The 60,948-nt window shown below is 44.0% G+C and overlaps 3 protein-coding genes across 3 annotated transcripts; 1 reads left to right on the top strand and 2 right to left on the bottom strand.

Annotated features, from left to right (window-relative positions):
• Positions 1–3,598: 3,598 nt before the first annotated feature.
• LOC133124398 (fibronectin type-III domain-containing protein 3A-like) lies at positions 3,599–32,577 on the bottom strand. The gene is made up of 26 exons (XM_061235569.1): positions 32,385–32,577; positions 23,833–23,962; positions 17,768–17,843; positions 16,421–16,497; positions 15,646–15,850; positions 14,808–15,068; positions 14,638–14,696; positions 14,001–14,146; positions 13,333–13,392; positions 12,507–12,645; positions 11,845–11,898; positions 11,309–11,430; positions 10,458–10,632; positions 9,694–9,780; positions 9,351–9,489; positions 9,077–9,145; positions 8,876–8,994; positions 8,609–8,714; positions 7,984–8,159; positions 7,515–7,628; positions 6,651–6,800; positions 6,028–6,302; positions 5,265–5,477; positions 4,564–4,730; positions 4,361–4,482; positions 3,599–4,246 (listed from the first exon to the last, which is right to left on the bottom strand). Exons 2-26 carry the CDS (start codon positions 23,929–23,931, stop codon positions 3,929–3,931), a joined length of 3,528 nt encoding a protein of 1,175 aa, XP_061091553.1. The 5' UTR covers positions 23,932–23,962; positions 32,385–32,577; the 3' UTR covers positions 3,599–3,928.
• Positions 32,578–35,217: 2,640 nt separating this feature from the next.
• Positions 35,218–40,161, bottom strand: cysltr1 (cysteinyl leukotriene receptor 1). The gene is made up of 2 exons (XM_061235981.1): positions 40,019–40,161; positions 35,218–37,549 (listed from the first exon to the last, which is right to left on the bottom strand). The coding sequence occupies exon 2, from the start codon at positions 37,534–37,536 to the stop codon at positions 36,469–36,471; it is 1,068 nt and encodes a 355-aa protein (XP_061091965.1). The 5' UTR covers positions 37,537–37,549; positions 40,019–40,161; the 3' UTR covers positions 35,218–36,468.
• Positions 40,162–53,205: 13,044 nt separating this feature from the next.
• Positions 53,206–54,862, top strand: LOC133125251 (uncharacterized). Its single transcript, XM_061237021.1, has 2 exons — positions 53,206–53,405; positions 53,862–54,862. The coding sequence occupies exons 1-2, from the start codon at positions 53,356–53,358 to the stop codon at positions 54,532–54,534; spliced, it is 723 nt and encodes a 240-aa protein (XP_061093005.1). The 5' UTR covers positions 53,206–53,355; the 3' UTR covers positions 54,535–54,862.
• Positions 54,863–60,948: the final 6,086 nt, after the last annotated feature.

The following is a 60,948-nucleotide window of genomic DNA, read 5'->3' as shown; positions in this document are numbered from 1 at the left end:
GGGGGGGAAACGCATTGATTGGTCCTTTTGGGGGTCGGTGGTTGTTGCATCCTTGCATTTTAATTCCACAGGGAACACAGAAAAAAAAAAAGATTCTTCTAGAAATGTTTGGAAAATATTAAGCAGCAGCAGCTCTGGTTCCCTGTGTTTAGAACATACTGACAGATGCAATATGTGAAGGCAGCTTCCATATTAAACTAGCTCAGGCAGCACAGAGCCAAGTGCGGACAGTTCATATTAGAGATAGGGAACTCAATCCTCATATCATGATGAATGTCCAATACTCCTGATATAACACGGCTTCGAGTTCCCTATAAATCTTTATGAACCAGATGCGCAGATATCCTTAGACACAGAAAAGTACGATAAAAGTATGATTAATATTTTCAATATTAAAGAAAACTTTAATAGACTATGTGTCCTTCCTCAAGCTAAGGTTATTTGGTCACTAAGCCATGAGTTCAATTTCTGAACCTTATTTCACCCGTCACCATTTTGTAGTTAATACCTACTTAACTCACAGCGCACCTGTAAATACCATTAACATCCTGACATGGACCGTAGAAGGCTTGCGGAGATGTCAAAATGTTTGCTTTTTACTACAGCGGACTGCATACAATGTCGAGATGCTAGTTTTACATTAGTGGAAGGGGCAAAGACTTTACATAACATTACGTATGAAGATTCTATTCCGCTGAGCTATTTAATGAATATCAGCATGCCTGGATGACCACTCCAGCACTATTTCTATCAGGTTTATAAGAATGTGCACAGTACAGTGTCAGTATAACACCTCTCAGCTACACAATCCTCATTACTGGATCAAAATGGATGCCAGGCTCTACCGCGCTGATCACATGATCAGTTCCACAAACATGTTACGTGGCAACGGAGTCCGAAGCAGCCATAGGGCCAAAGTGTCAGGAGCAGTAGAGCCGTCTGACAGGAGGCGAATAGCGTTCCTGGGATTTCAACATTGCCCTTCTAATAGAAGAGGCTGTCTTTAAAGTGGTTGGACACAGACTTGAAGCCCATGTGAATGCGCAGCCAAGGAGCAGGCCACTGTTAAAGCTGCAATGTTATGGTTTTATTTTCTATAAAATATATGTTTTGCTCAACATTTGTAATTTGATATAAAAAAACTAGCAACAGAAAAACATCTTTGGAATGTGTCCTTTTTCCACATGTGCTCAGATCGTCGACTATGGGTTAATCTCCGAAGTTCTATGCAACAAAAATGGATGCAGGCACAAATCAGGTCCAAGCAGTGTGCTATACAGTACTGTGCTCAGAGGGGGAAAGTCCAGGGGTCTGAAAGCAAAAGTCATGCCCTCTTTACTCCTCCACCCATGAACTCTGATTTCACAAATTAGTCCTACCTCCTGGCAGACAAATTATGCTAATTAGCAAATCCAGGTGACTGGAACAAAGACTTTTCCTTTCTGAACTTGTAACTGCTCGGTCCAGCACACTGGAAAAAGTGAATATAAACACAACCCTGAACCTGAGTGGAATAATGGGTGCTGGGGGGGGGTCAACAAAACTATAAGGAAATGTTCCTCCCGTTTCATCAAGGTTATCAGACTTTGACAACAGTCAAGCTCCCGTAGAAAGCAAATTCAACAGGGGTATGCAGAAGACACTGAGCATGGTACAAAAATATGTTTCAAAAAGGGGAGAGGTGGGGGGAAATAGCTCAATTACAGTACCCCACTATGTCTAGTCAGCAGTGTAGAGTGCTGCACCGAGCAGGAGATCAGGGATGACTAATGGAAGACTGATAAAAATGAATGAAAAGTAACACAAAATCCATCAGGACAAATTAGTAACAGTCTCGCTCTCTCTTTTTGGCAATGCTCCAAGTACTGAACAGAATTCTCTGGAAAACAGTATTTCAATAAGCTTGGCCCGTCAGGGTAATGTACAAGGGGCTTACTCGATACTTGGCACGTGGCAGAGAAACTGTTTATTCCCGGATTAATGGAGCAGTTGCCGTTACAAAGAGGGAATTACCTGTTTGCGCATATTAAATTCATGGTACTTTTTTACTTTTCTGAAATGCCAGACACAGAATGGGTCAAGCTGTTTAAAAATCCAACTTAAAGCATAAAAAGTCAACGAAAGCAATGACTGACACTCGTCTCAGAAATGATCGGGTACAGGCAGACTTTGCTACTCTCTCTTCTGCTTCTATAGGCTGAACATCTGAGGCTGTCCTTTTAGAAATGTCAGTATAATCAACTCTTAGGTACAAAGCAGCTTCAGAACAGTATTCTCCACAGATATGGACAGCTAGTTTACACTAGGAAATGAAACTTCTTTCATCCTGGTTTTCCTGCTTGCTAGCACACTTACTCACAGCCCCCCAAACATCACACACAGATATCTCACAGTGATGTGCCAAAACAGGCCTGTAGGTTCTCGCAGCCCTATGGAGTGTATGGCAGTTCCCACTGCCATGCGCTCATTACCATAGAGTCGAGGAACACGTACTGTCCCCCCCTTTCAGTCTGTTCCTTCGAAGAAGGGATATTGTAGAAGGGTTTTTGCATTTCTGTTTAACACAAAGAAGTCCCAATAAACTGTCAGCTTACTGCAAACTGAGCCAACCAATCTTAAAGGTCACCACTGCATGAAGCCGAAAGTGATTTAGCTACACAACGACGGAGGAACACGGCACTACTACAGTACAGGTCATGTGTTGGACAGCAGCTTGGGCCGATAAACATGACACACTGCACCTCAGGGCACACAACCTCTGAAGAACGCTTCTAGTCTGTCTGCCTGGATGTACAAAATGGTACAATTCCTTTATCATGACTTCAAACAAATGCAGAAAAGGATTAAAGTGCTCAGTTTGAGCCAAATAGAGAGACATTTATAACAAATGCATATTTCATATTTTTTTAAAGTAGTGTCTATCTATATATACATAAACGTAGTATGTATGTATATATACATATACTGGCAATAGCAGAGCAAAGAATCTCCAAACTTCTGTAAGATAAAAGTGAGATTCACTGCGTCTCTTAGAAGGCTTACTAATGATGTTAACGGGTGTTTAAAAACTAATTGAAATGCTTAAAAAAAAAAACAAAAAAAAAAATAATTACGACACCCAACCCCAACCCCTCTTGGAGGAGTATTCTTTCTTTCTTCAAGAGCATGTAAATCCGCTTCATAAAAAAACTTTGGCACCTTCTCCCTTTTAAATGTTCTAGTTATAACCATTAGGCAAAACATTATTATTTTAAACAGATGAGAAACCGTCTGAAAATATTCAGATACAAGGCTCTCAATGGGATACCACCTCCCTGTTCTACACGTCCATGTGGGCAGGGGTTTCCATGGAGACTGATGACTGACAGTAGGCAAAGGTGCCGTTTCACTGGATGTAAAGAGCTGAGAGGTCTCCCAGGAGAATCCCTTAATTCCAAAACCCTCAGTCACCATGGCGATACCAATGAATTTCCATATTATGCCCAGTTCCCACCTTTCCCTGGTAGTGTACTATTACATCTGCAGTAAAGGAGAGTGGCCCGTCTCTCTGTTCCCTCCCTCCCTCCCACCCCACCAACCTCCCAGGACACTACCCAGCATGTCAAATCTCCCCATACTTCCAAACCCACGCTCAACCCCTATAGTCACAGTTTTCACAGTCATAATTGGTCATGGAAGAGAGGAAAATTAGAAAATAAGGAAAAGTACCTTTTGCTATAACAAATATAACAATTCCCCTCTGAAGCTAATAATAATAATAATAATAATAATAATAATAATAATAGTAATATTCCAGAAAATAAGAAACTGAAAGCATTTTCACTGGGATATAGCAGGCCCTTGAGTGTGAACAGGTGGGGTCATGTGCTTCGGGGGAGCTGCTTTAATGTCCCGCCCTACGTGCCCCTCCCATAGGCGGGGCTAGGACCTACTTGATGACAAAGTACTGGATAAGCACAGCAAAGAGGATGGCCACTGTGGCGAAGCCCAGGAGCAGCAGCAGGGCGAACTGTTCGTCAGTCAGGGCCCCGCCCTTCCTGGGGTGGGCTCCGTGCCCGGCCGTGGCCCCGGGCTCCCCCCGCGTGTCCTCTGGGGGGGCCGGGGCGGGGAGGGTGGCGCTGGGGCTGTGCTGCCCCCACAGCTCGCCCCCGTCCTGGCACTGCCTCCCGGCGGACACCCGCACACGCCAGTCGCTGCCCTGCGCCACGGACTGCCACACGTAGGAAGCGCTGGAGCCCTTATACAGCTGAGACAGAGAAAGACAGGATGTTAGACTATGAATTGGCAACAAAGAACTACATTACCCACATATCCAGTGCCCTGATTCCACTTTGAACACACGGCAACTTTGAACACGCACCTGCTCCACCTCCCGCCCCCGCAACAGCTGCAAGCTGTACATGATGGGGTCTCCTCTCATTGGTTGCAAGGCCTCCCATGTGACCTCGTAGCGGTTCCAGTCCAGGAGCTCGACCCGTGGGGCTGTGGAGAGAGGGCACAGGTGAGCGCGATGACTGTGTGGAGGGCTGGCACTCAGAGCCTCGGTCAGGGGAGGACGCTCACCTCTGAGCTGGGGCGGGGGGGAGCGCGTAGTGCTGAAGCTGTAGACGGGAGACAGGGGCCCCACGCCCGACTCGTTGTGGGCCTGGATGCTGAAGTGGTACAGCGTGGCCTCGCTCAGACGCTGCACCTTGAAGGTGTGGCAGGGGCCGCTGTAGATGCACACCAACCTGGGAGAAGCGCAGAAACGCAGAACAAAACAAATAAAGACAAACCCAAACACAGCAGCACAGACGTACACGAAAACACACAAATGCAAACAAACACACCAAAACAAACCCGAGGTCAAACGTTCAACTCAGACACCAATCTGGTTAAAGGCTGCTTTAAATGGCTAACCTGAGCTTGACCCAGAGAAGTAGGAGGAGAAGACAAAACTGTAACAGTCATAAACCGCTCCCCAGCCTGATTCTAAGCTACAACCACATATGAGGAGGAAAACGGAGAGCTTTGGAATTACTTTAGGATTACCGCTGTTCCAGGTTTCAGAGTTCCAGAGTTTTCTATCTTAAATAACTGACTGGATAAGACAACACTAATGTACAGTAATACTCTTTATATCTTTATTTAATATTTGATCTTTGATTATCTGACTAATTATGTAATTATTTCTGATCTGATATATTAGCCATACTCGGAACAAACCTATATGTTGCAAACAAAATCACACTGCCCACAGTACCATACGTACGGCCCCCCCTTACCGTTCTGCACTGGCCTGCATGTGGAGACAGTACTGTGTGGCCCCGCTTAGCTGGGGCCGGCTGGGGCCCTCCCCCCACTTCAGCTTCAGGCTCTGGGGCCCCGGGACCACACACTCCAGCGCCGGGGGGTCGGGGGGCAGAGGCCGGGTTCTGGCCCTCAGGGCCGTGCTGAAGGGCCCCGCTCCGACGCTGTTGACTGCCTGTACCCGAACCCTGCGTGAGAGGGATGACAGGCAGGTCAACCAATCAGAGCCAAGGCCAAAGTAAATACGATTCCACTCAAACTGGGTATTACAATACATTATACTTAGAAACTTGATATATATGCAAAATGCAAAACAAATGTTTAAGTCTGCAAAAGAATAACCAGTGCAAACAGTCAGAGATAACCAGATATCGACACTAAACATGAGCAGGTATTCCTCAATATAATGACATACCTCTCACTGCAACTGACATGCAATGAAAGCCCAGTCAATTTCCATCACTGTGCCTGTCCTTTGTGGAATAATCAATGCTCTTCTTCAGCATGTATAATCAGCCTACAGTACATTGCGCCAGGGGGATTGGCCCCTGCTTAGTGTAATCAATGTCTAATCAAAGTTGCTTTGCTTAAAGTGTCCGCTAAATAACTGAGATGATGATGTAGTAAAGCTCATACTGGTCCTTCCTGATATCTGACTGTGAGACCAGAGGTAGTAATGTCTAAGTTTCTCCTATGAAGCAGTCTTGCCATGCGCTTGGCATCTTGCATTTCTGATACCTGTATGTGGTGTCTGGCTGCAGGTTCTCCAGGACAAAATAGTTGATCCTCCCCACAGATAGGGGGGGCTGCTCCCCAAAGTCTATATTGTAGCCACTGATTTCTGCGCCATGGCAGCAGGGCTCCTCCCACCGCAATGCCAGACATGAGGACATAGGGCCGGGCAGGGTGTCCTCCGCGACCTCCTCCACCAATCGCACTGCAGCAGGCACTGAGGGTGAGGTCGTCACCATGGCGATGTCCCCAAACGGCCCCGCCCCGGCGACATTCACTGCCTGTGTGCAAAAACAAGAGGTTTGTAAGCGCATTATAACTACTTAAATACCAATATAAACCTTTTTTGAGCTACGGAAACATTTACAAATGTCATGCTAAATGAATAAATAAAAATACCCTATAACATAACCCAGAGGTTAGCTGGAGCAACAGTGAAGTAACAACATTTAGGAATGGGGCTTATAACAGGTTAAGGATTCAATATCATTCCATCCATAAGAAAGACACTCAAGCTGAATTGCTTCAGCAAATCATTCCGGGAACAGAAAAATGTATAGTTTAAAATTTTGGAAAATGTTTGAATGTTAATGTGTGTATCTCAAAGGAGTGAAGTCTGCTTACGCTACCTGAACCCTGCAGTAGTAGGTTGTGGCTGGTACCAACCCCCGCACTTCATGACTAAGGGAGGGGCCGCAGTGTGTCAGCGTCATGGAGCCTTCTGCAGCTCCCCACTCCAGTCTGAACTCACTCACTTCTGCCCCGTTGCATGCTGGGACCTGAGAAAACAACAGTGTGGTGAGTTTAAGACAGGGGAGTGCCACCCACAAAATAGCCTTCAGCCTTCAGGGTTAAGAACCAGATATAATTTAGGCCAGTGATGAAAGTAATCTTACGTTATGTTTTCTCTCAACAGATAAAGGACAACAAAAGAGAAAGGTATTCAGGAAAATAAATGTAAAAAGTGAAAGATTAATCTCTCACTTCAAGGTTGTTGACTTAATTTATGAGCATTTAAAGAACTACTTCAAAATATAATACAATATGTGAAGACTGGGCTTAATGGACCAGTAAGGGTGTAATGGTAGCCTACCGTTACCTACCTCTATTTTCACTTCACGATTAATTACATTTTTGGTGCGGCAGAAAAAATGTGAAATATAAAACTGCTTTTCATTTATTATGAAAATATAAACAGCAGCTAACTGGCCATAGCTTCTTGCTGAAGTCATCAGGGTGAACTTGGGACTTTTTAATTTAATTTCCTTGCTGAATTTGAATATAACCACTTAGGCATTAAAGACTAACAGAAATGAAAGTTTGACATACAACAACTGTTGTTCAAGTTGTTCAAAATATCTCAAACATTGATAAAAGTACACAGGCACATCACAGGCAAAGACAAACTTTGCCATAGACACTGGCTTCCCCTTTCCATATAGGGCTTCTGGAACTCTCCACCAGGGGGCAGCACAATTCCAAACACCACTCACCTCCCAGCTGGCCAGCACAGAGTTGGCTGTCTTCACCACAAGCTCAGGGGGCCCACACTGCTCCGGTGGACCAGGCGCTGTGGGGGTTTCACACACCTCTGACAAGGGTCCCCACTGTAACACACAGCAAGCACATTTAGCTTGCAGACTCCCATATATTTATCAACACTGTCCTACTTAATGAGCGGCCTATGGCTCAGTACAGAGCAGGGTTGCATAGAGGCGTAGAGGAGTTTTAATGGGTTTTAACTGAGTTTCAGTTCTCATTTTCCCAATGACCATTTCCGAGTACCTACAAGTTACAGAATTAATAGTAGGTGCATACAGCGGTTTAGAACGACGGCTGAAAGAAACGCACAGCGCAGTCCCTCCAGGATCCAGCTGTGGCCCACTGACTGACACACAGCCCTGTACAAAGCTGCCCAATAAGAGCCTAGCGCTGCTGTGTAGGGAGGGGCCGCCCACTCACCCCCGCCTGATTGGCCGCCTTCACCCAGAAGCAGTACGTGTGCCCCGGCAGCAGGCTGCTGGCGGTGCAGTGTGTGTCTGCGCCCTGGTACAGCGGGCAGTGAGGGCCCTCTGCCGACTCTCCCATCTCCACCGAGTACTGCGAGACGGGGGCACCGCCATCTTGAGCTGGGGGCTCTGTGGGGAGAGGGGGCAAGTCGTACCATTATTAACACTTAACAGAACAGATCGGCTGCCAATCAGACCTGGGTCAAATACATATTTGGTTACAATTTAAATACTTTTCTGTGCTTTACTGAGCTTGTCTGGTGTATGGGGACCTATTAAGTACTCTCAAAGTGCAAACCTTGCCTTCTGGCACTCCTGGCAGGCTCAGTTGAATAGATGAGCCTGCCGTCAAGATGAATAGAGCATAGAAAAGTATTTGAATCCAAAACATGACTGTACGTGCATAGATAAGAGTGTGCGCAGATAAATTTGCACATGCTTGTCAATAAGTGTGTGTGTTTGTGTGTATAAATGCGTGTCTGTGCGCACACATGGGTCTGTGTGTGTGTGTCCACATGTATAAGTGTGTGTATGTGCGCGCATGCATGTCTAAGTGCATGTGTGTCAGTGCGTCTCACCCCACGTGAGTGGTATCTCCCAGGGCTTGGCTCTCCCCGCCGGTCGCAGCCCTTGGCACGGTCCGGGCGGGACAGGAGCCGTCTGTGCAGACAGGCAGTCCGAGACCTGCGGAGGAAACAGACACAGACATTCTCCCTCAGCCTCTCACTCACGGCGGATATGCACATTGAAACCATGTGGGGGAGATACAGGTCTGTGCTCTCCAGAGTAGTGTGCATAGACATGCCAGGGATAGATCCTGCAGACGGTGGGTTTAGTTTAAGTACCTGACTCTGCCCTCCCACACTGTGGCAGTAGACCCTCAGCTTGTACCATCTCCCCGGGCTCAAACGGTCACACACGTGTTCCCTCTGCAGTCCACTGTATACCGTCTCCCATTGGCTCCCTTCAGACACAAACACAGATTTACATGCAGACAGTGCATACAGACAGGGGAGTTTAGGCCTGGCTGTGTGTGAGTTTCTCACCGCTCTGACTCTGGCACATCTCCAACACATACTGCGTGATCTCAGATCCCCCGTCGTCCTTTGGTGCATCTGCAAACAAGGCCACAAAAGAGGGAGTGAGGGAGAGGGAGAAGAGAGAGATAGAGAGAGAGACAGAGGGAGAGAGAATGAGGGCGAGGGTGCACTGGGAAGTCTTCACACATGGTATGTGTGTGTGTGTGTGTGAGAGTGTGTGTGTGTGTGTGTGTGTGTGTGTGTGTGTGCGAGTATGTATTTCTGTTGTAGAGGTCTGTACCCCAGGACACATGCAGGCTGTTTGGCAGGACTCTGCCCTTCACTGCCGGTAGCCCGGGGCTGCTGGGTTTGTCAGGACAGGTGCTGAACTCCACTGCTGCGCTGGGCTGACTGCGCCCCTCTGCGTTTGCTGCCAACAACTGCAAGGGACGCACACTGCATCACGCACTAGAGACACACACTTTATCACACACCCTATCACACACTAGAGACGCACACCATCACACACTGCATCACACGCCATATCACAGTCGCGTTGGTGCTCATGGTGACGGTTATCAATGTAGCCCATGAGTGGCACCGCTCTTGTCCATACCCACTCACACGTGCACACACACACTCACCCGAAACCTGTAGGTGGTGCTCCTGCGGAGGTTCTTAACGGTGTTGGACAGCTCCTCCCCGTTGTGTTTGGCTTTGAAGCCATAGCCCTGAAGAGAAAGGGGAGCCAGGTGAGGCACACAGGGAAGGAGCCCAACTCACATTTCATCATGAGGCACACCAATGTTTTTCACACAACATACTCACCTGAAATACAGGTGTACTAATCAGTTCAGATATGTCTATACTGACTCACAAAACCAAAATGTACTCATACTATTCGGAGTGTCTACAATCAGTGGGGAACAGTTGGATTGATGTGGCACACATTAACTTAATAACTAACCTAAAAATGCAAAACACACAGCATAGGGCAAGTCCAGACATCCACAGCTACAGTACTAATAAAAAAGCAGCACACACGGTGGCCCAACCGGAGTGGAATTAGACAGCCCTGACATAGCCCAAAAATAAAACTTTAATCTCTGAATGAATGATGATGATATGCAAGCAGATAAACAAAGCCGTACATTAACTTCTCAGTAGTATTTTAATTTATTTAACCTTTACTTATCCAGGAAGTCCCTTGAGATATAAAATGTCGTTTTCAAGGCTGACCTGGCTAGTTCGCTAACATTAGCCAATTCATGTAACCTTATTGTAAAGTGTTACCTAAATAAGACAGGTTTTAGCTATGAAACCATGTGCTAATATGCAAATAAAACTGGTGGGGCTCAGAGGGTAATGAAGCTGACAGAGGAACAGGGCACAGATGAGCTGTACTCACCGATCCCTCCTCCTCCATCTCCAGAGTGTAGGTGCACGTGCTGTCTGCAGACAGCCCACAGGGGGCGCTCCACTCCAGGGCCAGCCAGGACACGCCCGCAGCGGCCAGGCGGGGGGGCGCGGGGGGAGGGGGGGCGCAGCCGGCCGTGCTGCAGGACAGCGGCTCGCTGAACGCACTGAGGAAACGGACAGCAGACACGGGCGTGAACGAACGCGTGTGCACACGCTCAGTTAAACGTGCATCAAACCCGTCAGTCCCTAGACCAATATGAAGGGGCTCCACCAAAATCCCAAGTGATTGACAAATTAGTTGAGTTGACTAACAAGTTGAGAAATTAGTTGGCTTTTAATAGGGGCTCAAAACAATAGTATAGCAGTAATTTTCAGTGGCTGAAAAGGTGTAAGGTGCATATGGCACTGTGGGAATATTGGGGTAGTTATGCTTGAGTGCCATATGGCAATACAGGACATGCCAACTAAAGCAGGTCATTCATAGTAACCAAGACCTGATTTGTGTATTAAGCACAGTTCAGACCAAAGATTTGTGACGCAACAAGTTGCAACTGGCAATGGAGATGGGTAGTTCAGACAGCTACAACATTCTAAAAGGGTTTTGTTGAATCGTGAATCTTTAGTCTGAACAGGTCTTTAGTAGCAGTGCACTGCTGGCTGTGAGCACTTGCATTTGCAGTGACCGCCCTAAAAGAGCAAAAGAAAGACCGCAGGTAAAAGAGTCATCCCCAGTTCAGCCAAGAAAAGGCACCAATGCTATAGCACTAATCACAATCACCCAGGGCTCCCACTACACAGGCGCAAGCACACCACCAGGGGGCAGCGTGCGCAGACACCCACCTCGTTCCTACGCTGTTTTTAGCAGCTACCCTGAAGGCATACTTCGTTGAAGGGGTGAGACGGATGACTTTGTACTGCTTGGCGTGTCCGCAATAAATCTCCTTAAAGACGCTCTGCTTTCCCTGGAGGGCAGAAACGCAAGCAAACTCACATCAGAGCCTAATCAGAGGGGGGCCTCGGGGCAGATATGGCTGTGGTTAGGAGGGCAAACATGATCAGGAACAGGATGCAAGATGGAACTACATCCGTTCTGTTCAGGTTTTAACCCATTATGGACTAAGGCTCCCTATAGAATACCCATAGAAAGGCGGAGAAATCACAATACATTTCTTAAAAAACGGTCATATGATAAAATCCAACACCGTCTGTTAAGGGAGATGTAACGTGCTGGTCGCATCCGCCCATAAGGAGTTAATGAAAGGTGCTATACAAATAAAGTTTATTTTATTATTTTTATTAATGCAACAGCAGAGATACTATGAGTGATGCAGATCCTATGACAGGTCTATATGGTGGGAGGTGTTGGGGGCACGTACCTCATCGTACTCCAGGAGATATGCCGTGATTTTGGAACCGTTGTCACAGGGTGCCTGCAGAGGGGAAAGGGATCATCTTTTTAGAGTGATCATTTGGCCACTGGGTGAATGCGTGGTGCTGAGAGAAAATGTGTCTGAATGCAGTATGTAGAGGTGTGTTAGGAAGAGTGTGGACAGGATGTGTGTGTGTGTGTGTGTGTGTGTGATTGCAGTGTGTACATGAGTGTTTGGAAAATGGTAAACAAGAGGTTAGCGTGTCTGACTGCAGTGTGTAGAGGGGTGTTTAGGAGTGGGGGGACTGGGGGGACTGGGGGTTAGTGTGTGTGTCTAGTCTGGAGAGGGAGGACTGGGGTTTTGTGAGTATGTGTGAGAGAGGGGGGAGTGGAGGGTTAGTTTGTGAGTGAGTGAGTGAGTGAGTGTGTGTGTGTGTGTGTCTGTGTGGGTGTGTGTCTGTGCGTCTGTGTGTGTGTGGGGGTGTGTCTGTGTGTGTGTGTGTGTGTGTGTGTGTGTGTGCGTGTGTGTGGGTGTGTGTCTGTGTGTCTGTGTGTCTGTGTGGGCGTGTGTCTGTGTGTCGGTGTGTCTGTGCGGCTGCAGTCTGAGGTGGTGTGTGTGTTGGATAAAGAAAGACACACACCCACAGCCCAGCCTGGGGCAGTCAGTACCTTCCACTGCAGGGACAGGGAGTTCTTGGTGCGGAGGATCAGCCAGGGGGGGCCGGGGGTGTCAGGGGCCGCACGCTCCGTGGTGAAGCCCGTGGCTTCTGATGGAGATCCCCGCACAGAGTGGCAGGATGCGCACACCCTGCCACAATCACGCACAGGCACAGAAAAAATGAGCCTGACAGCTAAAAAGGTGCAGTGCAGAATGCAAACGTATGTAAACCAAAGCAAAGTAGCGACCCATGACTGACGCAGAAATTCACACTGACAACATGGTGTGCTGGGAGCCCGACGAGCACACACTCACTGTACAAACACACACTGCGCACACACACACACACACACACACACACACACACTGCACACTGTACACACACACACTGCACACACACACACACACACACACACACACACACTGTACACACACACACACACACACACACACTCACACACACTGTACACACACACACACACACACACACACTGTACGCACACACACACACACACTTTACACACACACACTGTACACACACACACACACACACACACTGTACACACACACACACACACACACACACACTGTACACACACACACACACTGTACACACACAGTACACACACACACACACACACACACACACACACACACACACACACACACACTGTACACACACACACACACTGTACACACACAGTACACACACACACACACACACACTGTACACACACTGTACACACACAGGTCTCACCTCACATGGTACGCTGGGAGCATGACCAGCACACACTCACTGTACAAACGCACGCACACACACGCACACACAGGTCTCACCTCACATGGTAGTCCGAGGCCGGCCGTAGGTCCTGCACTGTGCAGCTGGCGTCCTTTCCCCTGCAGAGAACAGGTCCAATCACACACAACTCACTCTCTGGCTTCGGACACTGAGTTGTTTGCTCAGAATAAGCAATGATACTATTCACGCAAATCTGGTATCTAGTGTGATTTTATTGAGTACATATTAGAGTATGGAACTGAAATGAGGGCCCGTCCGGGACTTCCCCAAGCCGGAATCATAAAACTAGACAAACGGCCATTAGCTGTGGATATCAGCTGTATTGCCTCATTGCATATAGGGACAATAACAGTGGAAATATCCATTATGCAGTGCTGTGCACTGCAAGTATTACATAGATGCATGCATATACAGTACTGTGCAAATTGTCTTTTTTAATATAAATTTGAACTTGATTCTTATAAAACTGCGGGACATGGTACCTAAGGGAATTGACACAGTTTAAAGGAAGTGTGGTCAGAACAAATATTGATTCGATTTCGTTTTTCCCCTTTTTACTGCTCTGTATAGCTTTTTTTTGGTTTCATTATTTTTAAAAGCATGTTCAGTTTACTTGTGCCCAGACTGTACAAGCAGAGGCACAAACATGCACAGACACGTCAGCATTATCAGGGTGGCTGACACTGGTGTGACGTGGGGCGCTCACAGGTAGACGGGCGTGAAGTTGCCCTCGCTGCCGCTGTGCGACAAGGCCAGCTCATAGCTGAGAGGCAGGGGGGCGTCTCCGTTCTTCTGGGGCAGGCGGGGCTGCTGCCAGGACAGGACAGCCGAGCGAGACGTAAGACCGGACACCTGAGAGGGGGGGGAGAGAGAGGGAGAGAGACAGAGAGAGAGAGAGAGAGAGAGAGAGAGAGAGAGAGAGAGAGAGGAGGGAGGGAGGGAGGGAGGGAGAGAGAGAGAGAGAGAGAGAGAGAGAGAGAGAGAGAGAGGAGGGAGAGAGGGAGGGAGGGAGAGAGAGGGAGAAAGGGAGGGAGAGAGAGAGAGAGAAAGAGGGAGTGGGGGAGGGAAGGAGAGACAGTGCGAAAGAGGGAGTGGGGGAGGGAAGGAGAGACAGTGCGGAAGAGCAATAGATGAGTGAAAAACAGTAGCATGTGAACTGACTCTACACTTATCAAAGAAAAAGCTTAGGTCACCATACCAGACACCACTCCCTCCCCACTGCAGCCCTGAGAGTGATGCTCCCATTCTACGGACAGTGAGTTACACAGAGGTGCATTGCGAGACAAAGTGAGAGATGGTGACAGAGAGACAGATGGACACACAGTGGAGACAGACGGACTCACTGTGGGCTTGTGCACACTGGACAGCAGCTCCGACATCTTCCTGGTGTCTGCCTCGGCGTCTGAGTGATGGGGACAACACACAAAGCTCACAGCCGGAGGAACGGGTCGAGCGTGACACACACAGAAGCCAGCAGAGGGCGCTGGCGTTCTGACGGAGCCGGGGCTCTCACCGGGGCTGTCGGAGCCCGAGGGGGGCGAGGCTCGGGTCCTGCCGGGGGGTCTGGGCCGGCCGGGCCCCGGGGAGGCCGCGGGGGCCTTGCTGTGGCCGTTGTGGAGGGCGGCGGGCGGCGGGGGGCTGTGGGTGGAGGTGATGCGGGGGGCGCTGCAGGCCGTGCTCAGCTGCCGGTCCTTCACCCGCCTGCGCAGCTGCTCCTGCATCTTAACCCCGCGCTCGTCCCGCGGGGGCATGGAGGCGCTGTGACACACCACGTCTGTGCAGAGACAGAGAGAGACACACAGAGAGAGAGAGACACAGAGAGAGAGAGACACACACACACACACACACACACACACACACACACACACACACAGAGAGAGAGAGAGAGAGAGAGAGAGAGAGAGAGAGAGAGAGACACACAAACACACACACACAGACACACAAACACAGAGAGAGAGAGAGAGAGAGAGAAAGAGAGAGAGACACACAAACACACACACAGACACACAGACACAGACACACACACGCACACACACACCACGCACACACACACCACGCACACACACACCACGCACGCACACACACACCACGCACGCACACACACACACACACACACACACACACACACCGACAAACACAGAAATAAGCATCTTTCTTCAAAAGACAGAAATAAAATCTGGATGCATGAAATTCACCTCAGAAATTCTCCTTCTTAAATACAGCTGTTTAGGAAGCCACACTCATGTCATGTCTACCCTGATCATGTACACATACAATTAGAGAATGTCCCATCATTCAGACAGTGGTACTAGTGGGCGTGTCTGTGTCAGTCTAAGCCAATGAGAACTCACCTTGCTCAGTGTAGACCTGTGGGGGCGGGAGCTGGGGGATGAAGTGGGGGGGCATCTCCCCAGGGTAGATGTGATGGTGGTGCAGCATGGCGGGGTGGTGGGGCAGATAGGGGGACACGTGGGGGGGCGGCAGGGGCATGGAGGGGTGGAATTCAGCGGCGTGGGGCAAAACGACCACTTTCCTCATGCCGTTCTCCTCCACCACCTGCAGGGGGTGGAAAGGGGTCAGGGTGAGGACCGGGAGGCCCAAGAGTGGAAGAGCTGCTGAAGCAGAGCTCAGTACACAACTGCTCCACCCCACCACAGCAGGGAGCTCTCAAATACAGCACCACACACAACGACCAGCCATCCCTGCATGCATTCATTCATTCATCCATCCATCCATCCATCCATTCCTCCTTTCCTAAATCCATCTATCCATTCATTCATTCCTCCAATCCTAAATCCATCCATCCATTACTTCATTCCTAAATCCATCCGTCCATTCCTTCATTCCTAAATCCATCCATCCATTCATCCATCCATCCATTCCTTCATTCCTAAATTCATCCATCCATTCCTTCATTCCTAAATTCATCCATCCATTCCTAAATTCATCCATCCATTCCTAAATTCATCCATCCATTCCTAAATTCCTAAATCCATCCATCGCACCTTAACTCTTACGGTCATTTCACACATATACTGTGCCACTCATCAACATGATTGTGATTCATGCCATTTCCATATTAAACAGCACTGTGGAACAGCAAAAAGGGGCGAGCAGATTCTGCACCTGAGACATGTACCCCGGGGGCACAAATATGGGTGGCATAGTTCCATTTGGGGAAACCATGGGCACGTGTGCAGGACCTGAAAGAAAGAAAGAGAGAGGAAAGAGAGAGAGAGAAAAGTCAAGAAGGTTACTGATAACAGAAAAACACATCTATCAAACAGAGCAAAAATATGCTTTTTTCTTCATACAAAGAACTGTTCCCGTTTACAAAATGGTGTAACAGGTTAGGTCAACCGCATCGTAAAACTGATGTATATGCAGTTTAAAATCTGTAACGAAAATAACTTTTTCTCCCCCCGGCTTGAGGGCACTGAGTCCAACGGTATTCATCATAGTTAACACGCCGTTGGAGAGGCCTGCTACGCCTGCAATGCCTTTGCACATTAGGGGCGGTGAAATTCCTATTCTGCTGATACTGCGGTTGACCTGCTCACCACTGAACACGGATTACAGCACAACTCGCCTCAGTCCTGGGAGTGCGAGTGATTGTACTGGTGTTGTATGTGTTTGTGTTGGAGTGTGTGAGATTGTACTGGTGTTGTATGTGTTAAGTGTTGGAGTGTGTGAGATTGTACTGGTGCTGTATGTGTTTGTGTTGGGAGTGCCTGAGATTGTACTGGTGCTGTATGTGTTTGTGTTGGGAGTGCCTGAGATTGTACTGGTGCTGTATGTGTTTGTGTTGGAGTGTGTGAGATTGTACTGGTGTTGTATGTGTTAAGTGTTGGAGTGTGTGAGATTGTACTGGTGCTGTATGTGTTTGTGTTGGGAGTGCCTGAGATTGTACTGGTGCTGTATGTGTTTGTGTCGGAGTGTGTGAGATTGTACTGGTGTTGTATGTGTTTGTGTTGGAGTGTGTGAGATTGTACTGGTGCTGTATGTGTTTGTGTTGGAGTGTGTGAGATTGTACTGGTGCTGTATGTGTTTGTGTTGAGTGTGAGTGATTGTACTGGTGTTGTATGCGTTTGTGTTGGGAGTGTGAGTGATTGTACTGGTGTTGTATGTGTTTGTGTTGGGAGTGTGAGTGATTGTACTGATGCTGTATGTGTTGGGATGTGTATGTGTTTGTGTTGTGTTGTGTTGGAGTGTGTGAGATTGTACTGGTGCTGTATGTGTTTGTGTTGGAGTGTGTGAGATTGTACTGGTGCTGTATGTGTTAGTGTTGGAGTGTGTGAGATTGTACTGGTGCTGTATGTGTTTGTTTTGGAGTGTGTGAGATTGTACTGGTGCTGTGTGTGTTTGTTTTGGAGTGTGTCAGATTGTACTGGTGCTGTGTGTGTTTGCGTTGGGCAGGGCCCCCCGTGTTTAAACCTGAGAGGGGGCTCAGGGGGCTGGGAGGCCTCAGCTCACCTGTGATGCAGCGGATCTGCCCGTCCTCGGTGCGAATGGTGAAGGTCTCCCCTGGGTTCACCTGCACCAGGATCATCTGCATACACAGACAGACAGGCACATGACACTGTGAAACACGCAGACTTTCCATGGTTCCTTAGGCACTGTGTCCAATAGGCAATGCAACAGCAGACAGTTGGACGCAAATAGCTCAAATGCATTTTTGAAGCGCAGTTGTATGTGGAGTTGTGCTTATACCGTGAGAACAACTCGGCCAACAAAAATGGATGATTACACTGACAAAAATTGTTGCATTTGCCTTTCTTCTTCACCAAATCATCAAAAATCTATTATATATTTCTAAACGCTTACCTCAATCATGCCATAAAGGGGTAGGTAAACCACTGACAACACATGTAGAAATTAACTTGCATTCCTCTCTAGCTAAACACCTGCTCAATCTTTAATAATCTCTACTGACACTGTGAAAGCCTACACTCTTTTCAAGAGGAGTAAAGGGTTGGTCCACCATCACAAATCAAACCCTCAGAATCAGTGGAGATACTGTACTTCCACTTGACCGTGCATTGAGCACAGCTGAACATTCAGATGTAAAAGAGAACCGTTTTCACTGAGCTTATGTTATTTTTCCATGCCGAGTCACAAGACTCCAGTACATATAACAGCCTGTGAAATGTTTCCATCTTATTAATGCAACTGAACATAAAGCTGGGTCTGGCTCTGACTGTTTGTAATATTTATAATATTGTCAGCTGACACAGGCTTGACCAGGGTGTGGTGTGCGCAACGGTCGAGGGAGCGCAACGTAGCGCAGAATGCTTCGTAACGGACTGCAGGAAAATTCCCCCCTCAGGCAGCAGTGGAGCAGCCCTGCACTGTGCAAACAGGAGAATGCCATCGCACAGAGAGAGCGTTTGTCTGCCCCAGCTACCCCCACTCAGTCCTGCCCCCACTCCCCTGAGCCTGTGTGTACTGGGCACAGGCTGTGTTTGACAAACACCACCCAACCCTGGGAAATGTACACCAGGCTTCAGACATACACACACAGAAACACACTGATACTCGCATGCGTGTACGCACACACACACACACACGTACGTACGCACGCAAACACACACACGAAGGCACACATGCAAACACACACACACAAACCAACTCAGACACACGAACGCACACAAGCATGCACTCACAGAAACACACACACACACACACACACACACACAAGCGAGCATGCAAACACACAAACATGAGCATGCACACACAAAATCAGACAGACACACAAACGCACACAAGCGCACGCACACATGTACACGCGTGCATGCATGACGCGCATACGCCTGTACACACACACACACACGTCCAATGCACTCCAGTTTTTCCAAACACCAACACACACTAGGATGACACGGAAGACGAACGGGTCTGGTTCGGGCCCACATCCAGTGGGACCGTCTGATATTTCAAACAGGGACACGTTTCATAAAGCTCTGGCAGAGGAATGCATGCAACAATCCCTTGACGGATGGACAATCCGCTGAGGAACTGGACAAAGTACAACTCCAGTTCTGCTGGGTGTGGCCGACCCAGAATGTCATTACTCAGTGGACCGTCCGCAATGCCCAGCCACTTGGCATTCACTGGAGCATCTGGCCCAAACAGGACGGAATGTGTCCATCAAACACAGACTGGTACTGGTTTCAACGAGCTGCAGTGACCTGCTGTGGCCAGGGGGGATTTCCCTTGTGACCAGGTGGCTGCATCTTGAAATCTGAGGGGGTGTGGGTAATGGGGTGTGGGTAATGGGGGAGGGGGTGTGGGTAATGGAGGAGGGGGTGTGGGTAATGGAGGAGGGGGGGTGGGTCATGGGGGAGGGGGTGCGGGTAATGGAGGAGGGGGTCTGGATATTGGGGGAGGGGGTTGATATGTGCAGCCTTGAGTAAGTCACCAAATCTGAATTCCTTCTGGAATATCAATCTGCATTGATAAAAATGCCAGCAATTTAGGTCGCCCTGCATAAGTATGACTGCTCTGGACAGAACAGAACAAGCCAAGTTACAATAAAACTGACCCAGCAACAGACATTTTACACCATACATTACAACTACAACTAGCTACATTTACATTTGAGGTTAACAGGTTTGGCTTTGAACAACCCAAAGTTGTTCAAACATAAATGTGAACGTGAACATGAACTGGATGCGGAATTGGATCTGCAATTCAGACACTTCTCAATGCCACTACAGGTTTCTTATTACAATGAGCATTAACAGGTGGTTTACACCCCAATTATCAGATCTCTTTCAACCTTTATGGAATTGATGATTCAAACCAGCAGGTTGCCAAAGAGACCGCAGTGAAAACGAACTCCGGTAAAACCTCAAGACCCTCCAACAAACAAGTGTTCATGTTTGAAGTGAACAACAAAACTGGATCCATCGATTGAAGCCTACAATATTCCTAATTCTAAGTTTTTTTTAAGACACAATTGTTGTCCAAAACTCACAAACTGATGGTGAATTGTGTTGTGTGGAGTGAGATAAAAGCTCTGCGCTGTGAGAGAGAACAGTGTGTGATTGTATCAGGGGGAGAGCAGCGCTGGGCGCAGAGTGTGTGTGAGAGATAGAGCAGAGAAGGAGTGGGGGAGGGGCAGGAGGGGGAGTATGTGAGGAATGCAGGATACAGGCAGTGTGAGAGGAACACAAAAATGTGTGGAATGCGGGAGTCCAGCCCCCGAAGCCGCTGCCATCCCTGAGAGAGCTGCAGCCGGAGCCAGAGGAGAGAGGAGAGAGGAGAGAGCTCTGACTGGCGCGCACCGAGTCCCTCACACACACACGCACACACATACGCATATGCGCACGCGCACACACACACACGCACGCACGCACGCACGCACGCACGCACGCACGCACGCACGCACGCACGCACGCACGCACGCACGCACGCACGCACGCACGCACGCACACACACACACACACACACACACACACACACACACACACACACACACACACAGAGTCACACACACAGACACGCGCGCGCACACACACACAAACACACAAATGCACACACACAGAGACACGTGCACGCGCGCACACACACACACACACACACACACACACACACACATACACACAGACACAGTCTCTCTCACACACACACACACACGCACGCATATGCGCGCACACACACACACACACACACACACACACACACAGACACACACACACACACAGACACAGTCTCTCTCACACACACACACACACACACACACACACACACACACACACACACACACACACACACACACACAGAATCTCTCACACGCAGAGTCTCACACCCAGACTCACAAACACACAGGCACATACTAACGCACATACACACAAGCACGAAGAACGCATGCACACTCACACATACAGACTCACACACACTCATATACACAGACACAGACACCTGTGCACTGAGGAATGCCTACAAACAAAAGTCAGCACTGAGCAGGTACAGAGCAGCTTAATCAGCTCAGCAGCACAGTCAAACTGTAGTCAATACAGCAAAGGCTTTGGTGCATGTAGGAGCGAAAGACAGAGGGAAAAGAAAGAGGGAAGTTTGTGTATTGAAGGTGGGGGGCTGGGTGGTCACAGTGAGGTGTTTGGGGGGAGAAATTCTCAGCATTACAGGCGATTAATAATATTCAGAATGATAAAAGTGTTATTGTATACACGTATCATTAGGAATGACATGCTCAGTTGTATTAGTTATGAATATTATTAGGAAAGATAAATGCTCAGTGATATTGGTGACGAGCATCATTTGGAATGCGAAATGCTCAATGTTATTGGCTATGAGTATTATTAGGAAAGAGAAACACTCATTGTTATTGGTTATGAGTATCATTAGGAATGAGAAATGCTCAGTGATATTGGTTATGAGTATTATTAGGAATGAGAAAATGGGCACAGCATCCTGTCTGCCTGCGAACTGCGACTGATAGAGGGAAGAGATCGACATCACCACAGAGGAAGAAGCACGACTGCACAACTGTGCAGCTAAGCATCCTGAAGCGGTGGCGGGAGACTATCAGGGGGCAGGAGGAGGAGGAGGAGGAGGAGGGTGGCGTGTGGGGGGAGGGGCCGGCTCTCTGACAGCTGTAGCCGGCCGCGTGCCGGGAGGTCATCTTCTCGGCGGGCGGAACAAGAGAAAACAATCCCACGATACGTTTGGGCTGAGGAGGCAGTTTTGAGAGAGCACTGTAAATATTTTGTCTTCCTGATGTCAGGGTGGGCAGTGGGGCGGGGAGGTCACGGGGTCACTTCTGCTCAGAACCCGCCTATGACCCCCTATCCACCCCCCAAACATCAAGCAGCTTTTTCATAACAATTGACAAAACGACCCGCGCGCTCTGGGGATATTTTTGGAAGCAAAAAAACCATCGCAAGGTCGTCTAAGGTGGCACAAGTTTCTAAGGCCTTCAGCTTGTCTTTACTGTTTTGTGTCCTCCAGTGAACTTTCCGTTGCTGACATAAGCGTGTAGCCAATGGCCTTTCATCATGTGTCTCAGTAAGAAATTAATCTTCACTGTTGAACTCCACTGGAAGGTCCAAGACGGTGTTCTCTTGGATGGCATCGTCCACCTAATCCTCCATTTCTGACAACCATAAATTTATTGCAACCGTAATGCTCTTTTTCTTGGACAGGATAAAAAGGTTTAGCCCACACTGGAAGTTCTGGACTGATTTTGCATTCTTTTATCTCAGAGATAAAAGCTAACTGAAACTTATTCAGCCTCAAGGCCTGAAGTGCTTTATCTTTGAACATCCTTTCCCAAAAGGCGGTTTTCAATGTTATTTCCTATATATTCACCTCTGTCTACTAAATCTCTTCACACGGTTCCTTTGTTGAAAAATGACACACGGTTTACCCAACTGTGAAAGAACATAAAACCCAAAATGAAAAAAGGAGTGTTTTTAAACGTTAACACATGTGCAGAGTCAACTGTGACGTTGTACAACATGGTAGCGGCTGCCTCCAAATAACTATCCTCGTCAACGTCCGAGTTGTGTGAAGACACCAAAGCAGTAAAAGACACATTCATTAAGCCAACCACTCGCACCAGGAAAATGAATTATTGGGACATACTGGAGTACTGTGTCCTCTAGCATAAGGCAGCCCTCTCCGCTCAAAGCTCACGGGGGCTATCGAGAATGTTCCGGATGTGTGTCCTTCCAGCCCCCCCCCCCCCCCCCCCTTCCCACTCCCCCCCCCCTTCCCACTCCCCCCCGCCCGCGTCCCCCAGCTTTACTGGAAATGCTGTCGAAATGCTCGCCTGTCAGGAATGCAGACGCTGAGCGTGGAGGAGGGGGGTTCGGAGGAGGGGAGAAAGGGGTGACGGTTCAGTCCCCACATTGGTCTTTCCTGCAGTTCCTTCTTTCCCCCTCCTTACGCACCGAGAGGGGAGCCCCACTGCAGAGGGGCGCAGCAGTTGGAGGCCATCTGTTTGTGTGAAAGAGAGCGCTTTGTTTTTCAGTCCGTCCGGCGCAAAAACAACGCTGTCTGAAGCCGCGGCTTGGCCTTTCCTGCTCTCCGCGTGCAGTCTTCCCGCAAACCCGGGCCGGGCTTTTTCGTGAAGCGGCGGGACTCAGATGTTGCGTCACGGTTATCATGCGCGTTCGCATGTGCTAAATGGCCCCCGCCAAACACCACGTGCAAACGATCAGGGCTTCGGGACGTGATCTTTCCACTGGGTTTGGCTTTGAGAATGCGAGGCCAGATCTAAGATTTGAAGGTTTTAAGTGGTGTGTTGACAGAAGATTATCAAACTGGAGTTAAATACAAAATGTCTGGAAACCAAAGATTTAAAAGGCCAATGGAAATTATTTCACATAATTTCACATAATTTTAAATGTGGGGAAGCAGGGGATGTGTCAGGAAAGGCAAGTAATGTCTACACAATAATTGGTGTGTGTATGAATGGGTGAATGAGAAGCATCAACTGTACAGCACTTTGGATAAAGGCGCTATACAAATGCCAACAATTTACCATTTTTGGAGCTCCAGCTGCGAGCACTCACCTGCTGCATGCCGTCTCCGTTGAGCATGTGCGGGACGAGGGCCACCTCAGCCAGCATGGGGGTGACCTCCAGAGGTGGGGGGGGCTGATCTGTCATCATGGCAGGGCAGAGCATTCATGGACACCAGCTCCTGATGGAGGGAGCATAAGAGAAAACATTAGAAACTAAAGTAGTGATGCAAGACCAAGACCATCAGTACTAGAGTTTACTGATAGCAGCACAAGCCATCAGGAGGCCAACGACGGGCTCATTCTCCCATGGCTATTAGGCACCTAGAAATGAGCACATTACATTGCGGGCTCCCTGTAAAGACTGAGTTACTGAGACTGCAGCGGGTTACAGCCCTGTTCATCCCCACAGTCTCCAGTCAACCGGATCAGTTGGCAACAGTCTCCTCTCTCCCATCTGGAGTCAATAAGTCCTCACACATGCACTCACGCAGACAGCGCTGTAAACAGGAAACACACACACACACACACACACACACACACACACACACACACACACACACACACACAAATAGGGAGCACGAGCAATGCAAGGCAATACATCGCAACACATGCGACCACCCAAACGCGAGAGCAAACATTCCCCGCCACCCACGGCAGGCTGGCCGCAGAAAACGCGGAAGGAGGGGGGCGGCTTGGCGTCTCGGCTGCGGAAGTGCAGCTGCGGAGGGCACGTCTGAGCTGCAGTCGGGCTGTTCTGCAGCAGGGCGGGTCAAACCCTCACTAAAGCCAACGCTCGCTCGCTCCCACCACAGAAGGTTTATGATTTTCAGCAGTTAAAACCGTTCATGTAATTCATTAATTAAGCTTAAAGAGCAAAAACTTCTAATACTCATTTACCACTTTTCTGGTGCACGTTCTTCACCAAAAGAAACATGTAATATTAACAGTGGTACTGAAGTAGCCTAAATCCATTAAAGGGGGAGTAGCATAGGCTACTAAACTCATGGTGATGGACCATGAGCATAGAGATTAATAATTCAATGCAACCTGGTCATAAGAACAAACAGGCTGGGGGGGAAAAAAAATACATTTCCTTTTGGTGTGCTCTCCTACAGGAAGGCATGTATTAGTCAGCTGACAGTGGGGCAAAGACCACCGAGCACCTCAGTAAAGGCAATGCCATGCTCACATTACTGTAAGGCAAACACACTGGGCATGGAGACAAACATGCCTGGGGCTTTGCCTTCAGCATGTACCAGTCCAGGGCTATAACCCATAACTCCAGTTTTGGAGGGCTGGTGCGTGCCGGTGTTGATTCCAACCAGTTACGCACTGAACACCTGTACATACCCCAGTACTGGTTCTCCTGTGTTAGACATTAAATTACATTACATTATTGGCATTTTGGCAGATGCTCTTATCCAGAGCGACATACAGTTGATTAGTCTAAGCAGGAGACAATTCTCCCCTGGAGCAATGCAGGGTTAAGGGCCTTGCTCAAGGGCCCAACGGCTGTGCGGACTTTATTGTGGATTAGAACCACCGACCTTGCATATCCCAGTCATTTACCTTAACCACTACACTACAGGCCACCCTCTTAGCCCACAGAAAATGTTCAGAGCAAGGACACATATGTCTTCCCCTGAAGTTGTTCATGAGCTTCAAAATGGCAGTGCACTCAAGTACAGTAGCACAATGTGCCCTCCCCTGGAAAATGTATTGTTGTTATTTACAAGAAATTACCACAATCACAAGAAAAGATTATGTATTAAAAAATAACTAACCTACTTGCTATGCAGTGGTCATGCTAGGCCATAGAACACTGTCTCTGGAACACAGCACATTTCAAACCTGTGTTTTATACCAATTCACTTATACAATACATTTTGCCATAATATTCCAATTCAATAACAAAACAATAAACACATGTCCGTTTTAGTTTTATTATGACACTTGGGAACAGAAAAATTAGCGGGACGATAAAAGACACATTTTTGCCAGAGGCTAATAATATTTAAAAAACTAGGAGATTTTGGTTATAATTTACTCATGTGGGAAAGCTAGCTGGCCTGGAGCATGACATACTTGTCATTCAAAGTAAGCACTTTATCTATGAAATGTGCATTGCTACCAACAGCAGTGTAAATATTATTATTAATAAACAACAAAAATGTCAGACACTGAAAGATGATGTGCTCAGAGAAACAGGAGTATTTATTTTGTTGTGGGTCACGTCTGGGTCATCGCCCATTGCAATATTGAAGGGAAAAAAACAGAATATCTGAATAATGCGACCAGTAATTGCGATAAAGGTTGTGTTCAAGGTAATAAACCAACATGAAATAACCAAATAAAAGTTTAGTCAGCATTACTTCACAGCAGGCTGAAAGCAGCTGGTCATTGTGCATGTGCTCTGTGACTTGAGGAAGGGGAAGCCTTGCTATGGACAGTCTTCTGCCACACGGAACCCTGGGAAGGAGGCACAGATGCTGCCAGGTGCACATATGCAGAAGGCTCCCATGTTACTCAATGACTGTGATATCAACATTGCTGGCACCCAAGGGCTACCCTCTCCCCCCAAATGTACGTGCATGCGTACAAGCTCACACACACTCCCTTGAGACAGAGTGGTGCTAAGGGGTCTGTTATGACAAAGTATACAAGAAAATTGGTTTTAGACAGGCTGAAGGGAAATTGCACAAGGTGGTGTTGCAAATTCAGTTTCTGGGGAACCCTGAACAAGCACAAACATAAGCAAACACACAGACACACACAGACCCGCACACACCCTTCCTTCACGCTCCTCATTCAGCAGCTGCTTGCAGACAGGACATCCCGGCCCTGTTGCCGGTCCCGGTACAGTGCCGGGCCTGTTCCCCTCCAGCTTCAATGGTGGCTTTCATGCCCTGCTGCGGCGTGGGGAACAATGCGCTGCTGGCTCCAGCACCCAGGAGTGAGGAGCAACTGCCTTACCGGGCTGGGCGATACGGCCAAAATATCATATGATACTCCTCATATTATGGAGGGCATGATGGTGTTTGATGGCATTTTGTAGAACACAATTAAGTAAACAGAAATATACTGCAACTGCAAAGGATCAGTCAAAATGCAGCAATAATCCATTTTTACTGAAATGTGAAATATTGCTCAATAATAATGTTCCAAATTTGGCAATATTAAAATTTTTTAATAATAGTTTGAGCATTGTTGAAAATATTAAAACCAATATTAATGCTAAATTGTAAAAATCCAAGCTTCTAGGTTCATATAAATAAAGGGCAATAATATTGACGATTATTGCTTTTACGTATTTATTTTTACTTAATCATTAAGCATATTGGCTGTCATGTCACTTGTTAGGAAATGGTGTTTCATTCAAAACAGACAATTCACCATCACAAGCTTACATCACAAAGTCTTTTAACCAATTGTTGCAATATACAATTTTTTATATTTCATATGAATAAAAAACTATTACTATTATTAACGACGCTATTGCAAAACCGCATACCGTTGCATAAATTCATACCGGTATAGGACATTTAAAAAAACAAAAAACAAAAAAAAAGATATACTGCCTAGCCCAGCTGCAGTGTGATAAAAAGCCAGTCTGGGTCACAGCTCAGCAGCTGCTGAGGAAACATCTGCAGATAAATGGCTGAAAAGAACAGCGAGTTCTCAAATAAAAACGCAATATGTACTACAAATTGGGGACAGTAACAAACTTTAAAAGAATAATAATGACAAGTGACTACACAGTGATTTTACAATGCCATAACTTCCAGCTCGCAGTCAGCTTCCTCCAAATCTGATTGCTGCATCCCTTCTTGAATAAAACACTACCGGTTCACCAATAGTCGTTATAATGCTGTTATTTGTTATTTAGCGGACTCTTTTATCCAAAGCGACTTACAGTTGATTAGACTGAGCATGGCACAATCACCCCTGGAGCAACACGTGGTTAAAGGGCCTTGTTCAAAAGACCAAAAGCTGTGCGGATCTTATCGTGGCTACACCAGAGCTTAAACCATCATCAACTTCAACCACAAACCTTCCGGGTCCCAGTTATGCACCTTAGCCACTATGCTGCAGGCTGTGGATTAAGCTCATTCACTGTAGACGGCGATTGAAAGAGTGTGGGATCTGACATTTTTTTTCGGTTTCCATATTTTTCTTCCCAAATCTCATTTCACTTCCCAATATTCATACAGCCGAGCTAAACCCCATCCAGTGGCCTCACCCCCGTGCGTTTTGTGGTTAACTCAGTCAGTGCCCTTTCCTGGTCTCCAGGGCGGTCGGGCATAACTTTCCCCTGAGCACTCAGGACGTGAGACCTCCTGGCTGAAAAGGAGCGGATCAAACCGTGAGGTCATCACAAATTAATCACCGGCTGTGCCAGTAATGACGCAGAGCTCTGACCAGGACCGCCAACCTCGCCTCAGCCAGCCTTTGACTCACTGTGGCTCTCCGGGCCGTCCAACAACAAACAGGAACCGTTTTATTTTTAACCCAAACAGCGTTGCTCTTCCTCCTGGCGTGTTACAGGGTGGGCGGTTGGAGACACTGGTAAAGAAAGGCTTTTTTTTTTTTCCCAACGGAAAAGCTTCCTTAAATACGGCCTTTGCAAAACAGCTTGCAAGACTTTGGGTCATGAGATCAAAGGAAACAACATGGAGGAGTGGCGGAAGACAGTTTCGTCATTCCGGACGCCATAGGGCCACTCGCAGAAAATGGCCTTGGATGGGGGGATTATTAAAGCCAAGAAATACCAGCCCAAACCAAGTAGGAATGTAAAAGTCAAGTAAGCCACTTAACCACTAAGATTAAAGTTGCACATTTCGATTTGAAACTCCTTCCTCAAGGACCAATTTAATTTCAGTTCATTTCAGCTCAATTCATGAAATGAAACAAAATGGAACTGACCCTGTATCTGTAGTGTATGCACAAACCAAAGGCCTGAGGGAAAGGTGGAGGGAACTTGGTCTAAAAGTCAACAATGCTCCTTCCCCCTACCCCATCAATCAATGCACCTGCCTCTGTTTCCTTCACTTCCACATTCTGGATATGAGCCAACTATAAGCTATGACAGGGAAAAGCATGACAGAACAGTACAACACTGGGCCAGCCCTGATGGAATCACACTTACTGGATCTTCCCCCCAGAATCAATCCGCAAAACTCAGCAACTGCAATAAAACCACAGAAATCGTGTCAAGGTTCTGTGCTGCTTCACAAATCTGTCTATAGTATGTTAATGTAGGTCAATAACTCACAGATAATTGGGCGCCAGCATTGACTTCACAGGCCATTTAAGGCCACTTCCTTATAGGCCACTGGCTCTGGAAGAAAAACAGCACATTTCCCAATCGCCCACATACTATTTGTGGTCATTTTTTGAGCAAAACAGAGCTTGACACTGACAACTGATACTGATGAGGAGGTGGAGGCTCAGAGGGATCATTTTTAGGGAGGCTCACATGTAGCGGCACACTACTCTGAGGTGATTTTCCCAGGAAGAGGGGGAGAGGGAGAGGGAGAGAGAGAGAGAGAGAGAGAGGGAGGGGGAGGGGGAGAGAGGGAGAGAGAGAGAGAGAGAGAGAGAGAGAGAGAGATGATTGAGTTAGACGTAAAGAGGCAGAAACAGGACCACCGAGAGAATGCAAGAGTGAGAAAGAGAGAGAATCTGATCCACAAAAACCAAAACAATTTAATCCCTTTCCTTTCATCCTGAAGGACTGACCACAGTTTCCTGTCATGTGATTTACTGCATCTCACTTCCTCCAGCCCGCCTCCGGCTGGGCCACTGCCCCCTCTACCCAGCCAGGAGGCTAGGAAGGACGTTCAGAGGTCAGTGCCCTGCGGTGACATCCAGAGAGGAAAAACCAGGAACCGTGCACTACCTGCACTGCCACAGGGATGCGTCACAGCCAGGATAAGCCAGGCCCTGTACCACTACAGTGCTGCTGCAGGGCCTGAATCAACGTGTCTCCCAAACCGCAACAGGCTTGTTACAGAGCGAGAATCTCCTGCATCACCACAAGCTTGTTGGATTAGGCCATTAAACTCAGTCCTATTCAATTTTGACCACTCAAAGACAAACTCTCCCACAAATGCACTGGGAAAAGTGATTTTTAATAACAAACAAAAAAACTTATTTTCAAACAAGTATGAAGGCTAATCACACAAAAATTCAAGCACTCCTGCCAAGAGGCTGTAGGGAACATTCCGGTGAGCATGTGCAGCAGTGCCAGGGACTACATCACATCAGTAGGACTTTAAAGATGCCTGCTCAGTACCTCCTCCAAAGAGGCCAGAACTGCCACCTACTAGTGAAGCAGCTTGGCTAGCTACCCTGAAAAATGAACAGTAAGAGTAGGGTCTCAACCTAATCACTCATAAAAGGATAAAACACTGCATACAGATAAGCACTGTGCTCCAATGAAGGCTCTACCCTCACATGCACACAGTCCACCAAGATGCAAAGGTGGCAAGTTAAGCGCATGTTTGTGAGTGCATCATCATTGTGCTGCAGCCTGGCCTATGTTTCACAAGTCTTATGCTTGATTTCCACAGTCTGAACCATTCTCCACCCTTTTGACTTTAGTCTCTGCAGTAACACCTTTATCTATCGTAAGCCTCAGAGCAGTTCCTGACATTCAGTGTCAAGGATGAAACAGCCCAGCCCACCCCTCTCTATTCGCCATCAACAAATCTTACACTTGAGAAAAACTCGATTCATAATATAATATAATATATATATATATATATATATATATATATATATATATATATATATATAAATGATTAAAGTCAAACTCAACAACACAATTTCAAGTCTTACTTTATGCTTTAGTTTCAAATTTGCAGCAAATTCTTTGTAGTTAAAATCTGGAGAAATGCAGCCTAAATGTGCAAGTATGCTTCCTGCTAAATCTAACTATTGAAAGGCCTAAAGTCAAAATATTTGCATGAACAAAATATCTATCCCATAAGTCAGCAACAGCACATAAGTTACCTATACTGGTACAGATAATATTCAACCATACCGAAGAATATCTTCAAAGCAGCTGAACCAAATATTATAGTAGGTTTATTCCAGGTTCTGCAATTATGCACACTTCTGTGATCAATTTATGCGTGTCATAATCGCAAAACAGCGCAATGGTACTCGCCATCATGCACACTGCTTCATTTTACATATAACTCGCACTTACAAAACTGGAATTGATTAACGAGGTGAAAAACAGTAAAATAACTAAGAGTGCAGAAATAGTCACATGAATAACCACGCTCAGGGACAGAAGGAATTGTAGCCATCTTGCAAAGCAACGTTGTGCTGTTCTCCAACGTGCAATTAGCATCACCGAAAGTATACGTGGCACGGTCAGACAACTCTCAAAGCATTAACGTAGGCTACCGTGTCACTGACTGAAATGGCTAGGTAACGTTAGCTATTTGCCAAGCGAAGTTTAGTAAATAGCTAACGTTATCTTGAAGTCCAAGATAAGTCCACTTCAAGATAATCGTTTACAATTGAAAGATAACCGTTACCAAAAGGATGCTAGAGCTAAGTGTCACGCAATTACGACCCAGCTGGCTAGCTACGTTTCCTACATGTGTCACGCAATTACGACCCAGCTGGCTAGCTACGTTTCCTACATTGCTATTTTATGGACAATATCTTAAAAACTGTAGCTAGATAGCTGACTATAAGGAGCTGACGTAGTTACGTTAGTTAATAGCTATGTAGCTAGTTAGCTAGATTACCATCAAAAATTTAATCATATGTTGCTGCCAAAGCGGTTTAGCCAATAATCTTACTGAGCATTCTCACGCATGTCATCAAGTATAAAAAGTAAAAATAAAATAAAAAATTATTCGCTGACTACATGCACAAAGTTACCCTAGTCATTTAACTTAGTCCACCAGCAAACATTTAGTTAGCTAACGTTAATGCTAGTTTGTTAAAGTTGATGTAGCCAAATGCCTTAGCCTTGATGTCAACTAGCTAGCTAGGTAACAAAACTGGCTAATCAAAGTAAGTTTGTGGATTACTTGTTGTATTAGCTCGCTAATAATTTAGAAAATCTGAGTTAAGATTTAGGTAAATTAACTAACTAGCTATCAATAATTGCAAATAGTTCCAATTAAATATTTTATTACATATTCTAGCAAATTCATGTGCTTTTACCTTAACGTTACTTCGTCTATATCGAATTTTCATGGCTTGCGGAAAACGACTTCCAAGTTTAGCTGCAAGACCTAAGATAAACACATCTCGCGTTTTAAAAATTCTGGCTGGCTTGACGACTCACTAAAACTACAATAGCTAACCTAAATGGGAAAACCCCAGCTATGCGCCCTTATCATCAGCTGCAAATCAGCAATGTTACTTCTACTTAGCTAGCTATAGATATTAACTACTTCATATATGCGGCTTTTGTGCTGTTAGCTAGCTACATGTTGTTTGCTAGCTCTAACTACCTACAAACGCATTTCCATTTGAGTAGCAGGGGACCGTGCAGCCACGCGAGGAGAATGGGCTGCTAACAAGCTAACGTTAGCCAGATAAAATAAGATAAAATAAGAATAAAAAATTTACCGCAATATTGCCAGCGTACAGGAGCTCGTGGGCTACAATGTCATCAAGCGGAGCTTTCATGTGATTGTTTATAATCCCAGTAAAGACGTAACCGTTATAATCCTGTTCGTTTCCCGTTTCTTTCCCAGCTATCGTGGGTGCTCCTGGCCACCCCCGTTCCCAACTGGAGTGACTCTAGCCCACTTTGGCTCGACCACACCGCCATCACAGACAGGACATGCGCACTACCAGCCTATGCCAGCCGGGACCTGCCGTGCCGTTCTCTGGCTACGGTCGTGAGATACTGGCTGAGAAAATATCCTGATCACGCCATGACAGGGACACAGCATGACACTTTATTTAAAAGTTATGTTAAAACTGCAATGCAGCTGAAGAAATTCAGATAGGCAACATTAAGTTGACAAGTGAACGTCAGTCTAACGTTTTATAAAGTACGAATGTGTCTGGATTTTTTAATTTATGAATGTCATATAGCTACCCTACGTAGCTGCCTTTCCTGGCTGCATTAGAAACAAGCTTTCTGTTTAAACGTGTTCCATCTACACCTGTGGCTAAAAGACACATTGGCTTAATAGTTAAATTAGCCCCATGTTATCATGAAGCAGCAGCTGAGCTGTTACGCACTGTGGCATATGGGCAAAATGACCATCTTCACGTGACATATCATGTTGGCCAAACTGAGAACTGTTGAGAGAGAGAAATAGTCTAGTTGAGAGAACAAGAACCCCCCCTTGTGCCTTCAAATCGGAACAGCGTTTACAACACCCGTGGTGAAAAAGAATATAGAAAGTCTGTGACAACAACTTGACAAAACAGCAATGTTATAATGTCATCTAATATGATATAATATAATATAATATAATATAATATAATATAATATAATATAATTTCTTCCTCGGGTTTTGTGAGATAAGCATCTTGTATCTTGCTAACAAAGCAAGTATATTTGGCTTGAGGTAAAATAATTAAATTAGTTATAGTTGGGCGGCAGGGATGGTGCAGTGGGTAGCACTGCCGCCTCACAGCAAGGAGGTCTTTGAATCCCCGTCGGCCGGGGCCTCTCTGTGCGGCGTTTGCATGTTCTCCCCGTGTTTGCGTGGGTTTGCTCCGGGTCCTCCAGTTTCCCCCCACAGTCCAAGGACATGCACGTTAGGCTGATTGGAGAGTCTAAATTGCCCATAGGTATGAGTGTGTGAGTGAATGGTGTGTGTGCCCTGTGATAGACTGGCAACCTGTCCAGGGTGTATTCCTGCCTTTTGCCCAATGTATGTTGGGATAGGCTCCAGCCCCCCTGCGACCCTGATCAGGATAAGCAGGTTCAGATAATGGATGGATGGATAGTTATAGTTGGTTAGCCTCGGTAACTTTTGTTAGGTAGCTTGATTAGTTTGCCGGATAGGGGAAAGACCATATTTTGGTTGTTAATGATGTCAACCAGATAACTAGTTTGGTTGCTAGTTAATATTATGCATATGCCCTTTGGGGCACATATGTAATTAAGTCCTGCTGACACAGAAGACATCAGACAGTCATGAGCTAGGATAGCCTTGCAAACCTAATAATGGGGCAGAGAGAATAAAGTGGTGTAGAGACAAGAGGCATGTGGAAGCAGCAATATCAGTAGATAGCTGGGAGAATGATTCAAGAGATAGGGATGTGGGCAAGAGAAGAATGTGGAGGGACAGGGTTACGGGGATGACAATGTACAAAGACTGTGGTGTCAAGTAGAGTAAAGGAGATCATTCTTTAGGGGTGAGTGGAGGGGAAGGGACACAAGTTGATGATCAGAGTGTTGGAGGGAGATCAGATTGGGTAAGAAACGCTGAGCCATAGTGGTCCCAATTGCACATGATTGGGCCCCGTAGGGCAGCACGGATGGTGCAGTGGGTAGCACTCCTGCCTCACAGCAAGGAGGTCCTGGGTTCGAATCCCCGTCGGCCAGTTTGCATGTTCTCCCCGTGTTTGCGTGGGTTTCCTCCCACAGTCCAAAGACATGCAGGTTAGGCTGATTGGAGAGTCTAAATTGCCTGTAGGTATGAGTGTATGAGTGTATGAGTGTGTGAGTGTATGGTGTGTGCCCTGCGATGGACTGGCGACCTGTCCAGGGTGTATTCCTGCCTTTCACCCAATGTATGCTGGGATAGGCTCCAGCCCCCCTGTGACCCTGTTCAGGATAAGTGGGTTCAGATAATGGATGGATGGATGGATGGGCCCTGTAGTAGTCTCCTGATTTTACTACAAACACACTTTCTGTAGTAGAAATTGTGACAAATACAACAGCTTTGTGGGATATGTCCAAGAACTGTTCAACGTTAGTATACATTAATAAATATTCAAATGTACGGCACACTCTTGATCGGGTCAAACGACTATTTTAAACCCCTGTGATGGTAGAGTGCAACAGTTTTGACATGTAGTACTGCTTATTAGTCGCTAGGTGTCACACTTAGTTTAAATATCAGTGGCAAAATATGTGTGGCTGATGGTTGTACATGGAAATTGTCCTAATTTAGGAAACCTTTCTTTTGTTACAGATTGAATCATTTTGAACAGTGAACTGCTCAGAACAGGCTTATGTTGGCAGACTTTTCCCACATGCTGTGTATATTGCAGGCTTTTCTTCAGGCAGTGGGGGGAAAGTTTAGTTGATAGTAATACTTTCTGAGACAGCACTGGGTTAATGGGCTTGGCTTCGGTAAGCTTTATATCAATTTGTATTTTAAATGCTTTATCTGTATTTTACTAATGTGTTTATGAATATATTGTAAAGCATGATATTGGTATCCCGATAGAAACTGATCATTTACTTGAATAATTAACTGTGAGAATGATACAACTTGAAGAATAACATCTTTATTCAGTTACAATTTACATGTTCACAGCATCACTTTAACCCTGCAGCCAAAGTTGTGTACTCACAATACAAATTACATTGAATAATACATGCAAGATGACCACATTTTGCACACTTGTGTAATGTTTTGATGCAACATTTCTAATAGTTTATCAACAGCATTTTCACATATTGGTTAAAAGCTTAATGCAACCAAATGCTAAAGTTAATGGCAGTATGAAAATATTACTTTTTACTTTTTGAAACTCAACATAGATTGTATATCAGATAAGGTTATTTCCAATATCTTATCTGACAAGTCTGCAAAGAGGAAGTGCTATAAAACCGTCAAGAAGTTTATTAGCAAAAGACACAAACAGAACCATAAGCCAATCATGAAATAATTGTGCTTTGAATTGCACAGGTATTTTCAGACAACCCCCTTTTTCTGTCAATCTTAGTGCAGAATACATTGTGCAGACTCATGTTAATGGGGTTTCTTTTCAATCAAGTCAGTTTATGCCTTTTTGATGGACCACATTTTTGGACCTTTAAGCCAATGAAATACTTAGATTGTGCACATAAGTGTCGAAGGAATGTGAAAATATAACACGCAGTAAAGCAAGATGTTTATTTCCAAAATATTTTGAGTGTTACATGCTTATTTGTGTCATTAAACAAATAGTATAACAGTTATACAGTCATGAATGTTCTTAAACTTGTCCAGATTATACACATGCTAAAGTATCAGCCAACAAAAGTAATACTTTTTATTTATTTATTGATTATTTGTATCTCGCTTGAGTGAATAGCTAGTAGTTATGAACTCTTGTGATCGCAAGCCAGTGTCAGGCAGTTTTACTGATCACTGGTGATATGATCAGGTTATCTAATCGAAACCACTCCACCCCACCTCAGTCCTGAGTACTACACCCTGATATAATTCTTAAAAATCAGCGACACACCCTTTCCGCCAACAAGAATACACTCAACAATAAGCCACAGTCTCTGTCATTTTAGGAGGAAAAACATTGAGAAGAGATACTTTAAAAAATACCTCACCATACCCTTAAACTTTTCACCCTTAGAGTAGTCTTAACATTCTGTATACTCCTCTTGTCCTAAGGGTAAAAAATCACCCGCCTTCACTAAACCCCATTTTTGACCCTTAAGACAACACAAGGGTTAAAATAGCCACCCCAAGGCCCCTAATCCCAAGGCCCCTAACCCCTAATCCTATATGGACAAAATTCACTCTTGGGGGGCAGTGAATAAGCCAGTGGTGATCTGGCTGTCCTGCGGGCCGTTGCAGCCTTTCAGTTTATCTGCCTCTACGTTCTGGGGAACGGCCCTCTGGCTATGGCGAAGCTGAGCGTTGGAGCTGGTGGACGCCTTCCGCAAGGTGGACATGCGGTTGCGGAAGTTCTCCCCCGAGAAGAAGTACAGCAGGGGGTCAAAGCAGGAGTTAGAAGCTGCTAGGCACAGCGTGACAACCACTGACTTCTGCATGTAGAGTTGTTCATCACAGGTGACATCACGGCGGTTCAGCAGATGCAGGTGGATTGTGCGCTGGATGTGGTAGGGCATGAAGCTGACCAGGAAGACCAGCAGGACAATGACGATCATACGTATGGCCTTGGTGCGCGTGGCCTTCTTCTTGTTTGCGCTGTTCGAACCCATTAGCAGGGTGCGGATGATTCCGGCATAGCAGACCAAGATGATGAAGAAGGGCAAAATGAACCCCACCACCAGTGAGAAGTAGTTTAGCACATTGAGCTTGCTCTTGCCCTGTTGTTTTGTAGGTGGTTCAAAGCACTTGGTCTTATTGGTGACATTGTCCAGATGCTGACCGGACATGAGGAAAGGAGAGCTGGTGGCACAGATGAACACCCAGATGCAGGTGCATATGATGCAGGCCTTGCGCTCATTGACCAGCCTGAGGTTCTGGACGGGGAAGACGATGGCGATGAAACGGGTGCAGCTCATGGCTGTCATGAAGAAGACACTGCAGTAGAGGTTAACGTAGAGTGCGTAAGAGCTGACTCGGCACAGGAAGTCACCCAGGATCCAGTTGCCTTTGTTGATGTAGTAAAACACGCGCATGGGCAGCGTGCAGACGCACAGCAGGTCAGCCACAGCAAGGTTCAGCATGTAGATGTGGAAGGCCGAACGCTGGCGGAAGGTCCGGATCATCACAATGAGGGCAAATCCATTACCCACCAGGCCAAACACTGTGATGATGGAGTAGATGGTGGAGTAAACCTGGTTGCGGAACTGATCAATGAATTCGCTTGGACATGAAATGTTTCCAGACATCATTGAATTAGGTTCCCTGTAGAAAGAGAGTTGGAGGAAGCTTTAATGCACATCCAAACAACAAACTGTTCTATATTGTGCTTTTAAGCTTCTCAAACTGTAATCAAAGGATACCCTTGGTCTGCAAAGGGTTCTCTGCAAAGGGTTCCCTACCCAGGGAATGTAAAAATTTAATATCCAAATATTCTCTTTGTTTAAAAAGTATGACGTGTGTAAATTGATATTAAAATTAGTTAATTATTATTTGACACGCTTCCATATACCAATATTCAATTGCAATTGCTTAAGTGGGTGATGGATAAAGGTGTCAGCAGTTGACCATGTATGGGTATTTGAATAAAATGATCTGCTAAAGGGTCATTGTGTCTTGTGTGTCTTGCTTCACAGAGCTTTCTTATGTTCCTGTCGTATTTGAATAAGCTCAGCTGATCTACATCCTCAATGGCTAAAAATAGCAGCGTTCTTCAGAAATCATGCAGAAAAAGCAGCTATTTCTGCTTCTTTATTTTTTGAAACTCAAAATAGATTGTATGTCTAAACCTCTCAATCTTAGTCTTCGGAGGAAAGCTGTATAAATTAAGATTATATATAAGAGCATCTGACAAGCAGACATTTCAAAACTCAGATAAGATTCTTTCCGATATCTTAGCCGACAAGTCTGCAAAGAGGAAGTGCTATATAACCGTCAAAAAGTTTATTAGCAAAAGGCAAAAACAGAACCATAAGTGAATCGTGAAATAATTATGCTTTGAATTGCACAGGTATTTGTCAGACAACCCCCTTTTCTGTCAACCTTAGTGCAGAATGCATTGTGCAGACTAATGTTAATGGTGTTCCTTTTCAATCAAGTCAGTTTATGCCTTTTTGGTGGACCAAATCTTTGGACCCTTAAACCAATGAGACAATGATTATATAAACATAGTAGCGGAAATATAATAGCATAACTATAATACTTTGGGACAACAGTCTAGGGTATTTTCTTACCTGCAAATTTAGTAATCTCTCAGCAAGAGGTCGATACAGCCTCCTTCACGGTCAATTATCAAATAACCCCTCTCTAGTAATCTATAACAATTGGCACTAATTCAGACAATGATTGACAGCAATGTCCCCACGCTGTCACGTGCGTGCTGTGCATTGAACCGCAGGCATTGTCAAACATTTTTTATTGTGTTGAGCAGTATAATTTGCTATTTTATGTCAGAGCAATAGCGAGTTGGTTTACACATAAAAGTGCACATAAAACCTGCACAAACATGGTCAAATAACACTCATAAGAAAAATTAATTGGTTTGCAGTGGCAGCCAAAACAGTTTGAAGCTTCACGATGAAGCAATATCGCAGTCAGTTGCTTAACTGTCTCCTCTGTCATTTTTCGGTGAGCATCAATGTAAACATGAGGGAGACGGACTAGCAGGCCTATAGTTTTGCCTGCTACGCGACGGTAGAAACATTTTCTTCGCCTCCGAATGGCTTACATATTTCAAACAACATAAAAAAAATAAAATTCAGAGGTTTATAGCATATTCCTTTTCATTTTCATTTACAGCGAGCAGACTCAGACACACAGCCTATGCTTCTGCAACTCGCATCCCGTTGTCAAGTAATCTAAGAATGTGACATAATTAAATAATTCAAATAATTCAAATGCCATTAATGTAATGTAATTCCAAAGGTGAGAATAAGCTATTGTTAAATCAGATGTGTAAAAATAATAGAACTCAAGGGTTCAGAGATTTAAGACAATACTTTTTAAAAGAATTTGTAGTCTATATAGTGGTTATAAACATGCGGTCGACAAAAATTAATGGCAGAATTAAGTAACTGTGACCAATCTTGCGTCTGCAGTTTATTTGAATTAAAAAAATTAATTAGCGAAGAGGAAACGACATCCATACCGACACATGCCTAAGTCATTTGAAAATGTAGCCTATTAAAATACATTTCGGTTATAACATACGGATTACCATTACTGTAATGTAGGCTAGAATCTTTGCATCTTAAATTAGGATTCAAGTACTTGCTTACCACAGGTAGACGTAAAGCTTTCTCAGAACATGTTAACCACAGTCCATTCCAGCATCTGAAGACAGATGGTTTAATTTGAACGAGCTACATTTAACAAGTAAGTGGATAGTTTTTTGAAGACTGGACTAAAGGTCGATCGTGTATTATTAAAATAGATAGAGCAAAATAACTTTACCGGTTTCTCCATAAAAATTAGCAGCAGTCATGAGCGATATATTTGTACTGCAGTTATCATGCAGAATAGCAACCCCCCCCCCCCCCCCCCACAAATAATTAAATAAATAATAAAATAAAAATCCAACTTTCGCGAGAACTAAAGAAAATCGTGAAAGCATGGTGTGATATAGCAGGAATACCACATTGTCCAAGTGTACGGAGAGTAGAAGCAGCTTCGTGGGGGGCCATCGACCATGTAACCGTTCCAGTCATCAAAACAAGCAAAAAGAGCAGAAATTACCTTTAATTTCAAGCGCAATGTCTCCAAGGAAGCGCACACGTAGAATAAGTCGTAGTTGTACAAATGGCAAACCCCTGCAAAGAAACACGATTTTATCGTGCACCGCATTAACGATCGGTTGTAAGTAATAAACTTCGCGGAACGGGAGCATACAGCTTTTAAGTGACGCCCACGTCTTGTTGAAGGAGGATGCTGGCGTATCCTGGAGAGGTCGTGCGCCACTTGAAAAACTGTAGCAGCTTGATGTAGCCTTTTGACTATAGTGCTGAGTGATAGTTTATAGCTATAGGCCTAATAGATTATGTGACATAGTACATGATAAAAAAAAATGCAGCTTCTATTTTATTATTCTGCCAGTGCTTAATGCGTTTTGAATGTGTTATGTAGTCTAAACGTTTACTTAGGGTTGTTACATTAAGATACATTGTATTCTATTTTATTTTTCTTATAAAACATTTATTTTATTATCTATGTACAATAATCTACAATGATGATGATGATGATGATGATTATTATTATTATTATTATTATTATTATTATTATTATTATTATTGTTGTACGATACTTAAATTTGTGCTCATACTGTTTGGGCTGAATAAAAAATTATCCAAAAAGCTGTAGATGTAAGACAGACAGCAGCATCTCATGCACTACTGTTGACAGATCATATTGTTTGAGTGTTACAGGATGCAATACTCTTCATATAAATACACAATGTCTCCATTTGTTGTTTCGACTGAGACGTGACACAACCCGTTTTTATTTGTATCAGTTCTCCACTAGGTAAATATAAATGCAGGATCCGAGATAGATAGCAATGAGAGCCCTGCTATAGTGAAAATTGGAGTGCTTGAATTTACACTGTGTCAGCTCCATTTAGGTGTGTCAGCTTGCCGCTTGTTGTGCCACTGCTGAATAGTCTTCATGTCCATTGTCACCCTGTCAATAATTACATTTCAGCAAAACTGTTGGCCAGTATAATTGCGCAGGTCTAGTAGAAATGGGGACGTTTCAGTTATGGCAAGGCATAGATCTATACATTTTGCTATTATTGACAGGTCAAACTTATTCATCTTTGGGATAGGCTACATGCACTATAATGGCAATCCATTGTCAATTTCATCAACTAATGTAGAAGGCATGACTGAATTATTTATTTTACCAGTGTCCATTGTTTGTCATGCATGCACGTGGTGTTTATTTTGTTTGTTGTCTGCCATCTTCGCCACGTCTTCTGGTTGGCACAAATGGCACATGCATGCAGTCAACCAACGCACTGGATTTAAATGGACTGGAAACCACCCGGTGCAACCAGTTTGCTAGCCGGTGCGGTTTTGGACCAATTGTTTGAAAAGGAAATTACACCCAAGGAATGCCCATAATTGCAGCTTGCAAAAACACAGTGACAGAAAAGTGTCACGTTTCATGCTTGTCATGTCATGTTTCCCAGTTAGTTATTGTCTTAGTTATTGTATTGTCATGTCACATATTATGTTAGTCTAGTCTCACCATGTTTTCATGTTTTATTTCAGTTTTTTAGTCTTGTCATGTCACGTTATATAATTTATTCATGTCACAGTTCGCAAAGTTCACGATTTATGTTTGTTTCATGTTATGTTGTTCAGTTTATTATTATCTCTCCCTTTCTGTCCCTCACACTTCCCTAAATGTTTCAATTTCCCTTGTCTTCTTACTAATCTACTAACTTTAGATCAGGATTAGGTAATACTAACATTCTAACCATGTGTTCATGTTTACCTTACATTTCTTGTGCATGTAATTTACTAATTTACTAACGCTAGGGCAGGATAGGTTTATTACTAATGATGACTAATTATCTCTCCCCCTATTTTGACGCAGACTCAAAACCCACCTTTTCAAACTCTACCTTAGTCCTCCCTCCTGATTTCCCCTGCCCCTCCTTTCTGATATTCCTATCCTTGTCTAACCCCCCAAAAAAAAAGAAAAAAAAAGAAAAATTTACACTTATGATGAAGACTATGTTTAGAACAGCATTCCATGTGTATTTTCCTGGTTCTGGATGTGATGCTTTGACTTATGGTAGAACGTATGCACTTGTAAGTCGCTTTGGATTAAAAGCGTCTGCCAAATGACAAAAATGTAAATGTAAATGTAAAATCTCATTAACTTGTCATTCCTCCACACCTGATTTCCATTTGCATGCTACTCTCAAGCTAATTGTCTGTACCTGTCTACACCTGCATATAAGCTCAGTTCCATGTCCTGTCTTTGTGAAATTGTTGTCTCCTGTTTTTCAGTGGTTACTGGACTTTTTGCATGGTTTACCAATTTCGAGACTGCCTTCTCCCTCGTTACTGTACTTTGGTTTTGGCTGGATTTTATGTGTATGAACTTTGCTTGTTTTTTGACTACGCTCGCTGAACATTCCCTGAATAAAGCCCTGACGGGACTTTATTACATCTCTGAGTCGTGCATTTTGGGTCCAACCCCCACGCACCCGTCTCAAAAGGTTTGGGGGAGGGTGATGGTGGGGCCTGAGCTTCAGTTGTAGGCAGTAAGAGCAGTAACGCCATTACTGCGATTAGATGACATGAAGTTAATGTCCAATAAAAAAAGGGAAAAACAAGTCCATTTATGATATCCCCGCAATGCAGTGTCGTCTGGATTGAGGCCCATAGCAACAGATGGCCCAGACTTGACTTTTTAAGTCAAAGGATAGCTGTGTGATGTTGCAAAATGGATTAATCATTTCTGCCTGAATTACTAATAAGAAATGATGCCAGCTTTACAATGCAATCATCCTAGGAGGCAATCATTCTGAACAAGAGGATATACAATAGTCTTTACAGGAGCCATGGAGTTTTCTGATGCTTCAGGTTTCATGTCAGTGAGTCTTGAGTGCTGAGGCTGGGATTTCATTTCATTTCTATTAGAGTAACATCTTCTCAAAGTTTTATCAGAGCACACTCATGCAAAAGAGTTTGTCAGATAAAACATTCTACTCCATGACATATTCTATTAATTGTAGAGCAACAGAAAATGGTCTTCAGAACCACATTTGCCAGTCCAACCATTAAGAAAATGACTGCTTGGAGTTCCTAATGGAAGCATCTATGTCCAGAAAGGATACTGCCCTGGAAACTCAAGACCCAATTTTGAGTTTCATCATGGTTTGTGATATGTGCAGACAACAGTCTAAATAGATTAAAGCTATCTGTAAAGGAGGTTTAATAAGAAGGCATTACTCGGAGAATAGACACACAATCATTCTGGAACCAATGATTAAGATTGCAGATACAATGCAGATAGAAGGGGGACTGCCATTGGTTCAATTATTCCGAAACCCCAATAGTTTGAAAATTGTCCGATTGTACCAAAAGCCCATTAGTCCAACTGCTCGTTATCCCGAAAAGAAACAGCCATTGATTCAAAGTCCTTTTGTTCCGAAAATACGCACTAGAGTTATTGGAGTTCAGTGACGCCGGGCCTGTCCATGTTGCTGAATAGGTTAGGCCTTCCAATTAGGCTAACGCTGTCGTCTTTTGCCCTTAATATCTTAATGTATTTTGATGTGCAACTGGGAAGATACAGTTTACAAAAAGAGTCTTTGCTGTTTAGTCTGCCCATTGGCTAAAAATGTCAAAAAGCATGTTTTAAAAAAATGTTTAAAGCAGGTTAATTTCACAAAATACAATTTGTCTCTTCCGCGCTCGCCCTGTAAACAGGCTGCAATGTCTCACACAAAAATAAATAAAGTTGATATTTCTGTTGAAGTAGAGATTACATTATTTTTGCAATCCGTTTGTAGAGCTTTTAACGTTACACCTCCTATTCATGCGAATGAGTGGACTACTATGTAATGATCATGCTGCGGAAGCTCGAGGATGGCGATATTGTATTTTGTTCATTTAAATTAAATTATTTACATTTATCTATTTTAAAAGACTTGACATTCTTAGCCAATGTTTAGCGACTGTACTAAAAAAAGAACATTAAATGTTTCAATTGCAGAGTGAACCAAATAGTTCATAGTCAACCAACATTGAGGCACAATTTTGTCATGAGCCAAGCACAGAAACTTGCAGTGGGCTTGATTGGCTAGGCTGGGGATGCGCTGAATATCTGCCGTGCAGGTGCATTATACCTGATGTAAATTGCAACATCTTCTTAAAGAAGTTACAAATGAAAACAACAGTGAGATGATTATAGCACTGATGGTTATCGCTGCTAATAGTAATAATAGGGTAGCTGTGTGCACACCAAGTTTGAATGGAAACCTAGGGCTTTTCTGTGTGGAGTCCAAAGACATTCAGTAGGCTAGTCGGGGACTCTAAATTGTCTGCAGATATGAATGTGTGAGTGAACAATGTGTAAGCCTTGCAATGGATTAGTGACCTGTCCAGGGTGTATTCCTGCCTCTTGCCCACTGCTAGGCAAGGCTCTAAGCTGCCCCAATCACAGCCCTGACCATTAATAAGCAGTGTAGAAGATGAATAGATAATAATAATAATAATAATAATAATAATAATAATAATAACAATAATAATAATAATAATGATAATAATAATGATAATGATGACAATAATACTACTGCTACTACTACTACTACTACTACTAATAATAATAATAATAATAATAATGATAATAATCATAATAATAATACATGAGTAATGATTATTTATTTTTAAACATGGAACATGATGGCATGCAATTTCACCTCAGTAATACCTTCCCTTGACAGTGACAGTGTTGTGTTTTAACTAAGATGAGATGATTCTAATGATATGGCATGTCTTACCTACGTATATAGACTCATCTTTTTCATCTGCCTGAGAAAGTCATTATCTGCTCTCGAAAATGCTGACACAAATATGTGCATCCTCTTTCCATTTCCTTGTTGCCTGTGTCTCTCACGGTGTCTTGTAGAATACCTCTGTATAACTGTCTGGCAGTATGAAGGGATGTATCACTCGCAGTGAATTGTGGCCTGCAGTGTTTGCAGTGGTGAGGAAGTGGTCAGTGAGGTTCAGTGACCGGAGGCAGTGGTATGTGGCTCAAGGAGAGGGGGCTTCCTGCCTCGGCTGCTGGTTGGCTTGCAGTGGGGCAGATAGGGGTCAATGTACTGGGAATCTGAGAAAGGATGCTTTCATGGCCAGGAATTTGGAGGGGGTCATGTATAAGCTTCTGACCAGATTGGAGAAATGGAGGTGGCTGCTGTCACGGGTGTCATACAGGGGGAAGAGTGCTTATTATTAATAACCTGATAGCATCATCCCGGTGGCATCGGCGGATGGTACTAAACCACCCTGGTGGGCACCTGGCAGAGATGCAGCAAAAGCTGGTGATTTATTTTTTGGTCAGGTCACCCCAGCAGGTAGCAATCCTGTACCTTGCTATACCGGGAGGAGGGTAGGGGCTGATAGACCTGTAGAGGGTGGGGCTGCCGACGGCTCAGAGACCCCTCTGTCAGCGGAGATGTTCTGGAAGGAGCGAGCAGAGAAAAGCTGGCTGCATGGGGTCGGATCTGCAGCTGGTGAGAACGGGGCTCACTAGGTCCTATGTGCAGCTGCTGAAGCCCTCTGGTGAGGAGGCTCAGGAGCATAGCCTATTCCCTGCGACACAATGATCTGCTCCGAGCCATGGAAGTCGGTTGGCCTGCAGCGGCAGTATCTGGCAGCTGGTATATGTAAACTGGCTCACCTACGTAAACCAGGGGGGTGCAGCTTGGCCACAACCCAGAAACTGGTACAGGAGTGCACGCAATTATGGTTCTTGAGAAGAGAGGGGTGTGATAAATCAGCCACATGAAGGGGAGGTCGCCCAATTCCCTACCGCAAATGTGACAGCAGCAGTAGGGCAAGAGCAGGAGGGGAAGCTTTTATCCTTCAATTGTCCAGGTTTGGGGAAGTTTCTACGCAGTATGCGTTAAGGACAGTCACCTACCGAAAAAATAAATAACATTAAGGCCCGGACACACCAAACCGACGGTCGGCCGTCGGACGTCGGTGGCACCCTGTTGGCCGAGTCTTTCCGGTGTGTCCCGCACGCCGACACTCCGTCGGCGTGTTTTGGAGCCCCCGGAGCCGTCGATGAGATAGACCTCTCTGATTGGCTGTCCAGCTAGCGAATCAGTGCACGAGAAGAGAAACGGAAGCGAAAGCAAAGCCATTCCAAAGTTACTATCACTACCAGACATAATTTTCGATTAGTATTACTAAATAGCGAGAGAACAAGGAAATTGCTGCAAACTGTTGGCTGCTTCTAGGTCCAACGCAATGCAAACGCATTCCCCGGTCTTCCGGTTTCCATTTTTTGAAAGACAAATACAGACTACCGCCACCTGCTGGTTTGGAGAGTTATTACCTCTCACGCAGGCGCAGAACGTACGTGCAACTCGGCCGTCGGCGGACCGTCGTTGCGGTGTGTTCGGCACAGCCAACATTAACGACGCGTATCGACGCGAGGCGATCTGTGCCGGCGCTCCGCGGCCGACCGTCGGTTTGGTGTGTCCGGGCCTTTAGTTGCAGAATCAGTTATACAAGGCCCCTATTGTCATGGTTTTTACTGTCGACTTCTGGAAATTCCTGTATTTACGGCTCTAGACCTCTAGAGGGCTTGCCGACTTAGCTCAGCAGGAGAAATTGCCTCCCGCATGTGGAATGCGGATGTAATCATGGCCGATTGCTGTCAGCTGCTTGGAGAGCTATTTAAGTCTCTTCCTGGCACTGCTCTGGGCTTTGGTGTTTCAGTTTGACACATGCACAGAGCCGGTATTGAGGTATTAAGGTAGACAGAGAGAGAGTTGTTCCAAGACTGCATTTAATTCAGTTAGAAATTTGAAATAGATAAGTTTAGGGTCCTATTCTTGTTTTCCTTTGGGTTGGTTAGCTCTTGAGAACCTTCCCTAGTTTTGTTTCTTGGCTCCACCTCTGTTTTGGGGGGGGAGTGGCACTTACAGTTTTTCGAGACTGCTGGCAAAATCTAATTTTGTTTTCCCTGACCATTATAGTTCTAGTCAGATTTTCCCTTTTTCTGTTATTTTCCTCACCTATTTTAGTGGTTATCTAACTTTTTGTACAGGCCAGGAAAGATCGTTGCATCTTTTTGTGGCTAAGGTTAAGGTTAAGGCAAATGTTTTGTTTATTGAAAACATATTACTGCAGTTGGGGGTGATTGTTTCTGTGAAGGAGCTTATCTGAGGACAAGGGTATTGGTTTCAGCAGTGCTATCTTTCATATTGACAGACAAAACTTGCTACTTGGGTCACATGCAGGAATATGCTGCGTGGTGGTGGGTCCACGGGTTATGTCTCTTTGCACATAGATAGCCCTTGAAACCACAAATGTGGTGCATTGGGAGGTCTGTTTGTGTAGTAAATAAAGAAGAGATTGAGTTATGTTTGGGTTGACTGGCATGTGTGCAGTGTGTATGTGTTTGTATATTTCAAGTTAAAGGCATCCTGATTACAGTTCATTCAATTTCCCAACACCATAACCTATGACCATAACCCAACACATCATCAATTTCTACCAATCACTTTGCACTGATGGGAACAACTTAGTCTTTCCTTCAGAGAAGCAACTTCAAAGGAAGTCAATGGAAGTCTTTGCAGACTTTGCCAATTTACACTTCTGAAAGTTAGCCTGTCATCACAATTTGGACCTTTCAATGAAATAAAACAGCTGTGAGGGGAAAAAGGCTTTCTCTTTAAGCCTCCCTTGCAGGTTGGTCCCGAGTGGAGATTCCCACACATTCACTGTGAGTGAGAGTGAGAGATGTATTATAACATGTTTTTCACTGCAGAAACTGAGGAATGATAATATGCCTGACATGAGCCAAGTCACTTTATAAAAATGTTTTATTTGTGATTTCAAATCTCTCTCAGTCTAATGGTTAAACTGGCAAAAGTCATCTCAAACTGGTTTCATGAACAGGACAATGAGTTCAATGTTCTTCAGTGGCCTTCCCAGTCACCGGATCTGGATCCAAAAGAACACCTTTGGGATGTGGTAGAATGGAAGATTTGCAGCATGAATGTGCGAGGACACAAGAGAGACAAGTTTAGGAGAAATTTGAAGTCCGTTCCACATATAATTTATATAAAAGGTAAAAAGCAGCAGGCCTAAAGTAGACCCATGTGGAACTCCCTTGGTAATTTCTAGAAACTACCATCAGAAATAATAATAATTGAGATCTATCTTTTAAATAGTTTTCAAACTAATTACATTCACTCTTATGAAGTCCAACTGCAGACAACCCACACAGTAATACTGATCCACAGAATCAAAAGCCTTTGACACTGAAAAGATTTTCTGTTTTTGAGTGGATGCAGATTATTTTAGCTGTGGCTGGTGCGCTAAAAAAACAATGGAGCTCAAGCTCATCTATCTTCTTAGTTAGAACAGCAATTGTTTGGTAATTACAACAGAATCCCTCAGTATTTAAGTCAGTCTCTGCATTGGAGGCAACCATGCAACATTTTTTACAGGGGATCTTCGTCTTGAGGTTGAAACCTAGCAGGAAGTAAAAAACTGCCATGCAATTTGATTCACTCAAATAGTTGATTTGCAAAAGGACGGAAGCGATTTAATTAGTAAATACATTAATCCAGTCCGTGTTTTCAATGTCGAATGCAGTTGGAAAAAGCTGCAAACAGCGCAGAGAAACTAAACAGTAAGGGTTCAAGTCAACCAAGTGAGCGACAATCACAAGAGATTGATGATTCTATCACTTTCCTTAGTGTGTGTTGAAACAGACATCAGGCTCTGTATGTATATTTGTGTTGAATGATTGTGTTTGCTGCAATATTATGATATGATTCATATGATGAGATAAAATGTTTCCCTTCCTCCCCGACCAAGACTCGCCCCTTCGTGTGAAGCAAAATTATATTCCATTCTATTTCCTATTAAATCGATGTTATTTATAGTTTATTCCCTTCTGTGAACAAGAACTGTCCCTTTCAACCTTTGGCAAATTGTGGAAAGAATTGGCGAGAATATAAATATTTCCCCCCAAGGCAAACACAAAACTAAACAGCAATGCACTTTTGATGTCTTTAGAATTGAAGCACTCTTCATACCGTATGTAATACCTTTAGTTAGCTATTCATTCATGAAAAACATATTGCTTAATTTGTGTACATTGGCTGAACCCCTGCAAAATGCTGGAACACTGCAAGCCATAACTGGATGTAGAAATCATACCTCTGATTGCCATTCACTGTTTACAGCAGTGCGATACTTATATCAACTATAAGTATCACCACGGCAACTGCTCATTTTGACTACAGGATATTGTTGGGTAGATGAAGTGGTGACAGATGTTGGTTGGATAGACCTGCTCTCTCTGTTCTGCTGATTATGGTCTGTACGAATATGATTATGTTGACAGAATAACAGTTGAGGAAACACCTGGTGCCCCAGGACACAAATGTACTGCAAATGTACTCATGCAATAGCAAATACATGAACCAAGGTATCAGACTCAGGTATGCTCACAGTAAACAAAAACATGGTCTTGCTTTAATTTGCTTATTGGTCACGCCGTGCTGTGCCAGGTAATACATTATAAAAGGGTGTTTATATCCATATGTCAGTTACAAATAATAAATACACTATATGTTACATGAATCTACTCTGCTATGTGTAAGACAGCTCATATAATGCCCATTAATTAAAATGTATTAATAACAGTTGTTTGCATCTGCCTTCTGGGAATTACATGGGGTAGTCATTAATTGTAATTAAACCCGTTTCTTCCCGTCACAACTTAACTCACCCACCACTTACAAATACACAATTTACTGTAAAAACACAAACCATACCCACTGAAATATTCACCAAATTAAAGAAGTCTGCAAAGGACTGTAAAAGCTTCTTCAGTTCCAGGAAGAGTATGCATCTCTCATAGACAATACTGTTTGTTTTCCATCTAATGAACCTCACTCTATCAGTGCCATATCTAATCGACACAGCTGTGCTCTCTTTGACTGGTGGAGGAAAAAATGCTGTTAGTGACCTCATTATTGCATTTTAGTCAGACAAAGTGCTTAATGTCACTCACTCTCCCATTAACTCTGATGTGTACTGCAATGAGCTGTTGTGAAACAGAGGGATTGGCTAATGCTTTTTAAACAAATATCAGGAGAGCATGAGACATTTTTGAGTCACTGAAGATGTTTTTCCCTCTTACAGAAAGGGTGTGTGTGTGCATGTGTGCATGTGTGCATGCGTATGTGTGTGTGTCTACCATCTGTTCAGCTGTACTTTGGTTGGTTATTTTTGCCTGCGCTAGACATTTAAAGTGAGCTGAATAGGATGTGCAGGGCACATTCACACAATCAAACAGATGATATCAGGTTGCTCAGCCATGACAGTGGCTGTTTTTCACTTCCTTCCCAAATGAGAGGCTAATTTTAATGAGACCCTGACTGTGCAAGTAAAAGAGTATTCCGTCCATACAGCAATGATTAGAACAATTTATTTCCTCTCTTTATTGACTGACTTGATTAAGAACAAATCCATTGCAACTTTTCATCAGCCATATGCCATGAATCATATGGAAGGTACTATGGAGATGTGGTAACATGTCTGTGTGTGAGTGAGACAGGCAGAGAGAGAGAGAGAGAGAGAGAGAGAGAGAGAGACAATTTTATAGTAGAAAATGTAAGTTTTGTTTTTTAACATCAAAATCAGTGTAGGCTACAGTATATTCAAATCAAAACTGCCTGTCAGAAAGCTATGACAGCTACCGTTTTGTGGAGACTCTGGGCCAAATTTTCAAAGCCTTTTGCGACTAGTTTCAGGTGCAGTTATGACACATTCTGACCCAGAAACATATGTCTCATGTATAAAATTTTACTCAAGTTCACACAGTTAGCAAAGGTCAAATTTTGCCTGAAATTTCTTTGCACGGGCCAGCATATTCAAGCTGCAAAAATGACGAAGAGACAATCATATGCCTCATATACGCACTCCGAGAATCAATGCAGCACTATTTAAACTCCCCAAGCAAGAAATGATCATCACAGATTAAGCATCCACACATCATTAAGGCTAGGTGTTTTTCATGGAAAATATGTACAAAATAATGCATTACATTAACCAATAGCTCAGCTGAAGCAGTGGTAAATGACTGACATAACATGCTCAACCTTAACAACAGTAAAAATGAGTTAAAAAAAGGAAATCCTGCTTGATGCTTGAATTGATATGCTGCTTTTAGTCGCTTTTGTCCATCATGGAAAGAGCATGCTTTTGCTTTTATCAGAACATTGTTAGAAACAGAGCATGCTCAAATTGCGTTGCTAAAATAATAAAAACAGGGTTGTGTTTTTGTTTTGATTAGTTATCCTCCAAAACAATCATGAAAAAGGAACAGGGAAAATAATTTAAAAAAAATTTTTTATATATATGTATAGCGACTGCTGTGCCAAACACCCAGCCATACAAATAATTTTGTTTCTGGGAAAAAGATTCTGGAATCTCCCACACAATGTTCCCATTCTATCAGCAATAGATATAGTCAAGCTCCTTGGAAAAGTACACCATCTTGCATCTGGATTCATTGAAACAACAATTGGTGCCACAGCTTGAATATCTGCACATTTCGTCCTGTGTTGAGTCTGATCTGGAAATGATCTTACACGGCACCAGAAGACACATGAACCCCCAGCTATTCAATGCACTACATAGGAGTTTAAATGGCAGCATTTAAGATCTGCCTCATTTGCAAAATGTGATTAGTAGGCAGTCCCATTTGCTGATTGTGTAATGAGCTGTAGCCTTCGTGAATAAGATGTTTGATGCTCATAAATGTGGCCCTCTGTGGTTGTGATGTCCAACAGAGGATTCAAAGGTCTAATGGGTTCTGAAGTCAGGCCGACCCAAGTCAGCAACTAATACAGAGATGACACTGGGTGGGGAAACAGAAGGAAATAAAAACACAGACTTACTGGAAGAGAGTTACACCAGCATATCCTCTCTTCCCAGAGGCAGAATAAAGTGTTCACTGTTGGTGTTGGCATGGTGCCTGTGAAGGTCAGCCGTTGGGTTTCTGAGTTCAGCTCGACTCTGTCCCTTTGGGACCCCATGTGACATGCATGGATCACGTACTGAGAACAGAGGCTTGAGAAATTCACAGGCTTGTCCTTCAGGGATTCCTTTGAATCCTGCAGTGTCATTGTCAAAAGCCTTGATGTATCGGCATGATAAACTCACACGGCATCAGGATTGTCCACTGAAGTGCTTTTTCAGGCCATTTGTCGATCTAATGTTTGTTACACCTGGAAGACAAAAACTGTCTACCCTTGGTGGGGACATATGTTTTTAGATCACATTTATATTTGCCATTATTGCCAATTTTCAGGGTTTCTGTGACCCTTGAAGTAGCACTACTTAAGAATAAGTTTAGGCACATGTGAGTTCTTAATAATAATAGTATGACAAGAAGATGGGGCACTTGAGTTGAAGAGAGGTTGAGTGTTCCAGCAAGGCAATGATCCAAAGCATACCTCGAAATCAACCATGAAGTACCTTGAGAAAAGACGGATGAAGGTTTTGGAATGGCCACCACAGTCCCCAGACTTGAATATTATTGAAAATCTGTGGAGAGATCTCAAACATGCCATACATGCAAGAGCTAAAGGCATTCTGTCAGGAAGAATGGGGAAAGATTCCAAAAACGAGGATTGAAAGACTCTTAGCTGGCTAGAGGAAGCGTTTAAAAGTTGTTACAGTTGCTAGGAGGAGTTACAAAGTACTATCTGACAGGGTTCCAAAACATTTGCAGAGGGCCTTTCTCATTTTTTGGAAATTATTTTGATATTGTAAAAAAATTCTAAATTCTAATAAATAATATTGCGTTAAAATGAGAATAAATATGTCATGTTTAACGTTCTACCATTTAGAGGTCAGGCTTGCTTCTGTTCACTGATGTAGAAGGATTTTTGATAAGGGGTGCCCAGATTTTTAGACACATGCACACACACATACACATGCATATGCACGAGCACACGCACTACACATACACAAAAAAAGTAGGCATAGATCCATTTTTGGTGCATGGAAAAATACACTTTCAAAATGTATGACGTGATTAGGCGATGAGTCTCAGTTGAGTCAGGAGAGGGCAGGGCATTCCCCAAAATCCAGCAGTCAAGCAATGTGTAAGAGCTCAGTCTTGTTTCAATGAACATAACGAGGGCAGACCCAGGGGTGGGGGAGAGGGACGTTACGTACCTCTGCAGTGGTCTGATTGGGCCAGGCATGTAAAAAAACAGGAGATACACACAAGCATATGCAGACTTCCCTCACTGGACTGCCACAGTCCTGTGCTAAAGACGCCACAAACACATGGAAACAATGAAGGACGTCACTGCTGCGCTATTAGGCTCCAAGCAAATGTAAGTGTGGGAAACTTGATTCATACCAGGCCATGGTGAATTTCTTGTGCTTGAGCGACTGTGATTTCAGGGCAGTCTTGTAATTCATTTGACTTGGTTTTGATCGTCTTTCTGTCAATGCTATTTAACTTTCCTTTGCTTTTCAAGTAATGTGCAGCTGTTGCAGCAATGACAATTCACCATAAAATGAATACAAAAAATATTAAGAATGTGTTGAAAATAATTCTAAAATTACTAATAAAGTGTTGCACCAATGTGTGAAACATCCATGTGAACCTAATGTACCTTGTTTTGACTCCAAAAACATGTATTGCCAGGAACGGACAGGCAATATTATTACAGATGAATTGTTGAACTGCTTAGTGATTGAATGATGTGAATGATGTGTTGAGATATCATTAAACTAAAAAAAAAACTAAAAAACAAATGGACCAACAAACAGTATTGCTGTTGCAGGGAAGCCAGTGTTGTTGGAGCTGTGTTCTGGGATCCTCGGGCTGGCCTGAAGAGCTACCTGCTGTTGAAGTACCTGCAGGTTCTGGTTCTTCCTGGAGGGAATGAGGCACTGGTGACTCTGGGGGCCCTGGCCAGCCTATACACGGCCGTGCTCCTGCGCTCCCCCCGTGTGTCTCGCAAAGCCTCCACCGTGCTGCTGGGCCAGCTGGCCTGGGCGGACGGCCTGGTGGCAGCGCGCTGGGGCCTCGGTATGCTGGGTTGGGCTGTGGAGGACCGTGGGGCCCTGGCCAAACTGGGGAGTGGCCTCTCCATTTCCCATCAGCATGCTAGTCTGCTCTTCCTCAGCTACCTCAGCCTGGAGGCCCTCCTGGTGACCTGGTGGCCCGGAGAGTCCCGCAGGCTCCGGACAGTCCACAGTGCCCGTCTGGCATGTGCCCTAGTGTGGACGGCTGTGATGGTTGAGCTGCTAGTGCTCCAGGCTGCTGGGCTTGGCCAGGACCTGCTCCCTCAGGGACTTCTTCTGGGGCTAGTGCATCAGGGCTGCCTGCGGATAGCTCCCTTCATCTGTGTCTTCTCTCACTGCCTGAGGGGGGCGCTGTGGCTGGCTAATGCAGGGGTGTACTATACACTCTTCCACTGCACTCCTCAGCGAAGGAAGAGTTGCTTCCATTAGTTAGTTGCTTACCAACTACTGACAAACACAACTTGGCTGCTGTGGACTTCTTTTGTTTATTTTAATATTCATAACTTATCATGAACTATTTATTGCAGTTTATATACCGAGCCTTCTGTTCTTTGAAATGTAAACAGTGGAATTAGGGGCTCAAAGAAAACCACCTTGCTGGTGATGAAAAATCAAAGACTAAACTGATAAACAAAGTGTCAGCAATGTTACTCTGCACTGTGCATTGTTTAAATTATTCATATTTAACTTTAATGCTTTTTAGCTGGTGCAAAACAGGCAATAATTTGTGTTCATGTTCGAAATGTCTGCTTCGCCACTGCTGAATGGTAAGAAGTGATACCATTCAGCAAATCAATAAAAAGTGAGAAAAAATAATGAATTGTTTCTTTTTCACTGAAGAATTTTAGAAAAATAAGCAGATGCCAAGAGATATTCGGAAAAAGACAAAATTAAAGCATGGGATTCAGAGGGATTTAGTCCTGGGATGGTTTCTTGGCTTGCTAAATGGTACTTCACAGAACAATTGCCAACTATTTATTTTGTAAGCACACTGCTCATTACTAAGGTACAGAGAAATGTGAGCAGAGTAGAGCAGAGCAGAACAATCAAAAAGTATTTATAGACCTACTATGGTTCTAAATCCACTCCTCCAATGGTGTAGGCCTGTTGCCCATATGTGGTAAACACAAAAAAGTTGGCTTCTTTCAGGGCTTGGATTTATTTATTTTTTTTGCAACAAATTTATTCATAGCAAGGATAAATAGTTTTCCTATTCGCAGGAACAAATCTGTGCAGCTTCTGTTATCTTTGGCTGGAAAATAGTTATGACTTTCACATCCTGCTGTGGTATACACTGGGAATGAATGTATGACATTCATGATTGCTAGTCTCATCATTCATGGTTGCTAATCTGGAGCATAGTAAACCGACAGATAACACTTTTACCTGTGACAGCACTTTCTCCATTTACCATAAATGCAAACAGTTGTGGTATTGCGTAAAAAATAAGAAATAAACAAGAAAGATGAAAAACAGGAAGTTCATGTTCTTTTTTGTTTTCTCTGGAAATCAGTCTCACCATCTCAGGGGACTAATTACGAAAATTAAAGATAATGACAGTAGTGTCAGATCCTCAACTGCTGTTGTATGACAATGCCCACCCAGGGAGGAAAGAATTTAAATGAGTGGGAGAGCCATATCTCATTGCACTCCTGCCACCCAATCTGACACATGACTTTAGTTTTCAGCTTTATTCAGTAAATACTGTATGTAGCTTTGTCAGTGGATAAAATGTTACAGTAAGTCATCACCAGTAAGGCCCTCTATTAGTGATTTAATGCAATGTGTGATGGCCAATGATCTACAAATAGAAGTAAAATGAAATATAAGTCACAGAAGTCATAAATGGAAAACTACTAAAAAGCTAATACGTAATAATAATTCAGTAATATGCCCTTATCAGATTACTGAGTTATAAGTGTGGAGCCCACAAAGTTATATGCCTCCCATGTTTCAGTAAAATGGTTACTGTGATGTTGACTTGCTCATTTCCTGTATGGTGGTAACCTGACAACCCTTTTATCTGCAACGTACAAACATGTCAGTCTCTGCACACTTGAAATTGAACAGTATGTTCTTGTTCTGTCCCAAATTAGTTTTGGCGACCACAGGTGCTGATGAATTTTCACAAATGTTATATTGTGACCAAAAGCATAATCTATTCAACAGCCAGTCATTCCGAACGGAAATATGCTCCAGTTTGGATTTCACATGTTTTAGAGTGTGGTTAATACTTGACCTCTTTAAGTAGGGACAGGAACCTTCTGACCAAGCCAGGAAGGAAGAAACAGTGCTTGGCCTCATTAGTGATGAACTTTCTCAGCTATTTGTCTCTCTCCTTCTCAACAGTCAATAGTCATAAAGCATTACTCTCAGAATGTTGGCTCCCGAGGGACCATGTAACAAGATGCAAGTAGCAATCAGACGGGTGGTAAGTGCATTATGCTCTGCACTCATATGCGGGAAATGACAGGTCAATCGGCCTTTTGATAAATTGATAAATGATCAAATCTTGAAACTTTATCCTCAACCTACTGCATCATTCGTACCAGTCGGACACAGTTCAGCCTGAATAACACACAGCTCACACATCTTATCTCAATACTTTTGCTCATGCCTTTCAAACAATAAGACCAGTACAGTGGATCAGTACTTTACCTGAGAAACATTTCTTTGAATGTACACATGATTCAGAAATCACTCATACACCAAAATTACTTTCTAAAATCTGCTCTAATCTAAAATGATATAGGCAGCCACCTTTTAATTTCTGAATTGCCTTAACATTAGCTTAACACAGTGCTTATAAAACTTGGTCCAAGGGACCCCCTGTGTGCTGTGTGTGGTTTTTGTTTCAACCACAGTTGGAATCTCAGAACCTTAATTAGCAGTTAATTTTTCTTAATTATGTAAATAATCAAGGGATTATTTACCCTCTTAAGGCATGAGATTATGTCAGAAATTTTCTATGCATGCTATGAAGAGTAAAATGCCCCTGTTCATATTGTGCTTATTCTTCTACAGTGTATTGTAAGCAATTACATAAAGAAGGCATTTTATCTCAACTGATGAAAATTAGAGTGTGGTAAATCAATAAACTCCTAAATTGCGGACACCTGGCCACTAAAACTAACCACCTGGAAGATGATACAAATAATAAGCCTGCAAGGAAATTTAAGGAAAATAATATTAAAGAAATCTGTTCAGCAACCGAATTAGGAGCATATTGTTTAACCCCAGTCTATCATTTGATTTAAAAAATCTTACCTCTTTTTATCTAATTATTTGCAATATCGCACAATATGCACAATACAAACATTGGAGTTAATGACATGCAGAGCTATGTCTGACAAGAAATGGCTTAAGAGGGTAAATAATCCATCTGAACATCAATAGTGCATAACTAATACAAATTAACAGCTTGTTAAAGTTATTGGATTCCAATTGTGGTTGGAACAAAAACCAGCATACACAGGGCCCCCCCAGGACTGCGGGTATGACTGGCTCAACATAATGGCAACTAGGAGTCAACTAAAACTAAGAGTTTTGTACTAGCTGAAGCCAAAGTGTTATGACAGCTGACATAACAGGTACTTCATGATCCATGAAACTGTAGAGGCCATAAAAAAACATTCTAAAAAACATATTGACATGACAGCTTATACTGCTTGCCATATTTAGCTGTGGGCTAGCTGTTGTCATGATAGGAGCTACATAACAGGTTATGGCACATTGACAATGCTGCATTTGTCTTTCATCTGATTAAACCAACAGTTCCCTTTGAAGCCAAAGCATTAAGACAGCTCTCATTGCTGGGCCCTATCCGGTGGCACTATCCTTTGCTAAATTAAACAGTCCTAAGCAGAATATACTGACATGAACTGCTATGACAGCACTGTTTAAATCTCAATTGTAACCATTCCTCCCTCCTGTGGTTCAGTCATTCAGGCCTCTCGGTCTAGCTGAGAGTAACTCTGTTACGTTCGGTCAGAGACCCAACCGCAGACCAAGGGATAATCAGAAACGTGGTTTATTCAGGCAGTCACAGGCAGTAGATCCAACACACAACAGTTCCAAATCAAGTTGCCAAAAGAATAGTGAACAGACCAGGATCAAAAACCAAAAATTAGAATTGTGACAGTACAAAAGGGATAAGGCAAGTGGGAGGTTGAAAATACAAAACAAGGAGGAAACGAAAACGCGAACACATTACCAACATGTAACTCCCGGATTAGGGAGTGGACATTTGCATGGAGTAAAAGACGTAGTGATAGGAGGAGGCAGATGCGAACACTTCGCTGAAACTAAGCAAGTAATCAGTGATAGAATAGGGAGGCGGAGTTAAAGGAGAGAATTTAAGATTAAATCTAAATTAAGCTTCTGTTTCAGTTTCTGACACGGTTATGTTTGTTTTCATTGTTTTCATTTTTCATAGCAGTGTCAAACTACTACATTAGAACCTATGTCAAACATAGTTTGTTACCACACAACTGATAGTAGCTATCTGTTGAATCTATTTTAAGTGAAATGTCCCATGGAATGCTATCAGGCAGCTTATGACATTATGAATTCCAACTAAAAACCCCCAGAGAGAGAGAGAGAGAGAGAGCTATGACATCTGCTGTTTTGTGGAGATTTGAAATTTTCAAAGCCTTTTCCGACTAGTTTCAGGTGCAGTTTCAGACGCATTCTGACCCAGAAACATATGTGACAGAGAGAGAGAGAGAGAGAGAGAGAGAGAGAGAGAGAGAGTAGTTTAAGAATATCCGTCATTAATCAGGCAAATGTAAAACAGGAAATTGTAATTGTATTTGTGGGACGATGAGGGTTTTTACTGAAGGACAAACCCAGTATGTTTTCTTGAGCTGTGGAGAACTTCAGCTGTCATCAGGCTGTGTTCATTTTTACTTAAAATAACATCTTAGTTTTGTTTTGTGATTCAAAAGTAAAAAAAAAAAAAAAATGTTTTCTGTTCACTCAGCTCATTGCCCCTTCTGTCTTGGCAGGGTGAGCATATATTTAGTTGTCCCATGTTTGATAATATTTTGTAACATGCACAGCACATACACCCACACACACATTGAAGGTTTGGCAATGGCATTAATCATTTTATACATGATAGTTTAAATAAAATAAAAAAAATGTAGAATATAAAAAAAAAAATATATATATATATATATATAATAAAAATAACACTGGCGACTGCTGTGCCGAACACCCAGCCATACAAATAATTTTGCTTCTGGGAAAAATGAATGATTCTGGAACAACATTCCCATTCTATCTCAGCAATAGATGTAGTCAAGCTCCTTGCAACATTATACCATCTTACTGAATCTTTTAAGAAATACAGACATTTTTTAAATTGATACAGCTTTCTGTTGTCACTGCAAAGATGGCTAGCAAATGTCAAAGCAAAAATCTGAAAAATGAATCACTGTAATTGTAATTGGGATCTAGACACGACTATCTTCCTATGCCATTTGCATACCCAACCAATGAGATAAGTAATGATTTGATTGGTTAAATGGGCAGTTTGTTTTGGATTTCCAGCTCATTCTTATTGGCTGGACATTTCCTAACATTCTGAGATGGAAATGTTTCTCCGTTTATTGTTCTTGTTTCTCCGTTTCTATGTATTTTCAGTCCATGTTCCATTTATTGTTTTTACATTTGCCCAGAGCCTGTTTCCCAATCACGCCTCCTCACACCTGTTTTTCCTAATGTGTAATCACACTCACCTGAATCCCATTGTGTCTCTTTACCTGTGTATATAGTCTGTCTGTTTTTCCTCTGTCCTTTGCCAGATTGTTATGTACCCTCCTTCATGCTTGCCATACTCTACTGTTACCCGCTTCAGTGTCCTGCTTAACTGTTCCTGTCCCTGTGTCCTGCTTACCTGTTCCTGTGTTCCTGCTCCTGTGTTCCCATCATTGTGTCCTGTCCTGTCTCCTCCACCTCCTCCTCTGTCCCCCGTTCCTGCCTGCTCTGCGTCTGCCCGACTTAAATGTTAAATGTTCAATGTTCCATGGAATGCTATCAGGCAGCTTATCACATTATGAATTCCAAATAGAGAGAGAGAGAAAGAGAGAGAGAGAGAGAGAAAGAGAGAGAGAGAGATAATTTCATGGTAGAAACTGTAAATTTCGTTTTTTAACAATACAATCATTGTAGGCTACAGTATATTCAAATCAAAACTATCTGTCAGAAAGCTGTCTGCTGTTTTGTGGAGACTCTGGGCCAAATTCAGTCAGCCATTTGCGACTCTGACCCAGAAACATATGCCTTTGATTTAATGGGAGAGCAGTTTTATCACTGATATAATGTTATATATTTTTATTATCCTCATAAAGTGAGAGAGGGACCAGTTCCACTGTTGCGCCGACAGGCATGGATCAACCCATATAGTTTCTGCCACACATACTCCACTTTAGCTACATCAATGTCCAGCTAAACCAGGCTGGCCCGGTCTTTTTAACCAGTTCTTAATGAACGTGTTTCCTGATCCAGTGTGCCGTATTCCTCCGAGTGTATCATTTGCCCCAGACCTCGGTAAGGTTCAAGATGCTTGATGTTCAGGTTAGATTTTTGTGTATAGATTAGTACACGAGGGCCCTGTCATGACAGTTGTAATAATGATTTGGCTTCAACTAGAACTTTTGGTTAAATCTGGTGAATCAAGGCTGCTATGTAAATGTGTCATAACCTATTATATAACCCCTAACATGATCAGTTGTTATAAGTTATAAGTTAGGCTTCAACTAGCAGTGAACATAACATAACATAAGCTGTCATGCAGGCATCCCAACTCTCCTGGAAGGTAAGGTAAACTAGTCCAGCTTG

The sequence above is a fragment of the Conger conger genome, chromosome 3 (assembly GCF_963514075.1).
Source record: "Conger conger chromosome 3, fConCon1.1, whole genome shotgun sequence".
NCBI classification, from domain to species: Eukaryota; Metazoa; Chordata; class Actinopteri; order Anguilliformes; family Congridae; genus Conger; species Conger conger.
Note: the sequence above shows the minus strand (reverse complement) of the source record. Positions and strands in the feature narration are given on the sequence as shown.

Coding starts and splice junctions, on each gene's coding strand:
- LOC133124398 (XM_061235569.1), bottom strand. CDS start 23,931: ATGATGACAGATCAGCCCCCCCCACCTCTGGAGGTCACCCCCATGCTG. Junction 8,715..8,875: donor GTGTGGGAGGGCAGAGTCAG/GTACTTAAACTA, acceptor TTTCCTCCGCAG/GTCTCGGACTGCCTGTCTGC. Junction 8,160..8,608: donor GGAGATACCACTCACGTGGG/GTGAGACGCACT, acceptor CTCTCCCCACAG/AGCCCCCAGCTCAAGATGGC.
- cysltr1 (XM_061235981.1), bottom strand. CDS start 37,536: ATGATGTCTGGAAACATTTCATGTCCAAGCGAATTCATTGATCAGTTC.
- LOC133125251 (XM_061237021.1), top strand. CDS start 53,356: ATGGAAACAATGAAGGACGTCACTGCTGCGCTATTAGGCTCCAAGCAA. Junction 53,406..53,861: donor CTATTAGGCTCCAAGCAAAT/GTAAGTGTGGGA, acceptor TTGCTGTTGCAG/GGAAGCCAGTGTTGTTGGAG.